General features: G+C 46.2%; 5 protein-coding genes and 1 long non-coding RNA gene across 7 annotated transcripts in view; 2 read left to right on the top strand and 4 right to left on the bottom strand.

Annotated features, from left to right (window-relative positions):
• NPC1L1 (NPC1 like intracellular cholesterol transporter 1) overlaps positions 1-15,766 on the bottom strand; it is a 23,113-nt gene extending 7,347 nt beyond the window's left edge. Inside the window, exons 1-11 of the mRNA XM_060251614.1 lie at positions 15,746-15,766; positions 11,249-12,783; positions 8,367-8,467; positions 6,769-6,941; positions 5,895-6,023; positions 4,657-4,839; positions 4,255-4,369; positions 3,102-3,229; positions 2,751-2,888; positions 2,515-2,604; positions 1,938-2,128 (exon numbers count right to left, since the gene is read on the bottom strand). Coding sequence (XP_060107597.1) covers positions 1,938-2,128; positions 2,515-2,604; positions 2,751-2,888; positions 3,102-3,229; positions 4,255-4,369; positions 4,657-4,839; positions 5,895-6,023; positions 6,769-6,941; positions 8,367-8,467; positions 11,249-12,783; positions 15,746-15,766 — 2,804 coding nt within the window. The remainder of the gene's footprint in view (positions 1-1,937; positions 2,129-2,514; positions 2,605-2,750; positions 2,889-3,101; positions 3,230-4,254; positions 4,370-4,656; positions 4,840-5,894; positions 6,024-6,768; positions 6,942-8,366; positions 8,468-11,248; positions 12,784-15,745) is intronic.
• Positions 15,767-26,014: 10,248 nt separating this feature from the next.
• Positions 26,015-38,607, bottom strand: DDX56 (DEAD-box helicase 56). The gene is made up of 14 exons (XM_060250918.1): positions 38,427-38,607; positions 38,172-38,333; positions 37,918-38,078; positions 37,412-37,582; positions 33,833-33,923; positions 33,362-33,606; positions 32,946-33,071; positions 32,543-32,650; positions 31,705-31,799; positions 31,458-31,531; positions 30,670-30,759; positions 30,446-30,551; positions 29,420-29,499; positions 26,015-26,248 (listed from the first exon to the last, which is right to left on the bottom strand). The coding sequence occupies exons 1-14, from the start codon at positions 38,481-38,483 to the stop codon at positions 26,168-26,170; spliced, it is 1,647 nt and encodes a 548-aa protein (XP_060106901.1). The 5' UTR covers positions 38,484-38,607; the 3' UTR covers positions 26,015-26,167.
• A 2,432-nt stretch (positions 38,608-41,039) lies between these two features.
• On the bottom strand, positions 41,040-41,733 carry LOC132580104 (uncharacterized). Its single transcript, XR_009556030.1, has 2 exons — positions 41,695-41,733; positions 41,040-41,636 (listed from the first exon to the last, which is right to left on the bottom strand). It is a non-coding gene; the product is annotated as an uncharacterized LOC132580104 (long non-coding RNA).
• Positions 41,734-42,012: 279 nt separating this feature from the next.
• TMED4 (transmembrane p24 trafficking protein 4) lies at positions 42,013-44,777 on the bottom strand. Its single transcript, XM_060250741.1, has 5 exons — positions 44,488-44,777; positions 44,299-44,399; positions 43,765-43,890; positions 43,260-43,406; positions 42,013-42,217 (listed from the first exon to the last, which is right to left on the bottom strand). The coding sequence occupies exons 1-5, from the start codon at positions 44,651-44,653 to the stop codon at positions 42,068-42,070; spliced, it is 690 nt and encodes a 229-aa protein (XP_060106724.1). The 5' UTR covers positions 44,654-44,777; the 3' UTR covers positions 42,013-42,067.
• An 8,610-nt stretch (positions 44,778-53,387) lies between these two features.
• On the top strand, positions 53,388-59,820 carry LOC132580102 (interleukin-1 receptor antagonist protein-like). Of its 2 annotated transcripts, XM_060250739.1 has the most exons (5): positions 53,388-53,464; positions 54,089-54,143; positions 54,731-54,819; positions 55,860-55,984; positions 57,405-59,820. In XM_060250739.1, exons 1-5 carry the CDS (start codon positions 53,461-53,463, stop codon positions 57,615-57,617), a joined length of 486 nt encoding a protein of 161 aa, XP_060106722.1. In that variant the 5' UTR covers positions 53,388-53,460; the 3' UTR covers positions 57,618-59,820. The 2 variants fall into 2 exon arrangements, with proteins under 2 accessions (XP_060106722.1, XP_060106723.1); XM_060250740.1 differs by lacking the exon at positions 53,388-53,464 and having other exon boundaries at positions 53,976-54,143.
• Positions 59,821-65,878: 6,058 nt separating this feature from the next.
• LOC132580188 (interleukin-36 receptor antagonist protein-like) overlaps positions 65,879-69,433 on the top strand; it is a 13,712-nt gene continuing 10,157 nt past the window's right edge. Inside the window, exons 1-2 of the mRNA XM_060250879.1 lie at positions 65,879-66,003; positions 68,391-68,441. Coding sequence (XP_060106862.1) covers positions 65,962-66,003; positions 68,391-68,441 — 93 coding nt within the window. The 5' untranslated portion in view covers positions 65,879-65,961. The remainder of the gene's footprint in view (positions 66,004-68,390; positions 68,442-69,433) is intronic.

Below are 69,433 nucleotides of genomic sequence, written 5' to 3'. Positions count from 1 at the left end.
ACCAAGATCCACTTTGTTTGCAATTCAAAGTCTTCTCTTTTCCCCTTTGTGTCAGCAACCTTCTCTTAGGGATGGGAAAGTTGGAAGAACCCAAATGCCTTTCTCATGCAAACAGAATGCTAAATGTATGTTCTGGAAAATGGCAGTAATTTCTACCAATCTTCTCCAGAGGTCTGAGGTAGCATATCAATGACGATACACAACTTTCACAGCACACATACACACACACACACACACACACACATATATACACACTGTGGCTAATAGCCACTGATGGACCTCTGCTCCATATTTTTATCTAACCCCCTCTTGAAGCTGCCTATGCTTGTAGCTGCCACCTACTTGAATTCTTATTACATTTAACATTTTTCTCATTAGCTATTCCTCTGCGCCCCCCCCCCCCCATGTGTGTGTGTATGTGTATAACACACATATATACAAGGTGTAAGTGTTGGAGCTTTCTTTTAAGAGAAATAGAGAGCTTGCTCAGAGCTCTTCAAAATTCTAAGAACGTGTGTTAGGTTCACATACATTCTTCCCTTGCATTCAGAAGATCCCAGGTTTAATTTCTAGCTAAAAGGATCAGGCAGATTATATGAAGACTTCTATCTGAGACCTTGGAGAACTACTGAGAGTAAGCAAAACTGATCTCAGTAGTCCAATGGCCTGACTCAGTATGCTGCAGCACAGTGTGAGGCTCTGCTCCAAATTCCTATCCATCATGATTTACTTGACAGCAATGTTCTGAGGATTTCCTCCCTCAGCAGGCATGGCTCCATCATTAAGAACATAAAAAGAGCCCTGCTGGATCAGACTAATAGTCCATCTAGTTCAAGATCCTGCTTCACACAGTGTCTGACCAGTTGTCTTGGAGAGCCAACAAATGGCATGGATGCCTCAGGGAGACAGAAGCTTGTGCACCAAAAGACACTGAAAGGTTGAGAAGGTTGTTGCTCAGATTCCCCCCCCCCCCCCCCCACACACACAGTAGGATTTTGTTTTACAGTAGGATTTTGAATTCCAGATTTTGCTTTATAGAATTTTGGAATAGTTATCAAAGATTTCAGGTTTTCACGGCTGGTAACATCATTAGGGTTTGTAGAATCTTTCGGGATCAAGTGCCGTGTTCTACTGGATAAAGTTTTCCTTCCAGACATTTCGTTCTCAGCTGCAGAGAACATCCTCAGTGGCGTTGCAGCCGGAGCAGGCGCTCAGACCTTCTTGGCTGCTGTGCATTGAATGGGGCCAGGGCTGCTGGAGAGCTGCTATTTGTAGGCTGGAGGGGGTGTGATGAAAGGACAATTGGTTTGTGGATGTGCCCATTGTTTGGTGGGGCTTCCTGGAAGGTTAGTGATAAGGAAACTGGCTGTTGAATGTGACCATTGTTCCATGTTAATTGCTGGGAGGGTTGGAAGGGGTTTGAAGATAAGGAAGATGGTTGTTGACTGTGCTGATTGTTCTGTGGAATTTGCTGGTTGTTCTGAGACTTTCTGCAATTTATAGTCTGTAGAAATTGCCAGTTTCTACAGCCAGTTTCCTTATCACTAACCTTCCAGGAAGCCCCACCAAACAATGGGCACATTGGCATTTGATCCCGAAAGATTCTACAAACCCTTTGGAATAGTTAATGGATAGAAAAACACGAGGTGTGTTTAGTCACTAAGACAGACTGGCCCAGCTCTGCACTTCCTTGGGGTATCCCATTCTCATTGGGGAGGGTGGGTTAGGGGGCAGAAATTGCTACAGCTGCTTTGCCTTCTAAATTAAATGTCATATGTGCTTTTGCAGTTGTTGTATTATAATTACCTCTACCTCCTCACCCCGGTTAAAGATTCCACCTATAAAAAGAAAGTCCTTGCTGTTTAAAAACACATGTTGTGCATAAATACATATTGTGAGCAGGAGACATTCTTTTACATGGGGTCAAGGTAACTTACTCCTTGGGGAACTGTGTGGCATACTGGATCTTCTGGGTCATGGAGTTATTGTCACATCCTGTGCTGGAACAGACACCATTCATCCCATCATAAGAGGAGAAGTTGTAGCCCCCAGTAGTTACAAAATAGGTTGGAGCACCAACCATAAAATACTGGTTCAGGTACTGAAAGTACTGCAACATGTACGAGTCCTGCGGACAAAAGGAACCACAGAGCACAGCAGGTCATGCTCCAGTTTCCTTTAACGGTTCTTCCTTCTGCCACTGCTTGGCAAGGTAACTATTGCCCCCTTGCTAAGTGGCAGCATTCACTTAAAAAGAAGGGGACTGGGGAAGCAAAAGGAAACAAGTATTAATGTGTGAGAGAAAATAGGGAATTGGCTGGGAGGAAAAAGACAATAAAATAAGGATTTCTGCAGATTAATGGAAACCATTTAAGCCCCTGAAGATAGAGAGAAGGCTCCATTTTGCCATCACTATAGCAGGTTATGGAGAAATCCCTTTCCCATTCTCAATATAACAGATTATGGGGAAATCCCTTTGTTTGCAACCCATGCAGCAAGCAGATAGCCTCTCACCTCTGGCACAGACAGCTCCTGATCCAGCCCCACATTGATATTGAACATCAGGAAGATCCCCATGCAGAACATGAAGATGAAGAGCACCATCTGGACAAGGAGGCAGCAGCTGCAGTGAAAAAGCTTTCCTTCTTGAGCTGGAGCTGTTATCCAACCCACCACCATGATTCCCAGGCCTCCAAGGTCCTGGACCACCTGATCCCAGGCAGCCCCCCCATTCTTCCAACTCTACTCACCACCAGCATGCGGATGATGCTGTTAAGCAGGACAGGCACATAGAACTGCCTTGTGAAAGAGCGAAGGAGGCTTTCGTGCTTTTTCACTGGCCCCCGCTTCTCTAGGCCAACACAGCAGCACAGGTCAAAATGTGAGGCCTGGTATAGTAAAGGTGGTATTAGAAGAGATAGTGCAGGGAGCAGACGTGTGTGACCTACTCATTTGCAGGCAATTTATATTCTGGACTGAGTTAGCCTCGGGGAGTCCCCTTGCTTTGTAAAGAGGAAACACACGATAATACCACAACCCCGCCCCTGCCCCCCAAACACACACAGAGAGATTGTGTAATTCTCCAAGGAGAGCTCCCCAACCTTCTGCCTGCGGGCATCTAGAGACACCAGGGCCACAAACATGGTCATCTGAAGCAGGAAGTCAAAGAGGATAGCCACAGCAGAATTGAGGGCGAAAGTCCGAATTGCCGGCATCTCTGATAAAGCACCTACAGAGAGATGAAATAGCCAGCCAAGAGTTGATAGTACAGCCATTAAGTTGTTGCACCCACCAGAGAGTCTTGCTGTTTTTTCACATTCTGGGAAAACACTTAAAACTTGTCTTTGGAATTATTTTAATCAGTTTTGTATTGGGCTTTTCAGCCAATAAGCTTGATTCGCACTGGGGCTCCTGCAACAGTTCTTCAGTATACCCACAGAAGCTTCTGTGGCCAACCATCCAAGAGACCTTCTAGCAGTGCAGCCCATTTCTCTGTGGCTCCCGTGGCCAGCCTGAGTCAAGCCAAGGAAGGGCTGCTGTTTAGTTCCAGAACACCCGTTTTGCATGCAGAAGGTCCCAGGTTCAATGTTTGGCAGCATCAGATGGCAGGTGTTGGGGAAGCCCATTCTTGGCTTCAGACCTTGGAGAGCTACTGTCCATCAGAGCAGACCAGTGTGCCCAGCCTTTCTAGACCTAGGACCATCTTTAACCTCCCAGCAGGAGCATGGAAACCACTCAGCTGCAAGCACCTGACAGGAGTTCATGTGACATCAGTCATGTGACAGAGGGGAGCTAGAGTGATGTCACTGGTGCCATGGGCAGAAAATTAAAAAAAAACCCAGAACATCCAACACAAGCTGAACACCAGGATATGTACCATAGCAAGGAGCCAAGTATTGGAGCTAAGGAGAAATCCTCTCTACCACTGAGTGACCTCAGTTCACTTTCATGTGCAAAGAGAGGCAAAAGGGACAGTTTCTTGCTCTCTATACATGTGCACTAAGTGCAGGTTCTTCTAAAAAAAGCAGCACAAAAATAGTGGTTTTAGAGAGACTTAAAATGCAGCAGATGAGGTTCTGTGTTCCACCTGGGAGTCCTGATTTATGAGCTGAAGACCACTGGAGAAGACAAGACTGAGCTAGATGGACCAATACTCTGATATGGTATACTAGGCAGTTCATATGCTTATAGAACATTCACCTGAACATTTTTCATTTAGCATTTTGCATTCAGAGGAAAAAGCAAGCTGCTCACCCAAGAGGAAGCAGATGGCTTCAGAAAGACTGCAAAGGAACATACTGGGAGCCACATTCCCCAACACTCGCCCAATGTGTTGCTCCCTGCTCTCCCCCGGCTGCTTCTCAGATTGCTGCAAAGACAGACAGAGAGATTACAAGGAGGGATGCTACTACTGAGCACATCCCAACATGGCTTCCTCCTCCATTCCCCAATGGAGATGATCCTGCCAGCCCTCTTGACATGAAGAAGTAGCCCCAGATTGGTATCAGTTGAGTATGAAACCCAGGCTACTCCAGGAAAATTGTACTGTGAGAATATGTCCTCTGGTCACAGCTATCTCTACGTTTACCCACACCTCTAAAGAAGAGCTTCCGGGAGATCCAAGTATCTGCATCTCTGATCTCATATTTTTCGCACCTGGTACTCCAGCACAAAGATGAAGATGTTATCAGCGCCAATTGCCAAGACCAGAAAGGGAACAACCTCAACAATGATGAGGGAGGAGGGCAACCCCAGATAAGAGTAAAATCCCAAGGATGACAGCACAGCTCCAACCACTACCAGGATCCCGCCAATGCCTAGTGTAATCTTGGAGTCCACCTGAAAAAGGAATAACATGATAAATACAACAATTCCTTTCCTTTCCTACAACTCTAGTGGCCCAAAGCAATGTGAAGGAAAGGGGGATGGTGATTGACCAGTTTCTAAGGGATGGTAAGGTGACTGTAGACAGGAGGAGGAGGGTGGGGTATCCTTTAACTGACTGTTGTGATGAGCAGTCCCGGGTGTGGTTAGTCCTGATTCCTGCAGTGCCACAGTCTGGAAGGGTACAAAGACTAAGCACCTATAGTTAGTGAACTGTGGAATATGCAGCATTTCTGTAAGAACTCATGTCTATCATTTGGGCAATGTCTGCTAAGAACGATCACAGTTTCCACAGGCAAAGATGACTTCTGGGTCCTTACTACCCATATCCAACTAGAACTATCATGTGAAAGCTAACTGTGTGATTCTCCTAGTACTGTGGGCCCTTGTGGAGACCAAGGCTCCTGGAATTTTGTTTCCTTAATCATCTCCATTGTGGCAGCTTTTATAAAGCTTTGGCAGTCTGTGAGGAACACAGACCTACACTTGTTTTGTAGCTCTCAAAGGTGCTGCCCCACAGGCCTTAACAAAACAAGTGTGCAAAACTGCAATTCCCACAAAACATTCGATTTAAATGTATTTATGTGGCTATGCCTATTTCATATATTAAATTTAATTCATGGAATAGAGGACAGGAGGTGGGAGATTCTTCCTAACATTCTGAATTGGTGAACAACACCAGATTCTCAATACTCTTGTTAAGGGCGATTAAGGGTGTGTTTGCTGCCAGAATCAAGTCCGTTTCTTCCTAAGGGAAGCTCATGCATTCTGCATATGCTTCTTGCACTGTGCCTTCTGTTGGCATGTGCCATGTTGCCTCCTCTCCTTCCTTCTATTTTGGAAGCAATTTATTTGGGGGTATTAAGCGATTATTCATACTATCTGTGCATTCTGCTCTGTCTCGACAGCCATAGAAGGCAGGCTAAAATCACCTCCACACGGACAAGCTTCCCCACCCTGGTCTGCCTGATTCCTTGCCCTCCTGCCGGTGCACAGGCAAACTTTCGTACCAGAAGATGTTTGCAGCTGGAGTACTCGCCCAAGGCCAGCGTGATATACAAAAAAATCACCAAGTAACTGATAGCAAAGATATAGAAGTCTTCCCAGGTGGTGCGGCTGATTTCATCCTCCAGGGAGCGCTGAAGTTTGTGGGGAAAGACAGCAGCTGGTTAGAATGCACCATTCAGTTCAGAGGTCAAGGGGGAATGACAGCAGGGCCTCTCTCATGCAAGAAAACCCACTCTGAGCTCCTTCTCATCAAAGAAGAAGGCTGCAGATTTATACCCTGCCCTTCTCTCTGAACCAGAGACTCAGAGCAGCTTACAATCTTCTATATCTTCTCTCCCCACAACAGACACCCTGTGAGGTGGGTGGGGCTGAGAGGGTGCTCACAGCAGCTGCCCTTTCAAGGACAACTCCTGTGATAGCTATGGCTGACCTGAGGCTATTCCAGCAGCTATAAGCAGAGGAGTGGGGAACCAAACCTGGTTCTCCCAGTTAAGAGTCCGCACACTTAACCACTACACCAAACTGGGAATGAATTGGGTTCTATAGGCAGGGAGCAGTTATGTCAACTGCCTGAATGATTTCTTAATTACATGCGTCAATGCAGGAGCACCAGATATGGCTACCAGAAATTCCCAATGAGCAACTGCAGTCCATTTGGATCTATTATACTCCAAGGATGAACCAACCTAATTGGCCTTCCTCCCAAAAAAGTTACAAGTTCCCTTCAGTCCAAATACCATCTGGCTTTAGCACCCATGGTCAAAGAAGGTAGTTTGTGCTCCCTGCGAACTATGGCCGGTGAAAGGATTGGCCCGTTCCTTTTGTGTGGGACTGTGATCAAACTGCCCTTGATGGCTAGAGAAGCCCCCCTCATACCTCAGCCATGTAGGCAATGGAATAGTTCTCAGCATTTTCCTGCTGGAATTCCTGTACAATTTCCAGGAATCGCTTCTCCCACAACATCACCATGTCAAAATGGGGGTCGTTGCTGGGGTAGTTGTTCAAAGAAAAGGTAAGGATAAGTGCCTGAGACTCAGAGTATTCCTCTCCTAGGGGACAGATAGAAATGGCATCAAGGAGCAACGGACACAGAATCCCAGGCAAGCCAGAGAGTCCCACTCTCTCTCCCACAGCCCCCCATCTCCCTCCATAATCAAGCTACAGTCCTCAACTTTCAACCTGGTTATGGCATGGGGAGGACAACAGCAGACGCGCTTAGGCCTCCTCATCACTTATACAACCAAAATAACTGACTCATGAAAGTTTATACCGTTGAAAATTGTGTTGTTCTTTTAAGGTGCTACTGGACTCAAATTTTATTCTGCTATTACATCCTGACACAGCTATCCCCCTGCAACCAGGCCAGAACATATGGAACTCCTCTTTTCCCCCGAGGCATTGCAGAAATAGTTTCTGACTTCTGGCCGCAGACAGTGTCCTACACTCATCAGAGTAGGATAGTACTTTGGAACCTGAGGGCTGTAATGTATTTTTGACGGTTTCTTCCTGGCCCGCCTGCCCAGAAGTCATCTCAAGCAATTAGCTCTGACGATAAGATACTAGGCAACTCTCCAAGATAATCCTCTGCCAACGCACATCACAAAGCAAAAAAGCTACTGCACTCAGTGCCATAAATTACGTTAACTCAAGAATTTTCAGAGTGCCTTGGATAGCACTAGTGAGACTTATGGTGGGGCAGAAATTCCCTCTCTGGAGCAGAATGCAAATGGAAGGGATTGAAACTGCCTTGGACATGGTCACAATGACTGGGGCCTCAGGGAGGCTTGGATTTTTTCAGTTGATGGGCTAGACTAGATTAAGAATCAGCTGTTTTGACCTTTTCTAACCAAGCTAGTCATTCCCCATTGATGCATTGAGCTAGGGAGATACCTTCAGCATTCCAGGTCTCCATGAGAACATTCTTCCAAACTTTCCCTTGCCAGGAAAATTTGGGCTGTGAGGACCTTCCTGTTTTGCTATCCAGCTCTGTGTTATTTATTTTGGGGCCATAGTTGTTCCTTGAATGTCCAAATGCCTTGTGTGTATGAAGGACTCTGCACCCAGGGGTGTACTGGCCTTTCTGCTTACCAAGAAAGGTCCCAATGGGCCACTCAACTTGGATTTGGCCAGCAGTAAAAGGTTCCTGAGGAGTCAGCAATGCTGGGGACACTCAAGCCTACTCCTCATCTGTTTCAATGTTCCAATCTTCCCTAGCAATACAGCAATGAAATACATCCTTTCTGGCCTTTCCCTTCATGGTCTAGGAGGCTTCATGGGTACAGTGCATGATGTACAAAAACAACAATTTCCTTAGAGCATGTCATGAATCACATCTCTTGCTTAGAAGCTGAATCTAAATTCCAAGACACAGCTGAGAACCTGGGAGAAGGAAGAGTCTCCAACTAGATGGATGCCTTGCTAGCGTGGATGTTAGTTTGCAACTCAGTCTCTTTGTGCAAAGTTATATCTCCTACCTGGATAACCCCCTACTGCCAGGAAGGGAAACACAGGAGCTCCGTAGTCTGCCATACAACTCAGCTTCAACTCTGTGATGTCTTGGAAGGAGAGTGGTGAGCTAAGAAAAGAAGACAGTACCATAAATAGAAAAGCAGAGGGGGAAAGTCCATCCCCCATTGTTGCACTGACTGCATTCCAGGTTTCCACTAGAAGAAAAGCAGCCTTCTGGATGGCCCCTATGTTGATGGGGCTGAAGATGAAGCAGCAGAAGGTAAAAATAGGGGCCCTTCCTTGGTATTAGGAGTCAAGCCACAAGAGACAAACAGGATTGGCAACTCCAGGTAAGAACATTCTGGGAAATGTAGAGATGGAGACTAGGGAAAATGGAGTTTGGGAAGGGGAGGAAGCTCAGCAGGGATGTGATGCCATAGAGTCTGCCATTTTCTCCAAGGGAACTAATTGTTCGTCTGATGAGTTGTAAATTTTGGGAATGCTCCAGTCCCCACTCTCTTCTCCTTTCAAAAATAGTGATTGGTTGCTTTGTGGCATCAGAGAAAGTTTGAAAAAGAAACTGTTATGAGATCTTTCAGCTCATCAGTGCTAGGCAGCTTGTGCCAGTGTTCCTGATTTTCTGGTGGTAAGTAAGATTTTTAAAAAAATTAAAAAGTCTAATGTTAATATCATCGAAAGCACAAAAAATTCAATTGTAAAAAGTGGTTGTACCTGACGTAGTTTGATTTTGAACATTTAAAATAGTAAGTTAAAATAGCATTATACACACATATGCATTAGTTGATTTTGCATGCTAATCTCATGACTAAAATAAAGGTGTTATTATTCGTGTTTTTTGCTATTTATGTATTTCTCTGGATATCTAAAAGTTACCTCTTGTGAAAAAGGAAGATCATGTATGGCTTACTAGTTTAGGGTTGACAACTCTGGGCTGGGAAATACCTAGAGGTTTGGGGGTGGAGCCTAGGGAGGGTGGCGTTTGGGGAGGGACCTCTGCCATACAGTCCCACAGCCATTTTCTCCAGGGGAACTCTGCTATGGCTTTGACCAAATGCAATAAAACAGATCGACCCATTTTTTTATGTATTTACCTTTCTAACTAGTATGAAAGTATAGGGACACAATTTAATATTCTTGCCTTGGGCAAAAGCTGTGGCTCTGGCAGCCATTTTCTTCTGGGAGAATAATCTCCTATGTCTGGAGATCAGTGTAATTTCAGAAGATCTACAGGCCCCACCTGGAGGTTGGGAACTGGAGGTGGAATACAAATTTTGTAAATAAATAATTTATCCTTAATTAGCTTAAATCCGTAAATGCTAAGAGGGATGGAAAGAAAGCCCTATTCTCAAGTAATTTTTAAAAAATAATTTATAGTGATTCATACTGACATCAGGAGATCATCCAAAAAGCGAAGAAAATGATTAGCATTTCTAACCAGAACTAGAGATGGCATGCATTTTGCAGGGAACCTGTTTGGTATCAAACATACACCTTTTATCACAATCTGACAATCAGCTGATCAGGGATATCAGGCAACTGCTGAACAAGTTTGCAGCTGCCGGATGCATCAGAAGCCTACTCAGAGCTGATGTGGGGGTGAGCTTGGAGTTGAGGTCTGATCTCCCACCACTTTCCTGTACACAGGGCTTGTTGGAATTGTACACAGTTCTTCCCTCTTCCCAAAATCTGCCCTTCAGACTACTGGAACAATGCCCATTCTTCAGGAATCAGGCAACACTTATGTCATTTTCTGCTTTCTCTCTCTCCCTTCCTTGATATTTCAGCCAAACACTGTAACTTGCTCACCACTGCTAACTCACTTCTCCTTTAGCTTGCCCCTTTTCCTGTCCTGTGTGCATATACACACACCCAAACAATTCCCCCACCAAACCTGAGCTTCCATAAATACAGCTTCTTTCAGTATCTCCTCGTTCCCCTGAAAAGCATGACTTTTTACTTTTTCTGTTCAATCTCTCTTCCTCAGGGCTGCTGTACACAAACATATGCAGGTGGGTCCATTAAAACTAACTGTGGGTAGAATAATGTGCTTAGAGAATGTATGGTTGCCATTGAGATGTAAAAATTGCTTGTAGGCACACAAGAACAGCAGAATAAATTGTTTATGTTGTTTTATGTGAATCATGGGACTCCCATGTCTGTTAGCCGCCCTGAGCCCGCCTGGCGGGGAGGGCGGGATATAAAAATAAAATATTATTATTATTATTATTATTATTATTATTATTATTATTATTATTATTATTATTATTATTATTATTAGAATAAGAAATCATTGCTTAATATAAGAGAACTCCTGTGATTTTCATCTCCTCATCTTTGCCCCTTCAGGTAGCCAGTAGAGTCAAGTTTATTATTCAGGATGATTCTGTCTTATTTCACAAAAAATACCACACCAATTGCACACACTTGTGCATATACAAATGTTAAAGATCCTTGGAGATTGGGGAAGGCTATGAGCTAGACACCTGCTTGCACTTATCACCTCTGTTCTCTGACCTTAGTAGCCCAAGGTACCGATTAGGTATAAAGCAGCTGCACTGTGTGTTGGTGCCCCACACAACCTGGATGGGCCAAATAATGTTGTTGTTTTATCACAGCTTGTCATGAGAAAAGGGAATGTTAAGCAGATGCCCTGCCTACTACATGTGAAACCAGGATGCCTTACAGGAAAGGAATCATCTGCCGGGAATTGTTTGCTTGCAAAACTGACATGGGGTAAGAAATCGCTCCAGGCTTCCCACATGGGAATCAGCTAGACCCGGCCCAAACAAATCTGTTGTCTCCTCACGGGGGCATATTTAGACACCTCGCTTAATATCCATTCCCCTCCTTGCCCATAGTGTACACTGAGCCATAATCTGTCACTCACTTGATGCAGTAGAGGAAGTGATCTCTCCAGTCCACTGTGCCCTGCTGTCCTTTTACTGTCTGTTTAGCTGTCATCTCCAGACGAGTGAGATTGTTCTGGAAATACTGCAACAGGCTGTTGACACAGCAGTCAGAGAGGCTGGGATTCTGGGGGTTCAGGGGTGCATAGCAGACATCTTGGAGGGAAATATTCTTGTCATGCTTTTCAGACCAGACCTCAGTGTTTTGCAGCTTCGACTGTAACATCAACAACTGCTGTAACACATCCATTGACAAAATCCCATTGAAGTTCTTCTTGCCCAGGATGAGAGAATCATAGGTGTAGTTGGGATGACCTTTGACTGTCAGGATTACCTGGTTGGTCCTGAAGAAAGGCCCAAAGTTCTCATCATAGAAGTCCTTCTCCTTTCTGGCCTGGCTGTCAGGGGACGACCACAACTCTATGGGCTCTGTGGTAAGTTGGATGAAGACTATTCCACTGGAGAGTGCAACCACCACCCCTGTTGAAATGACAATGACTGTGATAGGGTAAGAGGCCATCAGCGTGCCCCAGCAATGGAAAGTTCTGGTCAGGAAGTTGTGGATTGTCCGGCTAAACTTTTGAGAACAGGCCAACCTGTTGCTCACCATTCTGAGGCTCTGATCTTTTGATTTCTTAGCTGAGGAGCAACATCGCCACATCAGGAAGGACACAAAAAGCAGTGTGAGAAGGCAGAAGAGAAGCAAGCACACAAATAAGGACCCACGCATATTTCCTACTTTAAAGGGTGGAGGTGCAGGGATAGGAGATGGGATGTGAGGGCAAGAATCAGGGCAATCGGGGCAGGAACATCTGTCTCCATTCCCTTTCACAGGTTCACTGCACTTCCAAGTAGTTCCATTGAACGGCACAATATCACTCCCAACAACAGAGTTATCTGACATCAACTTGAACGAGACCTCTAAAGGAGCCAGCCCATTGCCTGAGTCCCCCTGGAAATCCAGCCACCGTTGAGTGGTGCACAAAGTGGCCCCGTATTTTCCACACATGGTAGCGATCGCATAGCCACCAATGGATGGCAGACGGACGCCCTTGCAAGAGTTGAAGGACTTGTCAGCAAAATCCTGATTGTAATAGCACTCGTACGCCAAGACGCCCTGCTTTTGTATGTTATTGATGGTGGTGTTAAAGACACGCGTGATATTGATGAAGAGGCTTTGATTTGAGCTGCAGGTGTTCTGGCAGTAGATGTTGATAAAGTTCTCAACACACGATGGGCATCGAGACAGAATCGCTTGGGACATGGTGAGGCTGAACTTCAAATCTCCCAGCTGTTTAATGGAGCAGCAGGCAAAGGTGGCATTGTCCCCGTTGTATAGCATGGGGCAGGTTGCCTTCAGGAGAGCGAGATGTAAGCCGGAAACCTGTCGAGCTTGTGTGTTGGAGACACACGGCACAGTGGGGGTAAGGATGCTACTATTAATCTCAGGGTTCCTGCCACACGTGTCATAGAAGGCACAGTATCCAGCACGATGGATATGCGTAGGAGCAGCAGTCTTGGTTCCACAGGGCACAGAAAAAGGAAACACAACAAGTCAGCAGGAAGTGGGGTGGGGGTTAGGATTAGGTTGTACATAAAATTCAGGATGAAGCCAAGAAGCCTGAACTCTGCGCCTCTGAATAAATGATGCTGATTCAGCTAGATTTCAAACATACTCTCATACTGCATAACTTATTAAATACATGCTGCTCCCCTCCCCCCAGTACAATTGGTGTCACCATCCTCCAGGTGGGGCCTAGAATTCTCCCAGAATTATAAGTGATACAGAGATCAGTTTGCCTGGAAACAACAGCTGCTTTGGAGGGTAGAATCTGTGGCATATCCTACTAAGGTCACCCCTTCTCACATCTCACCATCCCCAGACACTGCTCTCAAATCTCCAGGAATTTCTCAATCTGGAATTGGCAACCCTGCTGGGAATAAAGTTTCAAGCACAAACTTCTAAATAATGTGTTGATCCAACAAGGAAAGGCACGACTTTTTAAATGCATGACTTGGTGATTATTTTGATGCAAAGAGCTGAAGGGAGTCAAGGCAGACAGTGATAAGAGGGAGGCAAGACCGTGGAAAGAAACTGCATAGACTTCTAAGGACCTAACTATATTCTGCATATGGGAAATTGCAAGTCGGGAGCTGTTGCTTACTTACTTTTTAAATGTTGCTTACTCATCATGAATCCCAGCAGTCTGGAGACAGCTGTAACTCCAGGAGTTTAGCCTTCCACCCTGCACCATTTTCCTGATCTAAAGCTAGGGTTGCCAAGTCTAACTCAGATAATATCTGGGGACTTTGAGGGTGGGGCCAGGAGATTTTCCCTAAAATAAATAAATACTCAGCAGTGCAGTTCCCCTGAATACCGTCTTCATTGCCTCACCCAAGCAGCGGTAAATCATCTCTCTTTCACACCCACACCCATGCAGAAGCAAAAATAAAATAGTTTGCAATCCCACACTCACTGAGGCAATTTACTCATGAGTTGCTGAACTTCCAATAGCACAGGGAAAGCAACGGTTCAAGTTTACCCTTTCTATGCAAACGACCTCTGAAAAGCTTGTACAACAAATGGAGGGTCTGGGCTGCTTTCACAGCTACTGGGAGCAGCCATGTTGTTCTGCCTGCTCACCCCGCCCCCATTCAGCCTTAAAGACACAGACAGCCCATCCATAAAGGAAGTCTTTGCAAGCTTTCTCCTAGCATTCTGAAGGGGAAAGGTACATAAGAGAAGCCATGTTGGATCAGGCCAATGGCCCATCCAGTCCGACACTGTGTCACACAGTGGCCAAAAATTTATACACACACACACACACTGTGGCTAATAGCCACTGATGGACCTCCACTCCATATTTTTATCTAACCCTCTCTTGAAGCTGGCTATGCTTGTAGCTGCTACCACCTCCTGTGGCAGTGAATTCTACATGTTAATCACCCTTTGGGTGAAGAAGTACTTCCTTTTATCTGTTCTAACCCAACTGCTCAGCAATTTCATCAAATGCCCACGAGTTCTTGTATTGTGAGAAATGGAGAAAAGTACTTCTTTCTCCATCCCATGCATAATCTTGTAAACCTCTATCATGTCACCCCGCAGTTGACGTTTCTCCAAGCTAAAGAGCCCCAAGCATTTTAACCTTTCTTCATAGGGAAAGTGGTCCAACCCTTTAATCATTCTAGTTGCCCTTTTCTGGACTTTTTCCAATGCTATAATATCCTTTTTGAGGTGCGGTGACCAGAATTGCGCACAGTATTCCAAATGAGACCACACCATCGATTTATACAGGGGCATTATGATACTGCCTGATTTGTTTTCAATTCCCTTCCTAATAATTCCCAACATGGCATTGGCCTTTTTTATTGCATGGTAGCTGTGGGGGTGGAGCTTCCCCTCGTTGGCCAGCTGACTGGGGGCGGGAAGGAGCCTGGGAAAGTGGGAGAACCCCCGCTGGGACCCCCATTGGCAAGCCTATCTAAAGCAGATAACCACTATTCCCCCCCCCCCGAAAGCTTATGTGTACTGGTATCAGAATAGTAGAAAGATGCCTGCTTTCTGAACCAAGAGGACTAATTAATTGGCACCATTGTGCCACTTGGTTCAGGGCTGCAAACATTTGGTTTGGGTCAGTTCTTCATTGTCTGTAGTGCACACTGTTAATCATTAAGAAATCTTGCTTACGTATCTATCAGTCTACAACTTAGTTGCCATTTCTCTTTTCTCTGCTATAAATGAGAAGTTTGCACAAAAGAATGGCATTTCCTATCCTGCACCAATCATTCTTTGCTTACCATGGTCTTCATCCCGGCACTCTGAAATGCTGCTTAAGCACACCTTTGGTTCTACTATAGTCTGGCTTCCTTTGTGGGCATTGAATGATGGTAAATGGGAGAGAATGGACATAATTTGATGGGCCTCAATACTGTAGAACAGGGGTGTCAAACTCATTGGTTACAATGACCAGATTTAACATAAATGGGATTTTGAGGGGCCAAGCCATTCATGTCATAAAATGTAATGCCAGATAATGGAGATATAAACTTAAAGGATACAGATAAAAATAATACCTTTAATTGTGTTTAACACAAACATGCTTAAAACTCTTGTGATATTTTGTTTAAAATGGAAGGGGGAGGAAGAGTGGGATTTGGCAATGCAATTTTAAAAATAAAACATGAAGAAAAATGCACAAGGATCACAGCAGAAGCTAAAAATATAAAATGCTCTGAAACTAAGAAAACAGGAAATGGCTGGGCATTGCACACTTCTTCTTCCCCTTGAATCTACTCAGATTGACAGTAGCTCTGCAGTGTAATATCCCCCTTTGGCTGTGGGTTCCCAGGTTAGATATTCACTAGACATCAGTTCTCAGGTCCATTCAGCATAGACAAGCTGGCTCAGAGCATCAGTCCTTTATTTCCAAGCAGCTTCAACTGGCCATAAACGCTGCAAAAAAGTGAAACTGCCTTACCTCCACTCCATTGAAATACATCGCAGCGCAAAGTTGCAAGGAAAACATGGGTGCAGAGACCTTAATGGAAAATCCATTCCATTTTTTCCTTGCAGCTTTGCAATCCCAGAAGCCATCAAAGACAAGGCAGAAGGAGCTGTGAACATCGTTGGCCACCTCAGAGTTTCAAAGGGTGAGAACAGAAGGGGGTAGAAAATTGCCATGGGCCTGATTGAAGCCGTGGGCGGGCTGTGGCCCGTGGGTCAGGAATTTGACAGCTGTCCTGTAGAGGAAGCTGAAGAGTCATATGTAATCCTCTGTGTTCATGTAGTGGGGAAAACATGTGCATTCCTCATGCAGGCAGTCTGGGAGCCCAAGAGGCACTGCCTACTGGTCAACTTTTTGAACACTCCTTGAAACCATGAAGCCGGCGTGATGGAGTGGTCAGTGTGTCTGATTAGGACAGGAGTGTCAAACACACAGCCTGTGGTCCAGAACTGGCCCATCCAGGGCTTTTATCTGGTCCACAAGCAACTGGTCATTACCTTTGTTGCCAGATGGCAGAGGCTGTGCATTATGTCCCTGTATACTGTCCTGGTGCTAATGAGTACTGGATGGAGGAAATGGGGGGGTGGGCAGCAAGAAGACGCTGTAAGGAAGTACTGTTAAGTTTTAAGCATGTTTGTATTTTGAGTAAAAAAATAATCTCATTAATTGAGTTTACCCGTGTCCTTTATAAAGTTTATGTCTCCTGTACCTGGCATGACATTTTATGGCACACATGGCCAGCCTGACAAAGTGACATTTATGTCAGATCTGGTCCTCATAACAAATTAGTTCAACACCTCTAGATTAGGATTTGGGAGACCCAGAGATTCAGATCCCCACTCTGCCATGGAAGCTTGCTGGGTGATCTTGGGGCAGTCACACGCTCTCTATCTCACAGAGCTGTTGTGAAAATAAAATGAAAGAGAGGAGAACAATATTGTAAGTTGCTTTGGGTCACTATTGGTGGGGAAAATGGGGTACAAACAAATCAATCTGCCACTCATGCTTTTCCATGCTCCTTGACCCTTATCCCTCTCACTGATAGCACAGTTGGGATCTCCCTGCAGAAATTCCCTCTGTGTCATACCAAAGCTAATTTGTCTTTATCATTTATCCAAATTATCTTACAGTTACCAGCAATGGAAGTAACTCAAAGACTTCCCATTATACAACCTTTTTGGCACACCCAGCAAAAAGCCACACATGCACACGCACACACACTGTGGAGTTAGGGTTGCAAATTCCAGATTGGGATACACCTGGATATTTTGGGAGTGGAACCTGAGGGTGGGGTTTGGGGAGGAAAGGGATTTCCATGAGGAATAATTCCAAAGAGTCCGCTCTCCAAAGCAGCCATTTTCTCCTGGTGAACTCTCTCTGTCTCCTGGAGATCAGGCACGATAGCGGGAGATCTCCAGCTGCCACTTGGAGGTTAAATCACACAAAAATTACACCACAAGCAAGGTTGAAAAAATCATCCAATACTTATGTAGCAAATTAAATGTATAATAAATTGTAACAACATGTAATCACATATAACCAACAATATAAGTATTACAAGCACACATTATACATTTAACTTGCTACATAAGTATGGGGTGATTTTTCAACCTTACTCGTGGTGTAATTTTTGTGTGTGATTTCCTCTCCACACTACAGCCGCTTTTGAGTATGCCACATGGAGTTTGGCAACCCTATGTGAAGTACCACCCTTAAGGAACTGTTTGAGAAGGAACAACTTGCAAACGACCCAGCAGCCATATAATGCAAAAACTGCATCCGCTGGCTCAGAAGACCCAGAAACACAGCTTTGATCAGTGCTTGTCAAAATTGGGTCTTGCCTGAAATAATTTACCTCCTCCCCCCTGCCAAAGATTCAAGTTGGCCAAGATTAGTCATCTGTCTGCAAAGGCTTTTAAAAGGAGGGGCTGCAGATGGAGGGAAGTGTCCAGCCCCCTCTAACATGCCACCCATACATTTTCAAAGCCAGTACTTCCTGCCCCACCTGAAGCACAGTTAATCCCACATAACCACCACTGGCTCCACTTACCAGGCTTGGCCCCACCCTGCACAGGAGCAGGGCAATTAAGAAGGAACTCAGCATCTTGTAAGATGTTCCTGGACTGCGGTGGCAGACTCCTTGGGAAAGGCTCCCAGCCGGGCTGGAGTGGCATGTCCTCCTTTGCCCTAGCTTCCAGGTATTAGCCCTGGTCTGACAGCTGGGGAACCAATCAAGTTGGGCCAGGACTGTAAAATCTCTGTTATTATTAACCCAGCCAGGGAGTTCAGGGTTCCCATTGTTCTGGCAGAGTAGCTTCTACTTGTACGTCTCTGGAGCTGGCTCCTCCTTTGCATCCCTGATATAAGATTGAGCATCATCATCACAGGCAGCCCATGCTCCTAGTCACTAGTTGTGGGCCTTGGCATGAGGCTCCAGCAGAGGAGCATGCTTTGAAGCTGCTGTTTTACTTTGACTAAGCTAACCCAGTTTCATCAGAACTTGGAAGCTAAGTGGGGTCAGCCCTGGTTTGTATTTGGATGAGAGACATCCAAGGAGTACTAGGATCATGACACAGAGGCAGGTGATGGGAAAACCCCTTCTGAATATCTCTTGCCTTGAAAGCCCTAGGGAGTTAGCTGTGCCAGAAGTTATCTGTGCCTTCACATCACACGCAAACACCAGACTTCATTAGGAGACTGTATTGTTGGGAGCAAACAGGGGCAGGCAGTGCCCTTCCCCCTCTCCAGAAGCCCCTTCATGACACGGCCAGGTTGCAGCAGCAGGCCTCTTCCATCCACCCCACTCTCAAAATGCTCCTCTTCAGCAGAGGCTCAGATAAGGTTGAACCCCTGGAGCCCCCAGCCTGCTGAGTCCTCTAGATCTCACTGACTTCGCTATCATTACAGCCAGGCCAGGTTTTCAGGAGGGCTTGGAAACTCACAATGGCTGCCACCCTTTCAAGCTGGTGTACAACCGAAAGCCCCTCTCCATCAGATCAGGGTGAAATGGAACCTGAGGATCCCCAAATGCTTCAGGGAATAGTGATGCTCAGATGATGACAGCAGAGAAAGAGGGAAGTGTCACTTCTAAAGGTATGTGCATATATGAAAGCAGAACTGTATTTTAGCAAAAGATAACATTTTGTGCAAATAATTTGGAAAGGAAGATGAATATTTATCAGACTTTGTCCTTAAGAAACTTCCAATAGGCAGTATACATGGCAGATAAGAAGGGGGAAGAACAGTCTGGAGGTGTTGGGAAGAATTTCACCTTGCTTTGCACATGGATAAAAGATTTGATGCCTGATACATTCATGTTATCAAAATAGACTTTGATCCTGCAGGTCGTTGCAGTTTATTCTTGCTTTTTTTCCTTTAGAAATTATTTTGGACATATACATACTTTTATATTTGAGCCTTGAACTCATGAGACTTCAAGAACACTTGGAAGAAAGGAAAGCCTAAGAGAAAGAAAACCTCAAGGACTTTGGGTGCCGCCTGACTGTTGCCCATGACCTGGAGAGAAAGGCTGAACATTTAAAGATAGTGGACAGATTATCACAGAGGAGGTGATAAAACAGATTGTGTACATTCTTTTTGACTTTTCTGCTTTGTAGTGCTCAATAAGCAAATACATTGGTAAATCTTAGTTCTCATGGTATTGTGTAGGTCTTGTCTTTCAGTTTCAACTGCACTTCTAAAAGAATCAGGTGCATGTTATTTTAAAAAACAACTGACCTCTGTCAGTAAAAGGCAAGGAGATGACCCTTTCCAGAGCTATTTTGGTCTTTGAAGGAGGACATGGGGTTCACCCCCCTCCTTAGTAACCAGTGAGTGACTTGCTACTGTTAGACAACAGCCTCTCTACAAAACCCAGTGTGGTGCAGTGGTTAGTTTCAGGCTACAGTCTGGGAAATTCCCCACTCTGCTATAGAAGTTTTTCTGTAACCATGAGTCAGCCATGTTGTGAGGATAAAACAGAAGAGAAGGATGTAAGCTGATTTAGGTCCCTGCGGGGGGAGGAGGCATGATAAAAGGAAGGTTATTTGGTGGGTGGAAGGAGAAGAAAGGTATGAGGACTACCAAGAGAAAGGAAAGAGAAAAGAGTTTGAGGAGAGGGGAAAGTGAAGTGCCCCCTGCCAGTCCTTGCAGATTCCCCAATGCTTGCAGAGCCAGTTTTCCCAGGGAAAAGTTGCCAGGGGTAGAAAGGAGAAAAAAAAAGGTAAATTGGCTAGTAGACGGGAAAGGGAAAAATAAGGAAGAAAGAAGTGAGAGGCTATGGTGGCTTACAGAGAAGAGAAAGAATAGGGGGAGAGGGGAAATAACATGCCTCCAAGGCCTTGCAGGTTTCTTGTTTTCCTTCTGCTGTTTCTAAAAGCACTTATATTTTAGTTGCATTGCAAGAATAAGACCAAACCAGCTCCTGCTTGAACACTCACAATTTTAAAAGGGTTTGGTGTTCTTAGAAAGGCCCTAGCTGACTTTTATTTAAATTGTTTGTAGTCCCCCCATCTCACTGAGACTGGAGGCAGATTACACAGTGTAAATCAATGGAGCCCGTAGGATGGGAGATAATATACAGTAATAGGATTAAGCCTGCAGAAATGAAAGCCAATGCAATAACATAATACATAACAGCAACAGACAGTGTTTGTACTATACACAGTAGTATAGTCCATAATCCCTAGCCGTTATTAAAACATCTTCCTGAATCACTGCACAATAATAAAAGGCCTTTAGAAAAATGCCTTCCTGAATAATCCAGTTTTGCATGGTTTGTGGACTGCCAGGAGAGTGGGAGCCTTCTTGGCCTCATCAGGCAGGATGTTCCATAAATGGGAAGGTTCCAGGGTCCACCCCCTGACATTCACAATTAGAAATATCTTAGCAAGTTTCCCTCTGACTGAGATTCTGGATGGCAGACCTTTCTAAGCAAGATCAACTAATAGCCTGACTGCTGAAGGCAGCTTCATATGTCTCAGACTTTCTTGCCTCGATCCCAGGAAGCCCCCAAGGCAGGTACCAAAGCCAATCACTGTGCCCAGTTCAGGCTCCTAGGATGTGTTTCATGTGGTCAGGGCAAGGCAGAGGCAACACTGTCTCTTCTTGTTTTCTTTCATACTAGAGGAGAGCTCTAAGGCAAAAGTGACCCAATAACCCTAGTGCTTGAGGGGTCCCCTTCAGGCACTTGGAACCACCAACAGTCTCTTTACTTCAAAGATGAAATTGGAAAAACGTAACCATAATTTGCTCTTATTATTGAAGAACGTAATTTTGGATTTTAGCATGGGATGACTAAACAACTCTGCATTCTTATTTGTACCAAAAAACCAAACCAAACCATGCTTTCAGTGTTTGTCAAACTGTGGTCCACAAGGGCACAGCAGAAGATCTGCTAATCCTTTACATGGGCAATAGATGAGCCCTTCTCACATCCATTTGGCAATTGCAAAAAGCAACCGTCAGAATTCTAGAAATGAAGATGGAACTCTCCACGCTGGAGGATGGCATTCACTTCCCATCTTTCAATGGGGAATGGTGCCAAGGAAGGACAGCCTGCACAGTTGCCTTCAAATAAAATGTTTCACTATTTTCAAAGCAAGTTATTTCATCATAGAGATACCACTGTATTTATTCATCCTTGTGTGCAAGGTTGACCTTTCTGTAATTTTGAGCAGCTCTGAAACTTTCTCCCCCACCCTGTTGTTTGCTTTACCTAGGGGGTATTAACCAATGAGAAAGTTTCTTTTTATGCTAAGTTGCTTCCAATTGATCAGAACTTGAGTCAGGGCCTATGGCTCAAAATAATCAATTGAATTCTGATACCTGACCTTGTAAATCACAAACATTTTATTAAATTGGAATTTAAAGTATAGCAAATATAATTCTCACTCTATTGCTTGGGATGGTAAAAGTGGGCCTCCCTGGAGCAGGCATGGCCTGCGGTGCCCTATGAGAACAGGGGCATCTGCAACATAGTGATCATGGGTGAGGAAGTCTTGGTCTGCTAAAATTTTTACATCAAAATGGGGCTCCTAGAGTTTCTGAGGTTTGAGAACTACTAGTCTACGTGGCCTTGGGGTTTTGGCATGTGTGGACCTTTGCAGAGTTTGCACAGAACACAGGATTTTTAAGAAAGCGGGTGTATGCAGGAATATTAATTGCAGGTCCTTCAATAAAGTACCGGAAAGCATTTATTTTCCAAACTTGATGTCACTTCTAAAATGGTTTGCACAGGATGCTCTTTGAGCAACAGGATGTGTGCATTGAGCAAGAGGAAGAAATGCCACTATTTCTTTCTGCTGAAGAGGAGACTCCTGTGCCTTCACCTTCCTCTTCTTCAGTATCACCAAAGGAGCAGTTTGTGTCCAACCTTCTGGGCAGCAAAGATCAAAGAGCCTCAGAAATTAGATGCTTCCTTTCCCCCAGTCACAGCAGCAGTAAAGGCAGTCTGAATGTTCTACCCAACAATGGCTCACAGGCCGCCCACCCACAAGCAAATACCGTTCAGCAGTTATCTGCCACCACTGCATCTCCATGGTGGACATTCTGTTTCTTCCTTTACCTGTGAAATCCTGCTTTTGTCAGTTGAATAACAGTTTTGATTCTGAATTGTTTTATTGTTAAGCTTGTTATTTGGCTTCATCTCACTGATAATTACTTTATTGACTTTTAGTCATATTTACTGCAGATTTCTACGATAAGCAGTTCACAAACTTCTTTGGTTGAGAATACATTTTAAAACTGACATGCAAAGCAGCTGTTGTTTGCAGACAAACAACTACTTCAGGAAGGGAAGGGAGTAGGGCATACAACAGAAGGCAAAGAAAGTAATAACTGCACAGAGCTGTGCATTTCCTATCTACGATGAGCCACTCACCTAATCTTTGCCCTGAAACGTCATATAAGACCACTGCCTCCACCCCAAGCCTGTTATCCTGCCCTGTCTCCAAGGTTTACAATCCAGTCCTGACCTTGACTCCCGCCTTGCATTTCCTGATAAGGCAAGGAGCCAGGGCAATAGTCCAACTGCCTTGCCACCACTGCCAGCCATTAGTAATGGAGGCACAGCTTCCCGACTCATCCCAGCAGCCAAGAATGCCCCTTTCCGAGCAAAGGCCTGCTGGAACAACAGCCACAAGAGAAAGGGGGAACACAGTAATATAAACTGAAGAATGCTGTGCATCTAAACATGAAAGAAAACTAATAGATCTTTATTCTTTAATACACAATGGTTTCCATGTAGTTCTTGAAATTTATGTTTCCACCATCAAATTACTCCTATTTCATAAAACAAGCTTTTAATCACATCCAAGTTTCAGGAATTAGTACAAACATTCATTACTATAGAAGAAAAAGAAATTGAATGTATGTTTAGGGTTGCCAGATCTGACTCAAGAAATATCTGAGGACTTTGGAGGTGGAGCCAGGAGATTTTCCGGGTGGAGGCAGAAGCAAGGTTGTTACTAGCATGATTGAACTCCAAAGTGAGTTCTGGCAATCACATTTAAAGGGACTGCATGCCTTTTGGAAATAATTAAGGATAGAGGCACCTTCTTTGGGAACTCATAGCATTGGACGCCCTGGTTTAATCTTTTTGAAACTTGGGGGGTGTTTCAAGGAGAGGCACCAGATGCTATGCTGAAAATTTGGTGCCTCTACCTCAAAAAACAGTTCCACAGAGACCTGTGGATCAATTCTCCATTTTACCCTATGGGAATCAGTTTCCATGGGATATAATGGAGTGCCCAGCAGATGTTTCCCTCCCTCCCCCCACTTCCTGATAACCCTAAAGCAGGGGAGGGCCTCCAGACCAGGGGATCTCCTTCCCCCAACTGGGGATTTATACCCTGCCCTTCATTGGGAGTCTCTTCTTACAATCTCCTTTCCCTTCCTCTTCCTACCACAGACACCCTGTGAGGTAGGTGGGGCTGAGAGAGCTCTCAGAGAGCTGCCCTTGAGAGAGCAACTCTGTGAGAACTGTGACTAACACAAGGTCACTCAGCAGGTGCATGTGGAGGAGTGGGGAATCAGACCCGGTTCTCCCAGATTAGTCTGTGCACTTAACCACTACACCAATGTGCTCTCAAGCAGATGTTATGGTAGACAGTATTTGTACTGTACACAATAGTACAGTCCACAGCACCAAAGCCATCCATACTCCTTGCAATTAGTGTGTTTTATTAACACTGAATGTTCCTGTCAAGCTATGAGAACCTTGGCCAACTGTAAGGTGAGGAGAAATAGGTCTTGAAAAGGAGTAGAAATGGCTTAGACATGATCGTTACATATATGCTGGTGAGTTTATATAATTTCATGGAGCCAAACACGCCAAGAAATATATGGCTATGCATTTTGTTTTAGTTCCAGTTCAATTGCTGATGTGCTATTGAAGAGGATACACTCTGATGAAGAACTTCTGCAACAAGAAACAGACCTAGGCATCTCGTCAGTGGTGTCTTGTGGCACACAACTGATTGTGATAATCGAAGGCACACAGAAATTTTGTGGGCTTTTCTTCACAGTAAATGTTGTTGAACTTTACCATAACAGCTGCTTGTGTATAGTAATGAATGCTTGTACTCATTTCTGTGACTTGGATGTATGTGAGTAAAAAGCTTGTTTTATAAAAGAGGAGTCATTTGTGAAAGAGGAGTAATTACTATAAATTTCAAAAACTACATGGAAACCACTGTGTATATAATAAGGATTAGATTTCTTTAGTGTTTAGATGCACAGTATTCTTTAGTTTATATTACTTGTGGGAACAACAGCAACAGCACATCTCTGCTGGCTAGAAGGTTCTCTAGACAAAATACTACTGTTTGGGAGGAGCCATGGCTCAGTGGCAGAGCCCTCTCTGCTTTACAGGCAGAAAGTCCCAGGTTCAACCCCCAGCATCTCCAGTTAAAAGGATCAGACAGTAGGTGATGTGAAAGACCTTTCTGTCTAAGACACTGGAGAGCCACCATCAGTCTGGCAAGACAATACTGACTTTGATGGAAAAACAGCCTGATTCAATAAAAGATATCTTTGTGTGCATTCATGTGTGATTCCTACAAATGACCTTTCTGACTGCCTTGGATGCAAAAGGGGGATGGGGTGGGTGGGACTTGGTAGTGACAATATAGGGCCCAGGTCTCAAACTCATCTGTTACAAGGGCTGGATTTGACATAAGTGTGACTATGTTGGGCCAGGCCATGTGTGCCATAAAATGTAAAACAAGGCACTGAAAATATCAGAAAACAGGTAGCTATGTTTTGTAATGTTTGTCTCTGTATTAGAAATGCATATATCTCTTGATTTTATTTATACTTTTATTAATTTTACTATACTCTTTTAAACATGGATAATTTTGCCATTCAGTGTTTAAATTAGTTTAAATTATTAGGCTTTTATGGTTGGCTTGGTGCCGTATAAATAAACTGACTGACTGACAATATAAACTTTATAAAGGTGATTTCGGATGTCAAATGGCAATAGCAGGGGAATGACAATAGCAGGCTGGACTGGATTAGATGTAACATACAGAAGAATAGTAGGTAATTAGACAGGAGACATAAGTCTCAATTCCATCTAGGAGGATGCAAAGAATAAATGGACATAAGTCTGACATTAGAAACCCCAACATTCAGTTGCTGACCTAAGAGTAGCAGTGCTTTTACAAAGGAATTTCAAAAGGGAGATTAGAGAGAGAGAGACTGCTTAATTGCAATTGATAATGAAGGTCAAAACAATGTGTCCTCCTGGACTGAACTGAGAGCTAGTTTTCCTGTCTCATAACCAGTTTGTCCTATTACCATTTGGCATCTGAAATCACTCCACCAATCCAAATGTTCTAATTCCTGATCAGGCTTCTTTTTGAAAGAAAAATAATTCAAGATTCTTTAAAAAAAACCCCTAACTTTTCTGAATAAGTTAAAATCATTTTCTCAATGGACACTGTGCGTGTCAGAAGAATCCACCCATGTACCCACCCTCCCTCCCTCCAAAACTGAAATGTACTTGCACACAAAAGCTTAACCCTGAAACAAAATGTTGTTGGTCTTAAATCTGCCTTGGAACTCCAACTTTGTTTTCTCTCTCTTTCTCCTCCCTCTCCCTTGCTCCCCAAAAGAGCACGAGCAGCCCCAGAGAAGGAAGCAGAAGGGGATGTGGGTGGGTGGGTAAGAGAGAGATGATAGTGGAGCAATTTGTAACCCCCTTGTAAACACCTTCCAAGGAAAGGATAGGAGACAGTCTTTTAAAAATCTGTATATTTACAGGCCCGAACACACTTCTGGTATTTCGATATAGAATCCTATCTTGGCAGAAAAGCACAGCCCAGCATGGAGGGTCCACAGTCCAGATTGCTCTGTAATCCATACATATCACTGTCTGCCAAAGCCAGGAACTCAGGAGGTTTTCTTTCTCTTGGCTGGAGTCCGTGATTTCTGCTTTCTGTATTTAAAGCTACGCAGTGGGTTTTGTTGCCCCTACAAAGAGGAAACAGAAAAGTGAGATACTGCTGCCCCATTTCTCCCATACAACTCTGGAAGGCTACCGTAAGAGAGGTCATGTTGGATCAGGCCAGTTGTCCATCCAGTCCAACACTCTGTCACACAGTGGCCAAAAAAAACAGCTGCATTAGGAGGTCCACCAGTGGGGCCAGGACACTAGAAGCCCTCCCACTGTTGCCCCCAAGCACCAAGAGTACAGAGCATCACTTGCCCCAGACAGAATTCCATCTATATCCTGTGACTAATAGCCACTGATGGGCCTCTGCTCCATATGTTTATCCAATTCCCTCTTGAAGATGTCTGTGCATCTAGCTGCCACCACTTCCTGTGGTAGTGAATTTAATCACTTGTTCAGTGAAGAAGTACTTTTACTCATTCTAACCTGACTGCTCAGCAATTTAATTGAGTGCCCATGAGTTCTTGTATTGTGAGAAAAGTACTTCTTACTCTACCTTCTCTATCCCATGCATAATCTTGTGGACCTCTATCATATCACCCCTTAGTCATCGTTTCTCCAAGCTAAAGAGCCCAAAGTACTTTAACCTTTCTTCATAGGGAAAGTGTTCCAACCTTTTAATCATTCTAGCTGCCCTTTTCTGCACTTTTCCAATTGGTAGAGTATTTTTTTGAGATGTGGTGACCAGAATTGTACACAGTATTCCAAAAAAGGCCTCACCACTGATTTATACAGGGGCATTATGATAACTGGCTGATATGTTTTCAATTCCTTTCCTAATAATTCCCAGCATAACCTTGGCCTTTTTTATTGCAGTTGCACACAGTCTCGACATTTTCAGTGAGTTATCTATCACAACCCCAAGATCTCTCTCTTGGTCAGTCTGACAGTTCATACCCCATTAACTTGTTTTTATAGTTAGGATTTTTGGTCCCAATGTGTATTACTTTGCACTTGACCACACTGAACCTCATTTGCTATATTGACGTCCACTTGCCCAGCCTTGACAGATCCCTATGGAGTGCCTCACAATCCTCTCTGGTTCTCTCTCACCACCCTGAACAATTTAGTGTCATCTGCAAACTTAGCCATTTCACTGCTTACTCCCAACTCCAAATCATTAATGAACAAGTTAAAAAGCACTGGATCCAGTACTGAGCTCTGTGGCATCCCACTGCTTACCACCACCCACTGCGAAAATTGCCCATTTATACTCTCTCTGTTTCCTATTAATTAGCCGGTTTTTTGATTGATAAGAGGACTTGTCCTTTTATCCCATGACAATTGAACTTACTTAGGAGCCTTTGATGAGGAACTTTATCAAATGCTTTCTGGAAGTCAAGGTAAACAACATCTATTGAGACCCCCTTGTCCACATGTTTGTTCACTCCCTCAAAGAACACTAACAGGTTAGTGAGACAAGATCCTCCCTTACTAAACTCATGCTGAGTCTTCCTCAATAGCTTTTGTTCATCATTGTACCTACTCTCTCTTTAATAATGGTTTCCACCAACTTTCCCATTACTGACGGCAGATTGACTAGCCAGTAATTTCATGGATCTCCTCTGGAACCCTTTTTAAAGATGGGGGTGGCAGGAGCTACCTTCCAGTCCTCAGGAATGGAGGCAGATTTTAATGAAAGATTACATATTTTTGACAGGAGATCCACAAGTTCACATTTGAGTTCTTTCAGAATTCTTCGATGTATACCATCCAGGCCTGGTGATTTATCAGTTTTTAAATTGTCTATCAGTCATAGGACCCCCTCTCTTGGCATCTCAATCTGACTGAGATCTTTCAACATCTCTCCCGAAATCTGTGGTTCTGGAGTGGGGAAGCATGTCTCATCTTCCACAGTGAAGACAAAGGCAAAAAATGCATTCAGCTTTTCAGTAATTTCCCTATCCTCCTTCAGTAAACCTTTCACGCCTTGGTCATCCAAGAGCCCCACTGCCTCCCTGGCTGGTTTCCTGCTTCTAATATATTTGAAGAAATTTTTATTGTTGGTCTTTTATGTTCTTTGCAACATGCTCCTCATATTCCCTTGTTGCCTGCCCGATCACAGACTTGCATTTTATTTGCCACAGCCTGTGTTGCCTTTTATTAACCCATTGATACTAGCTTCCCCACTTAAAGAAATCCTTCTTACCTTCCACAGCTTCTATCACTTTGTTTGTTTAACCATGCAGACCTTTTTCTATAAGGCTGCACAGAAAACTTTTCAAAGCAATTCCAGCTCTCTTCTACATACTCATATCCGCTTTCCCTGCATTCAGCTCTACAATGAGTCTCTGATAGTCTCCAAAATGGCCCTCCCAGTCCCAAATTCCCTGACAATTAAGGCCATCTTCTGAAGCCCTCTGCCATGTTCTGCTTTGGCAGGACCTCAGCTCGGTGCATTCTTTCCGGCATCACACACAACTTCTTCGAATTTAACATGTTCTCAGTTTTCTTTGAGCTGGTATTTCCTGCCTTGTGTTTATCTATAGAGATTGCTTTTTAATTCATTCTGTTGCAGCTAAGTTGTTTCTGTTATTCATAACTTTTTAATATTTTTCTTACCCATAAACCAATTGGGACACATTTGATAGTTTAAATGAACACCAACTTCAGGATTGTAACGTGCAATAGCCAGACCAGGAGCGTCAAATAGAAGGGGAGGAGGCAAATTTCAGTACTAGCAGCTGTCCAGAGCCATTTGATTATTTCTTACTGTGAAGGAATGCCTACTGAACTTATCATCATGCCTAAGTGGCAGGGAACAGAGAGCTCCACCTAACGGCCTAGAAAAGGAATAAATCCTTGCAAGACAGCAGCAAAAGAATAAATTTCATTCTATTTTGGCATCTAATGGAGTCTCTCATCTGCAATCAAGAGCTGAGAACTCAGGAAGAGTTCCATTATACTAACTGAATGAAGAATCTTAGCATGGATTCCTGGTAAGAGCTGCCTCCCCCAAGGACATGGAAGATACCTCAGATAGCCCCCAAACCAGACCACGGGCCACCTCTGTAGCACTCACTGTGCCTAAGCATAGACTGGACTACAATATTGCAAAGAGCTAGTGGTTTCAGTTTCAGAGAGCGCGAGAGAGAGAGCAAGAGAGAGAGGGAGAGAGTGAGTTAAGTGAGTGAGTGTGTGTTGTTCCAACTGCAGATACCAAATTGGAAGTGAGACACAGAAACACAAACCTTACTACGAGAAGGCAGTGGCTTCCGCCGCTTGCGTTTCCTGATGAGGGGCCGTACAACAGCTCGTAGGCTAGAGGGGACTGTGGAGAAAAACAGAAGGAAGCACTGGCGGCTGCCCAAACAAACAGAATGCAGAAGTGCATGCCCAGTGCACCCCTCAGTCCTTCCCACCAAGCTTCTACTGCAGCTGATTTCTTCTTCATTATCGTGCATCTATCAGGCCCATCTACATTTTCACTTTACTTCCCCACAGATACCTACTGTGCAGTTCCTTCACTGGTTACTGATAAGTTATCAGGTTCAGTTCAAGTACTGGTTATCCTGGTTATCACCTAGAAAGTCCTTCAAGACTTGCTATTCACATATCTTTCCTGCTATGCCCCGCCACAACAATTTTGCTCATTGGAGCAAAGCCTTAAGGTGCCACCCTGTAAACGGGTAAGATCACCAACTGCCTGTACAACCTCTGTTGTGGCCACCCTGTGCAATGGCCTGCCCATGGAGGGCAGGAAGACATCCACACTTCTATCATTCTGTGTAATGTGTAAAACAGAATTATTCTGGACAGCAATTTTATAAAGAGAAAAGGACTGCAGTGTATTGCCGTGTTGTTCTTACTGCTTGGTCTTACCACGCTGTCTTTTGCTTTTGTAACCCATTTTTCGCACTGTTTATTGTATTGATTTTTGGCTGCTTAATGCAGTTCAACGGCTTTGTTTTTATATCCAGAGCCTCCTTGACTCTCGGGGGGAAAAAGGGCTATAAACGAACACTCTCCAGTCAAAATATGAAAGCAACACCTTCTTCTTAGAGGCACCTAAGAGAGTTCAATGCTTATGGTTTCTTTAGACAAGGTAATTTTCAAGTAAGAGTATGCAGACCAAAAGTTAATGCGCACCCCGCAGTATACTGTAAAAGACTGCATCACCCTTTCAAGGCAGCAAATATGTGCTCTCAAAAGGGACAGTTATGCCCATTCACTAATTCCTTCCCAGCATTTTTCATGCACTCTTATCTATTCCTTACCCAAGTAGTCCGGCACATTGCGCATATGTGGCTGGACAATGGCTGGATGAAGGGGCTGGTCATGGCGCAGTAGGTTCAGATCCCGAGGGTTGTCTTCAAAGTATGTCTAAAAGGAGGGGGAAAGGATGTGTAGAAGAAAATACCAGGCACACATCTTCAGAAACACCAGAACAGTGCTGGGATTGGGGGAAGACCTCCATGACCAGTGTAACACAGGGTTATACCTTCAGTTTCTCAGAGTTGAGCAGCTCCTCCTTGATCTCACGGAGCCGAGCCTCCTTGATTGCTTGCTTGGTGACTGAACGCATGGCATCCTGGAAGCAAGAAGGAGACAGAGGTCAGGCAATGCAGCAGCCATGAGGGATCTGCTCTGCCCACCTGGTCATAAATACCCACAGGCAGACCAAGATAAAGATGTACCTTCAGAATGGGAAAGATGCTACAGCATTAATATATCTGATAATCCCTACCTTGTCTGCAGTAAAAATGTGCTTAAAATTTCCAGTCTGTGCTTAAACTGTCTTAATTGTGTTTACTCAGATCAATTTAGGTACTCCCCCCACCCTTGGTCAGTGGAAGCTGCTTATTCTAATCTGCCACTACTTGGAATTCAGGAAAGCAATGTATCTGTCAACTGAGCCCCATAGAAAGCATCTCTATCCCATTCTAAATACAGAGAAGAACCTATATTAAAAACAAACCAGGAGGCTTCCAACAGACCATGAGCACTAGCACAGCCAGTGCTGAGGATTCTATGGGAACTCTACATCTAAGTTCTTTTTCATTTCCTGAAAAATAAGCATGGCCAGGCAGATCTCATTTCCTAGTACACACTGAAGTTCTGCACAGGTCTCATAGCCATACTCACAAGCAGCCTTACATGAAAAAAATTACATCCACCTCCTCTTCCCATTTTGTAACAGAAGAATTTGCATTGTCTAGAGTATCCCTGAGGACATCAAATTTCCCCTCCCCGTGCGCACGTTGACACTACCCGAGTGAACACACTAACCCGACAGCGATATCGGAGACCTTCAATTTCTTCCATTTGGAACCGATATGGTTGTAAGGTAACTGCGTTGGAGTCTGGGGAACAAGCAGGAACCGTTTGGTTATGGAACAGCAACTACTACACTAAACAGCCATAAGACAACCCCATGAACTGGCAGGATAAGGATGACAGTTTTGTGTCTAGTGCCCATTCTGGCTGACCTCAGACAACTGCTTGCCTGGGACAAACTAACAGCTCTCACACTCACCACCCACAAGTGCTGCCTCAATCTTGGCCAGCTGAGCACTCTCTGAGCATGACACAAAAGTCAGCACTGTTCCGGGGTTGCTGGCACGGGCTGTTCTGCAAGAAAGAAGAAAAGAAGGGCACAACTGAGACCAATATATTAGGGTACTGACACCCTTGAACCCCCAGCAGTATGGACAGACCTAGAAACTACAGGACAGCCCTGCGTATGTAAAATAGAGACTGAGTACTAGAGCTCAAACAGAACCTGAAGGTGGCTAAAACCCACTAACAGAAACCCTGGTATGGTCTGGCCTCAACATGCACAGCACACAGTGAAGTCCCAAACTACTGCATGCTCACAACAGTATGGAAAACAGGTTTTCTATCTGCAAATTACATCAGTGCCAGGTTTTGTTTACAGCAACCCAAGTGTCCTCATCTCCCTTGCTGATTGTGGAGAAATACCACTCTGTTGCAGAAGAAAACACACAAATAGTGCAAAAAAAGAAAAAAAGGCACAGCAGTTAGGTAGGCCACAACTAACACAAAAGACACCACTGCACACAAATCACTACATGCCTTCACTTTGAGAGAGAGAGAGAGAAAGAAGCATCAACAAACTGGAATTTGCTTTTTCTGCACTACACTGGTATTCCAAGAATCAAACTTTTGCATTACTTGCCATCCATGCAAAGCCTTCCTAAATTTCAGATGACACACAGTCACTTCATGGCATGGTGAAGTTGCAACACAGCAATTTCTTGAAAATCCCAAACAGATCCCAACGTTACAGATACATGAAGCTGTACCACTTCTGTAAACAGATATCCATCCCCACGTTTTCCCGGGCTACTGACCGGCCTGCTCGGTGTATGTAGGACTCAACTGAAGGAGGAAAGTCGAAGTTGATGACAACAGACACATTCTCAAAATCAATGCCACGTGCAACACCAGACTCTTTGCCTCTAGAAGAGAAGTAAGCAGGACAGCATTCAGACAGCTGCATCCCAGATGCTGCTCACAGCCAGCCAGTCTTGGAAAAGCACCCAGCATCCCTGAGCAATGGATCCAGCAGGCCACACCCACAAAGACTGAAAAAGGCCTACTGGGCCAAGAAGCATCAGCAACATCAGAGGAGGACTGATGCACACGCAGGGTGCCAGGCAGAACGCTTCATTCAGTTAGCTACTTCGGCCTAATTGGTTCTTAAATGTTTGAAACTTTTGCCCACTAAGAAAACATAAGCCCTTACAAACTTACTTCTGTCCTCTGGTGCCCTTTTTCTTCTTTCCTTTCTTCATTACCTCTGGCTCTGCTAGCTGATGCTCATCCGTGGCGACAATGTAATCATAGAAGCCTTTGTTGAACTGAGTGATGATATGGCATCTGGAAGTGAATCAAAAGGACTTGTAAGCCTCTGGTCAACAGGTGCTCTTGCAATCCCAGAGGGCCCCAAGGGAGCCATCCCCATAGTTTATGGGCAACGTGCTCTTCCAGGAACTCTGCCAGGACATTAACTGTTAGATAACTGGTCCACAATTTCTAGCCAGGCAGGCTACAATTTCCATAGTTCATTCTTTTGACATGCTGCTAAAAACACAAGGTATCCCCAAACAAAACCACCCCAGCTACGGACTTCAGCTGCACACAGACATCCCAACCCTGCTGAGCCTTACCTAGACTGAACTGGCAGCTCTGAGTTGAGCACACAGGCAGGGATGCTGAACTGTTCCAGGAACAGCTTGAGGCGGTAGCAGCGGTCAATGGCGCTTACAAAGAGAATGACTTTTCCCCGCACCAGTGAAAGCTTCAGCAGCGCATAGAGCAGCAGGAACTTGTCCTCTTCTGTCTCACACCGAATCTGGTACTGGCTGAGCTGGGAGCTATCTGGCAGTTGCGACTCCTGCAGCTTGAGTGTCACCTGTGGAGAAGAACCAAGCAGATGGACCCTTTCTGCAAATGAACTAGAGGAGAGTGACCAGAGTGCTCCCTTCATCCTGCCGAACACCCTTGAGTAGTAGGGTGGACAATGGAAACAGAGCTGCCAGACAAGGAGCAATGAGTATTCCACAAAATTCAGTAGCACAAGAAACACCCAGCCTCCAATCCACCCCAAATAGGCCACAGAACTTCTCCCCCTTTCTTACAGGATTATGCAACACCAGCTCCTTCAGTGCTTGCACGTCCTCATTAAATGTGGCTGACATGAGGAATGTCTGGTAGATCTTGGGCAAATGACTGGAAAGGAAACAAATGCATAAGAAACAAGAATTAGCTTACAGGTCAGCCTTACAGCCCTTAGGTCTTCACACACTATCAAGGAAATAATTCACAAAGAAGTGCAGGCATAGCCATCTCTATACGAAGTAGCACATTTTATTCCTAAGGCACATTTTAATGTGCTGGAGTTGACGTTTAAAACACTGAATTGTGCCCTGCCCTAGCCCAGGCAAGCCCAATCTCATCAGATCTTGGAAGCTAAGCAGGGTTGACTGTGGTTAGTACTTGGATAGGAGACTGCCCTTTAAATGCCCAGTCAGAAGGCAGGGGCAGGCTTATTCAGCCACCTCCCTGAATATCCTCCAGGCCCCCAGTAGGGGTCAGTCACCAGAGGTGAACGTGACTTCCAGGTGCAGACACACACATGAAAAATACAAAAATACATACACAAAATTAAAAAAAAACCCTTTATGGCCTGGGATCTAAAGGACCACCTTCTCCTTTATGAATCTACCCCACCAGTGCAGTCATCTTCCAAGGCCCTGCTTTGGGTGCCCCCAACAGCCTGATATCAGGCAGGGGTCAACCCCAGAAAGGACCTTGTCTGACACAGCACCACAATTCCAGAACTCTCTCCCTAGACAGACTTGCCTGCTGCTCCTTTCTGTTGCCATCTTCTACTGGTGAATGAAAACTTCTTTGTTTCTTCTGGCATTCCCTCAATGATTCCCTCCTTCCTACACTATTTAAATTTTTGTTTTTCTGTCTGCATATGTGTATTTTAGTTTTGGGTTTAGTATGTTTTTGTTTGGTTTTAACGATATTTTAAGATGTGTGTTTGTAATCCGTCAGTGGCCCTGATGGTGGCAGAAAAGCAAAGTATTAATTTTGTAAAATATATACAAAATCTGCTATTATTACTAATATTCACATTTAATCATGGCCTTTTTTGAGCAGGAATGCAGTTCCTGCTGGCATGGCATCAGGAGGTGTGGCCTAATATGCAAATGAGCTTCTGCTGGGGCTTCCCTACAAAAATGCCCTATGCTAAACAATGGTGATGTCAGGGGGTGTGGCCTAATATGAAAATGAGTCCCTGCTGGGCTTTTTCTACAAAAAAGGCCCTGCATTTAATTAATTGCCCCATCCCAGGTCCAGCCAGGCTCTGGGCAATTTACAACATAGTTAAAATACATAAAATTACACAGATTAGCTAAAATTGTAAAAACTCCTCTGTAAGTGGCATTCATGCCACCCCTAAATTGGAGATTTAACTACACTGCCCCAGGGCAGGACAAATGTTAAAGAATTGGAAATAGGCTGTGAGGCTTTTGCGAAATTTTTTGCAGACAAAATCATGTCGCTCCGCCAGGACCTGCCCATCACATTGGATACAGTACACGAACTGGAGGCTCCGTGCCTGTCTTCAGGTTTAGTTCTGGATCATTTCGACCCGCTCAGCCTGGAGGAAGTCGACGGAATTCTCATCTCTGCACGCCCAACAACTTGCGATTTAGACCCATGCCCCTCCTGGCTAATTAAATCTTGCCTGAGGGAGCTTAGATGTCCTCTATGGGGCATCATAAATAGATCCCTCCTGGAGGGACGTTTTCCAACGCCCTTAAAAGAGGCCTTGGTCCGCCCCCTCTTGAAAAAAAGTACAGCCGATCCGGCCGAATTGGCAAACTACCGGCCGGTCTCGAATTTACCGTTTTTAGGTAAAATTATAGAGAGGGCAGTGGCGTTGCAGTTACAGGGTTTTCTGGATGACGCTTCCATCCTAGACCCTTGCCAGCCCGGCTTTCGCCCGGGTCATGGGACGGAGACAGTGCTGGTCGCCTTGGTGGATGACCTCCAGCAGCATCTGGATCGAGGCGGTGTGGCAGTGCTGATGTTGTTAGACCTGTCGGCCGCGTTCGACACGGTCGACCATCGGCTACTGACCCGCCGCCTCGCCGATGTTGGGGTTAGGGGGTTGGCCTTACAATGGCTTTCCTCCTTCCTTGAGGATCGGGGACAAAGGGTGGCAATTGGGGGTGAGCTCTCCCAGAGGCGCACACTACATTGTGGGGTGCCTCAGGGAGCAGTTCTCTCGCCGATGCTATTTAATATCTATATGCGCCCCCTTGCCCAGATTGCCAGGAGGTACGGGCTTGGGTGTCACAAGTATGCAGATGACACCCAGCTCTATCTGCTAATGGACGGTCGGCCTGGCTACACCCCAGAGAACTTGGACCTGGCACTGCAGGCCGTGGCAACTTGGTTAAGGCTGAGCGGGCTGAAACTGAATCCGGCGAAGACAGAGGTCCTTTGCTTAGGTCGGGGCGCTCTAGGAGGGGAAATACCTCTCCCGGTCTTTGACGGGGCGCCGCTGAAAGCGGCGCACCGGGTCAGAAGCCTGGGAGTTCTACTGGAGCCTTCATTATCAATGGAGGCCCAGATAGCAGACGCTGCCAAGTCAGCCTTTTTTCATCTGAGGCGGGCAAGGCAGCTGGCCCCCTTCCTGGAGCACCGGGACCTGGCAACAGTGATTCATGCAACGGTCACCTCGAGACTGGATTACTGTAATGCCCTCTACATGGGGCTGCCTTTGTGCCGAACCCGGAAGCTGCAGCTAGTGCAGAATGCGGCTGCCAGACTGTTGCTGGGGCTCCCAAAGCGGGAGCACATACAGCTGGGGCTGCGTGAACTGCACTGGCTGCCAGATATACCGGATTCGCTACAAAGTGCTGGTTATTACCTTTAAAGCCCTATATGGCCGAGGACCTGCCTACCTTAGGGACCGCCTCTCCCCGTATGAACCCCAGAGAGCACTGAGGTCAGCAGGGAAGAACCTGCTGACTATCCCCGGGCCAAAGGAGGTAAGACTCCAGAGTACCCGTACTCAGGCTTTCTCAGTTATGGCCCCACAGCTGTGGAATCAGCTCCCAGAGGAAATGCGGGCCCTGCGGGACTTTGAACAGTTCCGCAGGGCCTGCAAAACCATCTTGTTCCGAACGGCCTTCACCAGCTGAAACTACTAAACTGCCAAGTAAACTTGCCAGCGGAATAGCACTAAATGTACTAATGTTTTTAGAATTTTATGGATTTTAATTAACTGTATTTAAATGCTATTTATTGTATAATGTATATTGAGTTTTTTGCTGTTAGCCGCCCTGAGCCGCTTGGTCGGGGAGGGTGGGATACAAATAAAATGTGATTGACTGTCTGACTGACTGACCTACATGACTGTGAAAGCCCACAGCAGAACTGTCATGTAACTTCACTGAGAGGAAAGGCCCCAGAGACTGTTACATTTTGCAGATACTACCGTACCTATTAGACTCCTCACTTTTCTTTGCCTGCTGCCTGTAAGCACAACTGAACTCTCGCCAAACAGTTTGTAAACTACCAGAACCAGTAGATTAAAGAGTCATGCTTGGGGAAGGAAAATACCACTTGGTAGGCTCCATTCCCACCCACCCTTGCCTGTCTACCTAGACAGGGCAGCCCCACTCCCGACTCACCAGAGCAGCCTCTTCAGGTCATCCTCAAAGCCAAAGGAAAACAGAAGATCTGCCTCATCCAGCACCAGCAACTCCAGGGAGTCCTGCAGGCTCAAGTTGTGCGCTTGCAAGTGGGACAGGACCCGGGATGGTGTGCCCACTACCACATCTGGCTTCTCCATTAAGATGGGCCTAGTAAACAAGCAAAAGGTGGTGATTTGGAATGATGGCCCTCCAGTCTGCAAATCAGAGAAAAGACCAGATGCCCCTGACCTGGAAAACCCATGATCCTGTCAGATCCCAGAAACTAAGCAGGGTCAGCTCATAACTAGATGGGAGACTTCCAAGGAATAACAGGGTCCTGATGACTTTATCCAGAGGCAAACCACAACTGAACACCTCTTGCCTTGAAAACCCTAGGGAGACGCCAGAAGTCAGCTGTGGCTTGAGGGCACCATTTCCTCCTCCTCCTCCACCACCAGATCCCTGCTTGAGCGTTGCCTATTAGCAAGCATCCACTCCCTCACCTCTGCGCAGACATGTCATCCGAGCCAGAGACATCAGCGAAGCGCACATGACGGCTACAGTGTGCAGCCAACTCACGCAGCATGCGCACTACTTGCCGGCCCAGCTCGCGGGTGGGTACCAGTACCAACACGCGCACCACCTGTGCGGACACCGAGGGCCCCTGAAGGAGAAAACCAAAAAAGGCTAGGAGAGATGCACGCGAGGCTGGGCACAGAGCGCTCTTCCTCCCTCTCTCCCCTTCCCCCATCCTCACCATTTTGGCGTTCAACAAGCGCTGGAGAAGTGGCAGGGCGTAGGCCCCCGTCTTCCCAGAGCCGGTCTTGGCGCGGCACAACAAGTCTTTGCCTTCCAGGGCCAACGGGATGGCAGCTTCCTGCACGACCGTGGGTTTGGCCCACCCCAGCTCTGCAACAGCCTAGGGAAAGAATGAAAGGGGGCATCAAACGCATGCGTCGGAAGATCCTCCACCTACGGAAAGGAGATCGGATCCCCGACCCTACCAGGATACCTGTAAGAGTCGCGCGTCCAGCCCCATGTGGGCGAAGCTCAGCTCGCCTTCCTCCATGATAAGGACCCCCGCCCGACTGCTAGCTTGCGCCTGCGCACAGCCGATTTCCAGTACCGGGGAGCTACCGAGTCTGGTGACCAGAGCGCCCCCTGGCAGCGGGAGGACCGCGCCTGCCCGGTTGCCTGACAAAAGGGCTCGCCCCTCAGGTGGGCGTGGCTCTAGACTGCCCGACGTCTAACCGGCTTCCGAAGGCAGATTTATCTTTTGCGAACGGCGCTGAAGGACATGCAGCGCTCGCCTAGAGAGGCAGCGCTCCTTGCTTCGTGGACTGTGGTTCCTCAGCCCCGCTCCCGGGGTTTCTGTCAGCAAGCAAGAGAGGCCATTCTTGCATTATTCAGGAAACTCTGTAAGGAAACTCTTTCACTGAGGTTGCAAGGTGGCTACTTCCCACTTATAACAGGACCAGGGTTCTAATAACACCACCGGATTTAGCCCTGCAGAAAAATCGCTAGAGAAGACTTACCAAGGGTAGCCATAAGAAAAGGCCCAGTTCGTTGCAGCAGCTAAAAATGTGAAGCGAATGGAGCACTCTATAGAGAAGTTTGGGCAGCATCTTGCACTATTCTTCAACTACGCTCATCTGTTAGGGAGGGCTGCAAAAGGTAATCATCTGGACGCGTTGGCAGATTGCTGATGGATCACTATTGAGACCAGTGGCACCTTTAAGACCAACAAAGGGCTACCCCCCTGAAATGTATTCCACTGCTGTTATGCTTCTATAGTTGTCTGCAAAAATAAAGCCACATTGTCTATCAGCTGAAGGGGCCAGGTTATCTTTCAGGGTAGCTCCTGCATCAGACATACTACAGAAGTATTGTCAGATTGACCAAGCACACAAGGTAGAAATTTCTGATGATATGCATCTGAAAAAGGTGTACTTAGCCAAATAACCTCCAAAACTTCCACAAGAGGCCCAAGGTTGTTTTAGCTGTTCAGATACCGTGGAGTTCAGTGATATTGAATGGCTATGGAGCCACTCGTGGCTTTTCTGAGCACTGTTCCCCAGCATAGCACCTGCCCTGTTCTAGGAAAGGGGAGCCTGTTACTTGGTAGGGCTTGTGGTCCAAACCTTGAGACAACTGCTACAAGCAAGGGATGGAAGGGCTCATCCTGACACCCCCCTTTCTTCTCCACAGGCTCTGCACTCATTCTGGTTGCTGGGAGAAGGGCAAGCTGGCTACATAGAAGAGAGCAAAATCATAACTATCATGGCAGCCACCCAACAAATTAAACTGGATACAATGAGGCAGTGCTCCTCCCCTTTCTCCACAGCCAGCTTGCTCTCCTCCAGGTGCCTTGTCAATTGCATGCTGAAGAGAGAACAAGAAGGCAGAGAAGCACTTCTATCACCAGCTACAGAAGAGCTGGCTAAACTTCAACAGCAACAAGAAGAGATAATCCCTCATGAGCGGAGGTACTTTGGCAATTTAAAAAGTTATATATTTAATGTTAAAAATTATGTACATTCGTAGTGGTACATGGACTTATAGTTTATATGTGGCTCATTTGGCTGATAGTAATTGTGACTGCAGCTTTACGGAAGGCACAAAGTAAGTTCCACTGTCATATCTAATCTTAAACAGGAGGATCTGTCCCCTAGAACAGTGGTCCCCAACCTTTTTGGCACTAGGGACCGGTTTTGTGGAAGACAATTTTTCCATGGACCGGGGTGGGGTGGGGGATGGTTTTGGGATGATACAATTGTGCACTTTATTTTGGTGTGGTGGTTAAGTGTGTGTTCTCTTATCTGAGAGAACCAGGTTTCATTCTCCATTACTCACTTGCAGCTGAGAACAGGAGCAGCTTTCTGCTCCAAAATGACATCTGAAAGCATTGTAGGAAATGCAGCCTTTTAGCATGCAGAGCTCCCTGTTTGCCCCCTCATCTGATCTTTGAGGCACTGAGGCTTTGATGACCAGAGAAGATGAAGGCTGGATCTATTCTATAGTCTTCATGCACTGCTAACTGCTAAGCTACCACATGTGCTATTTTTGGCAGTTAACCATCTCTTAAAGACTATCCCCATAAACAATTACTTCCTCAGCTACCTGCAGTGTCACCTCAAGGGAAGATGAAGATGATATTGGATTTATATCCCGCCCTCCACTTTGAAGAGTCTCAGAGCAGCTCACAATATCCTTTACCTTCCTCCCCCACAACAGACACCCTGTGAGGTGGGTGGGGCTGGAGAGGGCTTTCACAGCAGCTGCCCTTTCAAGGACAACCTCTGCCAGAGCTATGGCTGACCCAAGGCCATGCTAGCAGGTGCAAGTGGAGGAGTGGGGAATCAAACCCAGTTCTCCTAGATAAGAGTCCACACACTTAACCACTACACCAAACTGGAGAAGCCTTGGGAACCTATACTGTTAATCCTACTATTTACAGTTCACCCACCCCCTTCAGAAGAAGCTGAGTTTTTTCTCTGAGCTTAAGTTTCTGATACCAATAAAGTAGCCATAGTATGTTCTTTTCTCTTCTCAGTGTACAATCATAAAGATTAACATCATTAACAAAATGTCTGAAAGGTCAAGGAAAGACTGTCCAAAACCAGGATCTTTCCCCCCCAAACAAAGGGAAGCCACAAATTTATTTAAGGTGAGTGGAAGGGAGAACCATTCAACTGCACATTTTCTGTGTTTTTAAAGGTTTGCTTTCTTCATGAATAGTAGGTACAAGCAGCCGCCTCGTCCCAAAAACTCTACTGAACTCCCAACAGTTGACTGCTGCCATGCTTAATGCTGTGATTGCTGCCATCACAGAAGGTTAAGACAACACCTTTACATTTCTGGAACTTTTCACACTTTTATGGGCACTGCAAGTCAGCATCTGAAGGGAAAAATGAGACAGCTAAATCTGCTGTCCCACAACTAGCATTTATAGTCCATTCCAAGGCAAAGATCATTCAGACTGTGCTGAGGAAATTGGGGCATACAGAAGTAACGCATTCTCTGCTGCTGAGAATCAGTGATCTGATGGCATCACATCAGGATGGGATGCAGATCAGGAACATTTGCTCCAGTTACTAAAGAAACAGAACTGAAAGACTTAAGCCTTGACTTTGTCCACTGCTATTGCCACCCACACACACAGATATCAAAACACAAGCATAAACTTAATTTCTCCCTTTCTTCTCCAAGCCAATCCCAACACCTTTGCTAAAAGGAATCATGAAAGGCAATGAGTGAAGAACCATGAAGAACCAACCCACAGCCGAGACAGAACCTGCCAACCCCACACTCAGGACAAGGGGAAAGCAGAGAGATATTGGGGTGGGGATCTTAAATATCTTCTCCTAAGCTTCTCCAAGAGGAACATCTTCTGCCTAAGACTTGCAGGTGCTGAAATTCCTTCCCTACCCCAAAGATTCCAAAATACAATCCTCAGCACCAACCTCTTTACTCTAACACAGCAAAGAACAAGTTGGAGGCTTCTACAGAAAGGATGTCCTTGCAAAGAGAGTGCTGGTATGTTCACATTCTGATTTCTTTTTCTGATTCCAAAAGGCAAGAGACGAGTTCAGTGGAAGTTGGAGAAGGACAGTGAGACATTTTAATAAAAGTTTTTGTGTTGCCAGAAGTTGCTTATACTAGTTTTTTGGCCTCAAAGAAGCTTTTGAGGTGTCTCATCTGCCAAACACCAGTGAGGATGAGGATGACAGTTTGGGCAATGGACCACCACAAAACTCGCTGGTTGGTACTTTCGCTGGTCATGCGGAATCTCTCTTCTCGATACTGCAAAATGGAAACTGTGTTAAGAATCAGAAACATGAATGCCCTGACTTTACTCTCCCCCACAGGCAAAGTTCAGTTTCCTTATTCACGTATTATCTGGGGTATGAGTAACCCCCCCCTCCCCAAATGGGGCTTCTTTCAAATCACACCCACCCCACCAAAGTACCAAGACATTATCAAAGATTTCAGGTTTTCACGGCTGGTAACATCATTAGGGTTTTTAGAATCTTTCGGGATCAAGTGCCGTGTTCTACTGGAGAAAGTTTTCCTTCCAGACGTTTCGTTCTCAGCTGCGGAGAACATCTTCAGTGGCATTGCAGCCGGAGCAGGGGCTCAGACCTTCTTGGCTGCTGTGCATTGAGTGGGCCCACTCAATGCACAGCAGCCAAGAAGGTCTGAGCGCCTGCTCCGGCTGCAATGCCACTGAGGATGTTCTCCGCAGCTGAGAACGAAACGTCTGGAAGGAAAACTTTCTCCAGTAGAACACGGCACTTGATCCCGAAAGATTCTACAAACCCTAATACCAAGACATTCCTTTCCAAGGCAAGCTTGCCATTCCTCCCACCCTTGTTCTTTGCAGCCCCCCATGTGCAAACCAATTATAGCCTTTTGTCACTTTCCCACAAACATAATGTTTAACACTTAATAGACTATCTGTAGCTGGAACACCTTTGCCCAAGGAGGAAGGTCTGACACCCACCCTCTCCTGATGTTGCTTTACTCCTGCAGCCCCTCTTGGCTGAACATCCTCCAACATGTTACAAACAATATTCCCTCTAAGCTGAATTAACGTGAGCTAGCTCACAGATTTTTAGCCTCCAGCTCACACATTTTTGTCTTAGCTCAGGAAGGATGACCCCAGAGCACAATAATTTATGCAGTAGCTCACAACTTAAATGCCAGTAGCTCACAAAGTAGAATTTTTGCTCACAAGACTCTGCAGCTTAGAGGGAACATTGGTCACACATCACTTAATAAAATGTTATTGAGAAGGTTTTAAAGGTTTTTCTTTACCCTGAACAATATTCAGAGAACACCTTACCCTTTGGTAGTTCTGCTCTTTCTGGATCTGTTCCATCTGGTCCAGAAGCTGTCTCGCTCTTAACTGCAGCTCTGTCAGCTTGTCCTTTGCTGCAATCTCAGGATAGTTATTGGTGTGTTCACCAGCTTGGATATCCAAGTGCACTCGCTGAACACAGAACATACCAAATTAGACCATGGGCCCATAACACACAGCAGCACAACCTAATAATTCAAACAAGTCCCTGGCCCAGGTTTCAGTCTTGTCTGAACTCTTTCCGCACTTCCATCTCATTTGCTGAGCAAATTATGCCTTGAGAGCCACAAAGAGACAGAAACCAAGCCAGGAGATAGACAAGAAGACCTGGAAATGTGCACCAGCTTCTCGTCCTCACATCTGACTAGCACTTCTCTTGCTATAAATGAGGATAAGTGAGAAGGCTAGCCACTCCAAGCTATGGAGTGTCAGAGAGCCCTAGAATACAAGACTAGGGTGGATAGTGCCAAAAGACAAGAAGCTAGCTTACCAATTTGCCTCCTGAAAAAAGTGCCATGCGAGTGGAGTTGGAGTGGAGGCAGATCTGATGCTCTCCATGGGTGTGTGATGTGAAAGTGAAGCGGCCCTCAGCACCATACTGCCTGGAGAGAACCACCTGGAATAGCAACCATCAGAAAGAATCAGGATCATGACTTAAGAACGCTCTTCTCTATAGGCACAATTATGTGCCTGACTCCATCCAGGGCCCAGGCACCTACTACAACCCAAGGAAAGATGGCCACGGTATGAGTATGACATTTCCAAGGAAGAATCTCTACCACTTCAGCATTGCTAACCAGGCTCCTTGATCAAGCCTCCAATTGGCCGTTCTTGTGGCAAAGGAATGAAGATCACAAGAAAAAGTGAGGGAGGAGACGCTAAAGAGACGTGGGCTAACCGCTTTTGTTCCTTATGCTCCCCGAACATCTCTCTTCCTTCCTGCAGTCATCCTCCAGAAGCATCAGCCATTGAACAGAATGAAGGGCGAGGACAAGGCAACTGGCCAGCAGGGGTAGCTCCTTACCTTCTTATCGGGGTCCTTGACCTCTACGAACATGCCCAGCCCCGGCGTGGACGGTAGGAAAATCTCTGCCTGCTTGTCCCACAGCTGCGTCCGGTAGTTACCTGGTGAGGAGGAAAGAAGAGAATCAACGTGTTTGCCAGGACTAGAGTCGCGGCCTGTCCCTCCGTACCGCCGCCCGCCGCATCTCACCGATGACCATGGTCTCATCTGGGATCTCCACGATGAAACAGCGCTTCTCGGTCTCCCCTATGTGGAAGTACAGCGCATGCGCCCCGCGGACGACCAACTGCGCGACCAAGCACAGGACCGCTACAGCCGTCCCTGCCGGTAGCCCCGAGTGCCCGTCGCCCGCCATGTCTACCCGCCGCCTCTGACTGCGCAAAAGCAGCTCCACCTCCAAGGCCACGCGGCGCGTCGACTGAGTCTTGCACTTCCGCTCCTGCTAGAAAGGCTGGTTCCAGAAGGGAAGGGCGCGTGCGCTTTCAGCCACAGGTGATACTTCCTGTGTATTTTGACGGGTTTGTCTCCTCGCCGAGTTAACGCGACGGATATGCAAACGGGACAATCATGTAAAACACGAGCTCGGTAGAAGTGAGGAGCTGTAGTTGAACAAATTCGGAATCGCGTAATGGTCGTGGTGGAGTAGGTATAGGGTGGTCTTGTAAGAGTATAACGACTTTGGTGCCCAGAGCAATCCAGGTGCTTTCTCCATTAACTGGCCGTCTTAGACTCTAAAGGGGGAATCAAACTCATCTATTATGAGGGCCGGATCCCTGTGTGTACCTATTTAAGATTAAGTAGCAGAGATATAAGCTTTATAAAGGACAGAGACAAACACAAAGATTTTTTTAAAACAACCTTAAAATAAAATCTGCTTAAACTATTAGCACTCGTTGGTCTTAAAGGTGCTTTGTTTGTATTTCTCCCATGGGTTACAGGGAACTGGGCAAAGGAAACTCTGGCTCTTTCCTTCCTTCCCCATGGGGCCAGAAGGTGGAGGACCCTTAGCCAATAGAAGGAGGAGAGGCTGGGCTCAGTAGCTCTGCTGTGCAATTGAGAGCCTGGCAAAGCAATCTGCCCCGTTCCTCCCCAAGGGAGGAGCCTCAGCTAATGGAGAAAATAGACTTTGCTTTGTAGATCCTGTGCAATTGGGTGAGGCTTGCAAATCAAGCTGTTATGTAGAAGGAAGCAAGAGAGAGGGAGAAGGAAGCAGATGACAGCCAGTTGCTCGAGGTGGGGGGCCTGATAGGAACCCTCCAAGGGCCTGATTTGGCCCCTGGGCCATATGTTTGACACCCCTGCCCTAAAGCGACCATGAATTGGATATTTATTTTGCTTGTAAGTGTCATGTTTCATTATGAAGTTTCTTTTTTTAAGCCATATGAAACTAGCACTCCTGGGTGAAGAGCTTTGCCTTGATTGTAATTGCAACGTTTCTAATTGTCCCGATTATAATTGCAACAAACTCGAATGGGTTACACTCGGAGAATGACTGACCTATGGACTACCAATAACTTTAGTGTTAAGTGGAGATTTGAATCTCGATGGGTCTGAGGTTCCATGTAGATCTGACTTTTACCTTTTTCCCATCTTAATCACACTTTAACCACCATACTGCACCTAGTGGAGCGTGTGAGCTGGGGGCTCCAACAGCTGGCTTCTTGGTGACAAAGATGAGGAATCAATCAGGCATTGGCCACTTTTACCTTTGCCAATATAAAACTGTATTCAGTACCTCCAACCAACAGTAGAAGATTGAAGCTTCAGCAGTCCTAAAAGAGACTCTTGTGAAAAGTTTTCTGGATCCATAATGATGTCTTTCACCCATGAAGTTCAAACCTGTGACAGTTCTTAAAGCCTTGGCTAAAGAGCAGTTGTAAGCTGCTCTCAGTCACCCTCAGGATGATGCCATGTAGATGCTGCAGAAAATAGCACTGTTGGTGGAGCAAAACAGTTATAGAAACATCTATGCTTGACTCTCTTTGTTCCATGACTCAGTTCCCAGCAGATTCTCTGCCTTCCTGTTACCACTTTATAAAATATTTCCACAGACAGATGTATGTGCTCTGCTTTTCTTGTCTCCATTAGGTGCCCCAGAGGTTGGTCTTTAGCCCTTGGTTATTCTTGTTCTGCACACTGTCCCTGAGGAATCTCATCAAAGCATGTTGCTTTCAGGACCATCTCTCTGCCAGTGGCAGCCAGCTGTGCCTTTCAACCTTTGAATTTTCACTTCTGATCCAATTCTGTCACTCCAGTTGCCTTCCTGACATTTCCCTTGTCATGTAGTGGAGCATACACCCAGCGAAGTGTACCTAGGATGGTTGCTTTTTTGGGAGGGGCGGGGTGAGCAGGGACACTGTCAGCCCCATACTGGGCTGTTAGCATGCTCATATATGAGGGTTCCTCCCTTCAGACAGTGGATAGGGCACAACTGACCTTTGGGGTGCCTGGAAAGTGCCACTCAGTGCTGCATGGATCAGCTAGCCAAGCTTGGGTCTCTCATGACTGTCTGAAACTCATTATTTCCACAAATGACCATTTCACCTTTGGTTCCAAGCAGTCTTCTCCTTGTACGCTAACTGTAATCCCGTTGGGGCCTGAAAGTGTTTAGGGAGCCAACTAGGAGTTGCACCAGTGGGGAAGGGGACAGACCCAGGAGCATGGCAACCGTTAGTCAGTGCTCTACACACCCTAGCCCAGGAGTGCCCTCCCCAAATGTTCAGAAAGTTATATAATCAAAAACCAGGGTGTTGTCATAAGTGTCCATGCAATGGAAAAGGCCAAGTGCCCCCTGACAGGTGCTGTGCTGCCCCAAAGCTGTGACAGAGCACAGGATACTGACTACACCTGCTACCATTCACGTCCCTTCCCTGCACCCAATCACAGCTCCCTCTCTCCAAGTACTACATAAACCCCAGTCAGGAATCTTCAGCCTTCAATAGGGAGGATGTATAGCACAAGACTCTAACTCAAAAGACTGCCGTAGACAGATTACACAGTGTTGTGCTTTGATGGTGGAAGAGGTACAGAGAGGGCACTTAGCACTGACACCAAAGGGAAGAGCAAGATCCCTGCCATTTGGCTATTGCATCTCATCTCAAAACCCCAACAGATACCCCATCTCTGGAGGCTCAGCCCAAAGGGGCAACTGCACACTGACAGGTGAGCAGAGGCAGGAATCCAGGTGCCAATAATAGGAACCAAGGCCACAAGTGTGTGCATATGAGGCTTATCTGAGCCAGGCTTACCCAGCACCATACCCCTTGTCATGCAGTGGTGGATACACCCAGGAAGTGTGCCTAGGAGTGCTGCTTATAATGGAGGGGGGAGAGCAGGGATGCTGCAAGCCTCATACCGGGCTGCTAGCACACTCCTTTGTGAGGGCTCCTTCCCCCCCGCCCAGCAGTGGACAAAGCTGTGTGGATCAGCTGGCCAAACAACTATGGGATTCATTGCCTCACAGGATTGGGGCCCTGTGCAGCAGCAGCAGCGGATGGAGCAGTTGCAGAGCACTTCCTCCCAGGAACGGAAGGTGTCATTTGGACAGCCACAGCTACATATGGGTCCCCAGCCCTTTCCCACACATTCTCTGCTGGCTGCTGTGTGCAGCTGGCACGGAATGGGCTGGTGGGTGGTCTGAGGGTGTGTGTGGCCACTGTGGCATGGGGTGGGGGGAGGCTGTCTCTTGGTCCCACACTCCCCTACAGCAATGCTGGCGTCTGATAAGCCACACAGTTTGGTGATGCAGGTGAGCCAGGGCGGATGCAAGGGAGCTGCTGGCACCAGGGGTGCAGCATAGAGGGGTTAGAGAGCAGAGTCCCTGTTAAAACGATGTGTATCCAGGGTGGCCCATCAGTTGTGCTCTCCCATCTCCACCTTCTTTGCTTTGCAGGGGCAGACCATTAGCTTCCAGGCTTTTGCCTGCCTCTGTCTTCTCCCCATGTAAGAATCAAACCGGGAAGTTTTGCCCATGCTAACCCAAAGCATTTTGTACGGACGCCAGCCTCCTGGTGGGGCCTGGGGATCCCCTGGAATTACAGCTTCTCTCCAGGCTACAGAGATCAGTTCCCCTGGAGAAAATGGGTCCTTTGTGCCCCACTTAGGTCCCTGTCCTCCCCAGGCTCCACTTCCAAATCTAGAGTTTTCCAACCTGGAGCTGGCCTCCTTACCTCCCCTTTCTCTGCCAGTGGCCAGGGGGGACCTGGCAACCCTACCATTGAGCCATGTCTGTCTGTGCAGTGGTCCCTGCCTGGCCCCATATGGCTGACGACAGGGCTGCAGCCGAGTGTCCAGGGCCTGCTGACGTGCCTCCTTTGAACAGACCTTCTTGGCCCAGTGGTTGGGAGAATGCTGATTTTCAGAGTGGGAGCTGTGGGTTTGCACCCATCTCTCGCCTTTCTGTTTTTGCTCTTTCAGGGCAAGGGTGTGTGTGGCTCAGAGCTGAGTGGGCAGCACTTTTGCTGCCAGTCAGGCTTTTGCTGGGGAAAACCCGGTGGGCATTTTGTGGGATTTTCCCCAGTGGGCATCTGATCTGCCACATGGGTGCTGCTCTTCTTTGATGGGCTGGGAGTGGAATGCTCGGGCCATGCCTCTGTTGGGGTTGCTTTGTTGGGGGATCTTCCTGCCCTGTCCGTTGGCACTCTGTCGGGGAGGGAGTTGTGCTGAGGGGGAGTGGGTGGATTGATGGACTGCGATTGGCTGCTCCTATACATGCCACTGTGTGTGTCACCCTGTGTGTGTCATTAGCTGCCATTGTCTGATTGGGTGGGTGTTGCCAGGGTTGATGTGGATTCCAGCACATGTGCTGTGTCATCTGTGTCTTAAGGAGGGGCGCATGTTGTGGAATGTCCATAGGGGACAGACCAGTGGCTCTGATTTTGTGTTGGCAGCTGCCTGCTGCCATAACAGTTCCCCTCCCAGGTTTGCACTGCCTGTGTCTATTGACAATATCACTATTCTTTGACTATTTACAATAGTTCTGTCTTCTTGGGTCCCCATACAGTTCCCCCCTCCCATGTCAGCTCTCCCTTTATAGCAGTACAGCCACATGGCCCTTTCTGTTTGCCCCTCAGCAAATCCTGGTTCATGAATTTCTCACCTTGTCCACAGCAATTTCCTCCTCTGGTTTTCAGTAGTTGCACCTCAGCCTCCTCACTTCTCCAGTTCTGTGCTACTAAATTATTGGTTTGTCTCGTTGATCTGACTATGTGAACTCCTTAAATCTCTATGCTGATTTTCTGTCACACCACATTCCTTGTTTTTCTCTTAAAAGCCTTCCATTCAAGGATGTTCTGCCAGAGACTGGATTCTGGGTGGTGGCCAATGGGGACTAATGGCTTGGCTATTGTACCAATAGTTGTGGGTAACTGGGAACTGGGTGTGGGTTTTGCAGGCTACTTAAGGAGGGCCAGTTGCCCTGAACTTCAGTCTTCTTGCTGATTTCACTAATAAAGCAGAGCTGTTCACTACTATGTGTCTCGAAGCCAGTACTTAATACACAGCTTTATGCCCCTCCACTGTCATCTCTCCACTCATATCCCAGTACATCCCTAGTGAAGAACATTTTAACTCCAGTGCCACCATCTGAAGGTCTTCTCACTTACGGTAAATGAATCTCTCTCGCTGCCCCTTTTCCATGGAACTACCTCTCAGAAGACCTACATGATACAAATGTTCAACTTCATTCTAATCTACCTAATTGAGCTATTGTAAAAAGACAATTATGTGAAACTGTGTTCTTGTCGTTCAAATTCCTCATAGCACCCAGCTTTTGCAACGGCTTCCTACTTTCAGCACAACTTTTAACCCCCTTCCCTTGGTGCAGCTGAGCCTAAGAATATGTGGCTGAGCTGACCACACCTGCCTTCCTCCTCCTGCATGTCTCCACTGAGCAATTGTCACCTTGACCACTCTGTCAAGGTGTCAAAATAACCAGGAAATTTGATCTGTAAACAACAGGAACTCTCACCCAAGTACTTCTGTTTTTTTTTAATGCCAACAGTGCACTAAAAGTTTGGTTGTATCCTGCTGCCTTTGAAGGGAAAGGTCTCTAAAAAGAACCAAACCCCTACTAGCAAACAAATATACAAATGGAGGCAGGTGTAGGAGGAAGAGATGCATTGCTTATCACTAACAATACAGACATTACTTATCATTAGCTGCATTGCTTATCACTAGCAATATATGTTTTTCACATTCATAGCCCCCGCACTACTTACAATAAAGTAGGAAAGAAAGAATAAAAGAAGCCCTAGAGATTGAAATTCAGCTATATAAATAAATGAGGGAGAGCTTTGAAAATGATTCTGGTGGTGTCTGACTGGTCTTAGGAGGTTCTGACATCAGGTTGGGTCTCTTCCATGAGACTTCAGCATTGGGCTGGCAAGGTTACGTGAAACAGCTTTAAAACACCGCAGCACGATTCATCTGTGAACTAAGGCAAATTACTGGAAATATCCTTTATAGTATCTTGTTAGTGTCTCTGGTGCTCTGAATGTAAGCTGGGGGTGGCTTTTCTGAAGATGGATTTGCGTCATGTAGCCGCCTTTTTCAATTAGTGCTGTGGATGCTTAGATAGCTGAAAGCCAAATAAGCCTTCTGCCAGGAAATAGATGCAGTCTCTCCCCCCTCCCACCCCCCTGCTTCAATCGCGGCATTGCGTAGGTCCACAAGAAGTTCTCAGAGTAGACATCCCTTACGCTCATAGAATGAGGCAATTTCAGGTTCTTCTGTTTTCAACACTGTGGCTTCCTCTTTGGCTGCGCTGGGTAAATACACTTCTATTTGATGTCCTGGGGAATCCTGATATTCAGAAAGGAGGAGGCTGGGGCATTTTGCAGGAGAGTTTGGCTTTCATTTCTCACCACTCTCCATATCACGCAACATCATCCATGATTCAGTGGTTTGTTATTCTTTGTGAACCTGCCCAGCTCTGACATGGGAGAAAATTGCAGCCTGTAGAAAGCCCAGCAAAGCCACAGTTAAATGGGTCAAAGAGATGAGAAACTATCAGCAGCCACTTCTTCCCTTAGGTTGTGCCATCACATGTTGAACAGCTTATGGTCCTAGGGAGGGGAACTAGGAATACCTGGAGACTCCTTGGCAGACAGCTAACTGACAGGTCCCCAGTTGCTGCTGGAAACCTCCAAGTGTTTCTCTGGGAGCCCCTATATCTTTCAGAAAATGGTCAAAGCACAGCAGCAAACTGGGTGAGGCTGACCTTGAAAAGTAAAGCCAGCTTTCCTCCTAAACAAAGGTTTTTGTGTTGATTTACTTACCTTTATGCTTGCCTCTTTGTGGGGGCTTAGTGGATTGCAGTGCAAATTGAATGAAAAACCCTGACTGAGATATTCACATTTGATGACACTCAAATAGAATAAAAGCCCAAACACTCTATTTGCTCTTCACTTTGATCCCTGAAAGGCTCTCATATAACTTGTCTGAAAGTGCTCAGTTTCGGGGCAGGTCTCCAAGGGCGTTTTCACACTCACCTTCAGCCGGCGCAACCCCCCTCTTCACCGCGCAGGATCTGCGCGGATTTCGCACTAAATGCCGCGGAGCAGCTGGAAGAGCCGGAAACTCCCGGCGCAAAAGCCGCTCAAATGTAAACCGCCAAAAAGCAGTTTCCGTTTGCGCGGCTTTTGTGACGGGAGTTTCCAGCTGCTCCGCGGCATTTAGTGCGAAATCCACGCAGATCCTGCGCGGTGAAGAGGGGGGTCGTGCCGGCTGAAGGTGAGTGCGAAAACGCCCCAAGAGACAGGGATTTTCCATCACTGAAAGGGCCTTTCAGAGGACCATGCTCACTAAAGCTTGGGGAAAATATCCTGTTATGAAGATGATGTTCTTAGCTCTGAAATCTTGAAATATGGGAAGAAGCACCTTGCCTGCTATGTTGGGCTCAACCAGCACCTGCAATATTTGAGACAATGGGACTCATTATCTGAGGACTGTGGGCAGAGCTGTGAGTTCTCCATGATAAAAAATGGAATCCAAGTTTGGTTCTGTGAAATTCATTAGGTATCCTATGAAGAGAGGGGATGTACAGATATGCTTGTTTATTTTAAAAAATTGTTCTATGTTTATATGGTGCACCGTAGAGTCTTCGGCTAAGTATATCTTTCTAAGTCTGCTGAAGGTAGAGAACTTAAGAAGGGCTTAAGTTGCCTTAGGTTGGCATTGCTCTGCTGCTTTGCTAACCAAAAGTTGGGGCAAACAGTTGTGCAAAGGGCTGGAATCCTGATCTTTCTCTCTGGCATTGCCCTCACTTGATTGCAACCAGCAAGGTTAAACATCTGCATCTTTCAAAGAGTCACACTGAGTTTTGTGCCCAAGATGACGTCTCATGTAGCCTTCTGCCAAGTCACTGTAGGTCTACTGGCCCATCTAATCCACGCTCTTTAATTTCTGTGTGAAGCCATGTCATCTGGGTTATGTTGCTACCAATATGTGGGATGACAAGTTTATTTCATGCTTCCAGGTGCCAGGGGGGCTGTGGAAACTGTGAAGAGGTACTTGGCAGCAGTTCTGGGATGGATGAGGGCAGAAAAGATCTTTTCGGTTGTGGTGCATCTAGATTTGGTTATTGCAATGTGCTATATGGGTGCGGGGGTGCTCTTGAGGACTGTCCAAAAGCTACAGTTGGTACAGAATGTTGTGGCCAGAATGATGACTGGAATGGGGTGTAGGGATCATATCGCTCCAGGCTTGGAGGAAGAGAAGTCTCTGCCAGCTATACAACCAGGGATCTTTTCAGCTGGAGAGACTAAGGACTGAACCAGGAGTCTTTGCCTGCTAAGCACATGCTTTGTCCCTGAGCTTGGGCCCTTCCTGCTTATGTGGTATGTCCACATACCTAGCTGTGGGGCAGATTATTTGACCTTTTGAGGGTACTTTGGCATTTCCAAGGGGACCCTGACAGGAGTTCCCATTGGCCCCAAACTGGGTGGTAGGAAAGAACTTTGGAGAACTCTGTCCCTGAAAAGCCAGTGTCCTCTGCCTCTTTTGCAACAATGCAATCTATAGACAACCCCCTGAGGCTTGACTGCTCCTCCCTAAACTTTTCAGGTTGCACCATAAGTAGCTAGGCGAGGCTTACAGACCATCTAGTTTGAGCTGACAGGATCAGAACAATATGTGACTTGGAGACAGGAGCTGCCAGCTAGCATGGGTAGGACGTTACCACCAGAGAACCACAGCTCGTTTTTTAAAAAATTGCTGATCTCAGTCCTTGCTGCAAATCTGCTCCTTCCATGTGAATGAAAGAGTTGCATCAAGATGGTCTGGGGAATCTTTCTGGCAGCTGAGTGAGAAGGCTAAAGCTTCCGGTGGGCAGAAGGTCATTGTTTTGCTTTGATAGAAGGAGCTCCAGGCTACTACACCTGAATAGCGATTGGCTCTCTGCTTATCTTTCACAAGAGAAAACCCAAAGTCTTTAAAAGGTCTTTCTAGTTAGGGACATTGAATTGATGCTTTGTTGTTGATGCTTGCTTTTTGCTGTTCCTTTGTCTGCACCCAGCTACAGGAAGATAAGCTGTCCTTTTGGGGAAGTTTCGACATCTGTAGTTGCAACATGGATTGCAACACGTAAAGGAGCGATTGGAAATTTTAGGGCTTGTATCACAGCCACAGAATTAACAATTGTGCTGGGTGATGATGTGCATTCCAATCATGCGACTGATCTATAAAAAGACAGGGCTGCCCTGAGACAGCAGAGCTTCCTTATTCACCATGAAGCCTCACCAATCCCCACTGAGTAACACTGTCTTCTTCCTCCTTTCTCTTCTCTGTTCAGATGGGGACAAGGTCTGTGCAATGCCAGGTGCCCAAGTAATGGTCTTCAGGTCTCGGTAAGTACCGTATTTTTTGCACCATAAGGCGCTCCGGACGATAGGACGCACCTTCCTCCTGGGGGGCGATCCGCTGCCTCAGATCCCAGCGCTTCCTCCGTGCCTGCCTGGCTCCAGCTCTGACGCTTACAGCAAGCGCCAGGATCGCTCTCTCTGCCCTCCGATCCCGCCGCTTGCTGTAAGCGTCAGAGCTGAAGCCAGGAAGAAAGGCATGGAGGAAGCACACTGCCCTCTCCACAGCGGAGGGGGTGGGTTTGCGGAGGGGGTGGGTGCTTCCTCCGTGCCTGCCTGCCCAAGATGACGTCTCATGTAGCCTTCCAGCTACAAAGGTCTTCTACCTGCAAAGTGTGTGCTTGGTAGACTTGGTGGCTTGGTAGACTTGGTGGTCAGTAGATTTGATTGGCATCGTAAGTGACAGATAGTGGCCATAAAACCAAATACACACATGCTGATCAATTAAGTACAAGACACAGATGTGACCTTGTTGTATATTCACGTGAGATAAGGAAGTATTTATGTCTGAGTAATGCTGGCAAGTTTAAAGCTGATGAGAGCTCAGCATATTAACTTAAGCTTTGGTGTTTCAGAATCTGGGATGTCAATCAAAAATCCCTTTACCTACAGAATGATGAGCTAGTGGCAGGATACCTACAAGGTCCCAATTCTGCCCTGGAAGGTGAGTCTGTGTTGTGCACGTCATATTACTCTCCTGAAGTTTCTCATTGATAGGCAGAAGGGTCAAGAAGTCTCCACTGAGGGATGGATCTCATTCAGACTCATGGAGGTAGCAGTTGCCTTTCTCCCATACAGCAATAACACCAACCAAGAACTAGGCCCCAATGCTGAGCTTGGAAGATGGCACAAGAGGGCTGCATGTCTTTGCACACCCGTTGGCTTCTCCCATTATTTTTCTTCTGAATTGGTTCTGCCCTCTCGATTCTTGTGCCTACCACAGAATATGTGGGGGGGTGGGCTGCAGGTATTCCCCCTCCCCCATAATTAATTTCCTGGCTGTAGACTTGTCACCTTTCTCCAAGCAAGTCAATAGGCTACTGTCTTGATTTTCAAAGGGAAAGGGTCTGCCATCATGGAAACTAGTGAGTGAGGAGGTGACCCTTCCCTCTGTTGTATCTCCATGCCAATGGGCAGGAAGTGGCCCTCTCAGTAATTCAGCTCCTGCTTTTTTACCACTTCCTACCCCTTTGCTTTGCTTCCGCCTCTGCCCTGGGCCTGCTGGTATTCCACAGTTCCATTTGCATTGGTTGGCATCAAGAACCACCTACAGCCATCGGCAAAAAAAACCCCTGGGAACATTTGCCAACTAACCTAAGCTGGCTTCCTTTCTCAAATTGCCTCCTTCTGAGTTGAAGGCAACAGGCTATCTGTGGAATGTCTAGTGCTGCAAGCTTTGGGTTGGGAAATTCCAGGAGGTTTTGAGGTTGGAGGCTGAGAGGGACTTCAGCAGAGCAGAGGCATAGCCAAGATTTTGTAGGTCGAGGGGCTTTTAAAAAATTTGGGGTGGGGGCACTCAAGAGAGCCCTCCAACCTCTCTCCAGATCTAGGAGAAGGTAACCCTGGGCCAGATCCTCTTTCTCTTATTTCTACTTGCGTGTCAGGGTGGCCTCTGTGAATGCCACCATGCCTCTGCCTTTGCATCTGGAATACCCTCAGAATGTTGACTGGTTCTCTATTCCTTCTCCCCCTTTCCCACTCCAGAGAAGATTTACTGGATTCCTAACCGTAACTTTAATCGTGAGAAGTTCCCGATCATCCTGAGTATTCGGGATGGGAGTCAGTGCCTGGCCTGCTCCCTCGGGGACCAACCTGTGCTCCAGCTTGAGGTGAGGAGGCTCAGCCTTGTATTGTATTGTTTTGGAGGCAGTGAACTGCACATGGCTCAGCCTTGGAAGGAGGAGCCAGAGACAGGGATGCTGTGTCTGATGGATTCAGCCTGATCATATGTCTGTTAACTGGGTCTCACTGAGTTCAAAGCTTGTATTGTGGCCGGGAGGCCAGAGGAGAAGCAGCCCATGTCTCTGCCCCTTCCTCCAGCCACTCAGCCTGTCATGGTTGCAGTTCTTTCCACAAAGGCCACTTGGTATTGGCCTTTCCCACAGTGGCACAAATGACCGAGGACTTTTTTGTAACAACAAAGGAGGGGGCAACAGTGGTTTGCTCTTCTTTTCCACCCTGGACAGAATGGGAGGCCAGCAATGGTAAACAAGGAGTACATAAGGAAGATAGCAGAGAAGACATGGGTGAGGAAGCTGGGAAGAGAGAAAAGCACAAGGCTGGGTGGCCAGAAATGCAGGAGAGAGTCTCCTTCAGGCCACTAGTGGGGAGGGGGGTTTATAGTGTGGGTTAGTGGGAAGGGGGATTCAGTATGTTTGAATTTAGCTGTCTAAGCACTGGTTGCAGGCCTTTAGTATGAATCAATGATGGTGTGTAATGTGGTGTTAACTGTTCATGAGCCAGAGCCTGGGAAATCTCCTTCATCCCCCTCCAGTCTCACCCATCCCAGGCAGGACCACTGAACATATGAGCCTCTGTTGGTTATTTATATCCCTGGTGCATCTAACTCAGCGTTGTCTGATCTGGCGATCAGCAGCTGTCCAGAGCCACAAGCAGAGAAAGGTCTTTCCCAACATCTACACTCTTTAATTACTGAAGATGGAGATGAACCTGGGACCTCCTGCTCAGATCACATACTTCACTAACAATCTAGAGCTGTTCTTGCTGAAATTGCTTGGAGGAAACAGTCTGACCCCCCCCCCCACCCACCCACCCATACTGTCCCCCAGATCCATATCAGGGACACATGTTACTCTTTCTCTTTTAAAATTCTGGGACTCTGGATGTTAATGGATCTCCTAGTTTTACTTGTCACTTGGGCCTGAGAATTGCAGGTACATTGGCAGAAAGGAAGTGTCCCTTTCCGGAACTGTCAGCATTTGTGCACTAAAGACCTTCTTAAGGGCTGGCGATGATCACCCAATGGAAGAATCCACAGAGATTGTCTCCTCTCGTGCTTCACCCATGCCTCTCTGTCTCCAATGAAAAACAAGTCTGTCCTGCAAGTTCCCAAGGAATTCCTCATATTGTTCAGAACAGGAACCAGTCAGTCAGTCTCTTTCTCTCCCCCCCTCCCCAACTGGAGCTAGGTCAGGTATCTTCTTGCCCCCCAGGTTGCTGGCAAAAGGCTGCTGGTGTTGTTTTGGTTTTTTTGCTCCCTCCATAAGCTGCCTTTTTCCTTCTTTTCAGAGCATCCGCATCTCAGACCTGTACAATGACGGCAAGGAGGACTCTACCCGCTTTACCTTCTTCCGGTCTCACAAGAATGGAATGTGGCGCTTTGAGTCTGCTGCCCACCCAGGCTGGTTCCTTTGCACCTCCTCCAAATCCAACGAGCCCATCGGCCTCACGAGGAACCCAGGATCCGCTCATGTCATTGACTTTTACTTTCAGTCATGCTGAGCCCGAGGGCTCTCAGAGAAAGATCTCATGTGCATGGGCACCCAGTTTTCCGCCATTCCCATCTTCCCCTTGAAAGTTTGATTTCTCGGCTGGGTCAGCTTTAGGGATGGCTGAGAATGGGGGAACTCCCAGAAATCCCTCCCAGCCACAGAGGTATATTTTCTGGGCAGATCACCTCTGCTGCATTTAACATTGGTGACCATTGTGGCCAGAATCTACAGGAAGCTAACAACCAAGTAGGGGTGTCAACCACCAGGTGGGACTTGAGGGGAGGGGGCTGGAATTACAGGTAATCTGCAGACTACAGAGATCATTTCCCTTGGAGAAAATAGATGGTTAGGAGGATGGACTCTATGATAGTGTACTCCAATGAGGTCCTTGTCCTCCCCACCCTGTCCTCTCCACCCCTCAATCTCCAGGAGTTTCCTAACCTGGATCTGGCAACCTCCCTCCCCACCTGCATCACTCTCTGGTTGGCCAAATGGTACTTGGCAACCCCACAATTAAACCATGTGGTGATAGTCATCTCCTGTTGCTGGTCCTCAGCACCTGGTCTTTAGAGACAGAATTCCTTGGAACACGACTTTTCCTGGCCAGAAGCCACCAGTAGACCTTAAACAGGGATGGATTTACAGATGTGTATTTGACTATATTGGTCTTTTTATTTCAAAAATAGTGACGAAAATATCTGAAATAACATTTTCTACAAATCTAGGGGTCACAGGTACAATTGTTCCAAAATCATTCTCATTTGGTTTTAAACAACATGAGCCAATGGTGGACCACAAGAAAAGTTATCGGCTCCCCTCCCAAACTTGTCATTCAGTTTTCAGTTCTGGTTCTGAATTGTAAGTCCAAAGCCCACCCCTGTTCCCTGCATGTTTGCACTGGAGCAGGACCTGAAAACTGCAAAGCAAGAGCCATTGGGGCCAAATTCCTGGTATCCATTCCTCCCAAAAGCCGCAACTCATTCTTCTTAGTTCAGTCAGCAACCTCAGTACTCTCTCTGAGAACTGTCACTAGCCGAGGGATGAGTCATAGTAGCAAAAGATGGTGTGACCAAAGCTTGTCTGAAATAGACTCAGAGCTGAAATTCAGGTTACTTAAAAAAATACAATAAAACTTGCTTGAAAAAACAAAAGGATAACATCAGGAATTCACCTATTAGAGGGCCAAACTTTTCCTGACCACATAATGTAGTGTTTAGTGTCAGGCTAGAATGTGAGGGGTCTGGGTTCAAATCTCCACACTGCCATGAGTGGAAGTCCAGAATGACAAAACATAGTTAACTTTGAGAGGAGAGATGTAGGGCAGACTGTCCTCCTCAGTGTTTCATGTGGGCTTTTACTTCCAACACCAGATGTAGGGGAAGCCTTTCAGACAAATGCCATGCTGGCAACAGAGTAAAGAAAATGAGAGTTAGCGATTGCTCCTTCCCAATGGAAACAGAAGCTCAAGATCAGATCTTAATTCTCATATCTCTTTCTCTCGGCTTGGCTTTGCGAACGAAGATTTAAGAAGGGTGCAATAGTCCACGTCTGCTGCAGGCTCGCTGGTGGCTGACAAGACCAATGTGGGACAGGCAGGTCCGGCCGCAGCGGCTGCAGGGAAAAGTCTGATTTAGGGCTGGCGCCGTAGCAGTGCGATTCTTCCTCAATCTTCCTAATTCTCATATAGCACATCTGTAAATTCATTTTATTCCTCTCAATTAATCCTAATTCAAAGTAACAACCAGGTAAGGAAGAGGTTGTTTTTAATGGATTTTCACTAAAGGATATGTGGGGAGAAGGGTTGAGATTTCTCAGGTATTCCACTTTTCCTTCAGAATTAACACACAAGAGGGGAGTAATCTTGCTCATGTTCTAAGTGGGCCTATCCCTGATTAAGAAAAGAGCTGAAGTTTCTAGAAGTTTCTATTATGGAACATAATACCCACTTGAGTTGAGGGAAGGACACAAAGGAATGTTTGCAGTTTGATTTTGCACACAGAGAGTCTGATAGTGTTGGACAGTTTTTTTGGGGGAGGAGGTTCCTTAGCTGTACTTAACAAAAAGTGGAGGGATTCTTGGTGTACAGTTACTGTCTCTGAGAATTTGACACAGGATCAACTGTTGTGCTGCTTGCTGCAGGAATCTTGTTTGCTTTCCCTGTGGTCTGTGTGTATGCTTGTCAAAAAACAGATATTAAACAAAAGTTGAACCTTTCAGTGTTATGTCATCTAAAAGGCATTCTGATCCCATTAGGAAGTAGGGATGGGCACGAACCGGGAAAATGCAGTTTGATTCGTGGTTCATGGTGTGTGCAGTTTGTGAACAACAGACCGGCACAAACTTTTTGACACTAGACAAACCAGTTGTTTGTGATATGGGAAACACACACACACACCTTCCCCATGCTAGAAACACCAAACTCACAGGAGATCTCTGGCTGACTCTCCTCTGCTGTCTTTCCAAGTTTGGTAAGGATTGGATTTACAGGTTCCGAGTTATGGCTTCCCAAAGAAGGTGCCCCAGGAAAGCGCTTTCTGGGGCAATGACAAGTGCAGGTTCAGGAGGTTTAGGAATATACAGAATGCATCCCGTTCAAGCTAGAGTCACCAAACTCACTGCAGATGTCCAGCTGCTCTCCTCTACCTGCCTTTCAGGTTTGGTGAGAATTGGATTTACAGATCCAAGTTACAGCTCCCCAAAGAAGGTGCCCTCATCCTCCATTTTTTGTAATGGATTTGGGGGGTGGGAGGAGAAAAAAAAATGCAAGGACAATAGAAGCTTTGCAGAACAGAATTAAAGTCCCAGAGAATTTCTGCAGTAAAAATTCAAGGTGGTGGTGAGGGGGGAATTTTTGCAGTCCCAGCAGAACCAGTACCACTGCAACAGTGCAAACCCAAGGTCAAGCCAGAGAATCTCTGTAATAGAAACTGAAGGAGACAGTCTGTCTAGAAATGAACAGCGCTGAAGTTCATGGAATGTTTGTGCCAGGTGCCCTTCCACAAACATTACTTCGTGAACCACAAACCAACCAAAATGCATGATGAACTTTATTTCATGTGCTGGTTCATGCCCATCCCTATTAGGAAGTCAATAGCTGTTTCCATTATATTCATTTGGAAGCAGATTTCCAAGTATACTGTATATCCCGCCCATTACTGTGATGGAATTAATAAATTTAACTCCTCATCCAAGACAGCCTCTCTCCCAGATTCTAGGTAGATAGGAAAAGGTGCCCAGTGTACTCTGGTGGAAAGTGCTGTCAAATCTCAGCTGGTTTACAGTGACCTTACAAGGTTTTCAATGCACGAGATGGTTTGCCATGGCCTGCATCTTCCAAGTAACCCTGGACTTCCACAGTGGCCTCCCATCCTAGTACTAACCAGTGCTGACCACACTTAACTTCCGAGATCCAAAGATAATGAGACCACTCAAGTCAGGATGCAGCTCTACAGACAATTAAAATTCTCACTTGCACAAGGAGTTGTAAACTGGCCCTATGTAAATGGATTTTTCCCTCCCTTGAGGTTCTCAGGCTTGGTGATGGAGGGCCTACATTTTTATAAAAATGGAGCATATTGGGGGAGGCGGCTGAACAATGCCCCTTCCTGTGCCTTTTTCCTCACTGTGCTCCATTTGTTTCAGCATTTGCCTCCCTTCCTGGCTGGCTTTTTATATTGGAACCTGGCCAAGTCAAAAGATGCCACAAACCATGAAGCACGGTGAGGAGTAAGGCCATTGCTTAAGTTTCCATTGGTAATGTGGGAGGAAGCAGGCTCAATGTCGGTCACTTGCATGCTTCAAATCTGTTTTAAATTAGGCACTTGTGCACGGCTTTGCACATGGACAGGCAAATTGGCTGTCCCCTTGGACTGCACGGATCTTAAATGCAATAAGGACATCTCTCAGTTCTGGAATCAGGGAACTGTCTCATGCCTCCTAACTTCATGTGCTCTTGCTCTTGATTACTGCAGGAAGGTAGAGCCTCTATACCCTCCTTGCATTTGCAGGGTGGCTATGCCCTATTGCTAGGAAGGAGAAGCTTGTGCAGGCCTTTTCTTTCTATGCTATGTGGCAGACAGATTAGCTTCCTGGTGCAGGAGGACAAGAGCTGTGGCTTCTTCATCTATTGTTGACCTGCCAGTGGTCATATCTCAGGCTTTGCCTTTGCCTCGTAGACACAATCCCTGGCCATGCAATAGTTCATGCAAATACAAGACCTGTGCTTATCTACAGTCCTAAAGCCCTCCCCAAATCAGTGAAACTGTGAAAAGGAATGCCAAACAAGCACGATGGGAACATTCTTTATTAGTTTTATTTATAGAACTTGTACCTTTCCATTCTGCCCTCACCAGCCACCTTGGATTTAAAAGAAACAACAGCACTTGTGTATAATAAAAACAGATCTTCAAAACTATTAAATCCAAACAAAAGCACATCATTAACATAATTTAATCCAAGTTAAAATATACACACAAGATCATAAAATACACATACATAGAAACAGCAAAACATAGGGCAGGAGGGAAGGATCAGCAGACAAAACACAGAAGTGTTCATTTGCTGGTGGAAGGCGGCAACAGAGGTGGAGTCTCTTTGAGGAGACAGTTGCAGAGTTCCAGTGCCACAACTGAGAAGGCCCTTTCTCAGCTTGCAACCTGTCTAATCTCAGAAGGTAGGGACATCCAAAGTACAGCACTGAAAAATGACCTCAGCAACTGGGCAAGTTTGAAAGAGAGCAGACAGTTCTTCACATTTCCTGGTACCGAGTCATATAGGGCTTGAATTGGGCCTGCAAGCAAATTGGGAGTGCAAATGCTCCAAGACAACCTACTCCAGTCAACATCTTGGGTACAGCATTCTGCACCAATAGAAGTTTCCAAACACTTTTCAAAGGCAGCCTGACACATAGCTCGCTACAGTAATCTCATACTGATGTAACCAGGGCACTCCCATAGCCAGGATTTGGAAGGTCAGGGGGCCTTTGATTTTTTGGGGGGGGCACTCAATGGCCTCAACCCATAGCCGCTGTCATGGCCACCTGACCTACCATCACACTGGCTGGTGCCCCACACAGCCAGGATTAAATTTTGTTGGCCTTAAAGGAGCCACTGGACTCAAATTTTGTTCTATTACTTCAGACCAATACTGCTACCCACCCAAATCTGTTTCTGCTCCCAGAACACTCAAACTCCATACTGCCCCCCCCCACCACTGATAACCAATTTTCAAAAACTTGAAATTACTCCAGCAAGTATTTGGATGGGAGACCTCTTTGAAATAACAAAGTTGGGAGGGCGGGTGTGTGTGTGTGTGTGAAAATTAAAGCAAACTACAGGATGGTCACCTCAAGCAATGGAAACCAGAACTATTTTTAGTCCTTTTATTCAGTGGGTTTACTTCCAAGATAATGGGCTACCAACCTCCTGGTGGGGCCTGGAGATCACCCAGAATTACAACTGTTCTCTGAACTACAGAGATAATTTCCTCTATACAGAATGGCTTTTTTTGGTGGGGGGGATGTGGACTTTACATGCCACTGAGCTCCCTGCCTTCCTCAGGATCCATCAAAAATATCCAGGAATTTACCAGCCAGAGTTGTTAACTCTATGAATTAAAGCCCATATATCACAGTTCTGCTACCCAAATACAGGATAACTGTATTGAAAGCATATTGCCAACACACACACCCCCCCAACACACATGCACACACACAAGTCCTGTTCACAAGTTACAGTGAACACACATACAGGGTGTCTTGTTATTTAAATATACATCAAGTCATTATTTTGGTAGGAAGAAACCAGCCTTGTGGAGCTGGTTGCTAGAGAGACCTAAGAAGGAAGGGGGGGCGGAGGGCTTAACAGAGGAAATGCTCTTTCCCTGTGTGGGTGCGGGGGCGTGGAGAGCGAGTTTTACCTTGTGAATTACAAAGAACATGAAGAGCTTCAGATATGCAGCAGAAGGGGGAAGTTTTACAGTCAGATGGGAACATTTACTTACCAGGATGTGTGTGTGCGCGCGTGGCGGGGAAGCTTTTAGATGTTGAAATGCTGCTAAAATTTATAGAGGCTCCCAGCTGCCTCCAGAGAGAGCCGGCTGACAACAGGTAGCCAGCAGGGTCTGCTCCACAGGGTCCTAGTGCACCCCTATTCCTCGTCACCAGCCAAGCCAGGAGCACCAATAGCTATTGAGCAGTTGAATCCTGTGCTGGGTTAAAGGACCCCACTGATCAGCTGATTGGCCTGCAGCTCTTTTAACTGGAGGGGGAGGCTGGGGACTGCTTCTGCCCCCTGCCCTACGCTCCAGGATGCAGCAGAGACCCTGGGGGCTGTTTGGGGGCCCCAAGTCAGGGGGGTCTCACCCAGAAGTCAGGGGGCTGTGCCCCCACAGGCCGCCTTGTAGCTACGGGCTTGTGCCAGAGTGGAAAGGCCACAGCTGGCTAACTAGCCAAAGTTGACCACAGCTGCCACCTGCTCATCCAGTAGTACGTGTGGATCCAAAAGCACCTCCCGACTACAGACCTGACAACAGCCAAGTCCACAGCTGCTTAGTCAGCCCTGCAGTGAAGCAGGACAGATCACAAAGCTCCTTCATATAATGAAATCATTCTGTTCAAAGCATTTAGAGTATCGACAAATGGGTTTTATTTGCTTTGGATATTAATTAGCACATTTCTGACTGTGCATCTCTACCACATAGGTGTATACGCATCAAAGCTGACCTTTTCTTCTGCAAGCCAAGAGATTTTCTTTCCTTTTAATTCCCCACGCCCAGCCACAGCACAGTTGCTGATGCTCCCTCAGCTGCCAGATTTCCACAGGCACACTCCAGGCAGTCTCAGTCAGTCCCATTCACTCCCTTGGCATTCTCCTCCTGAGCAAACTATATAAAGCTGGAACTCCCATCATTTCCAGATCTATGACTCACGGCCACATCTTTAGGAAATCCCCATTCCCAGAAACCAGGTTGCCTCTGCAGCAGGGAAAGCAGACACACTTGCCACTTGCACGTTGCACTTGTGGCATCATTTCCAAAAGGGGAAGCACCGCGGCTTCCCACAGTTGCCGCTTAGATATTTCACCACCAATCCCCTCTTGGAAAGTTGCTCTGCAATCTTCAGAAGAACAGATGTGGCAAGTCAGGAGCTGCATGTTGCTGCTGTGCCACGCTTGCAAGAATGCTAAACTTCCCTGCTCAAGAAAGGACTGAAACTGGTCCAGCCTGTGCTTCCAGATTCCTTGTTGAATTAGATAGGAAGTCAGATCAGATCCCAGCAAGTGTTTTTTTAATGGCTGTACTGCAGGATAAACTGTGATCTTCTGGGCAGACTGGGCCAAAGTTGCCTACAGCTTCTTCACCTTCTACAATCTGTTCCATTCTGCAAAATGCATTCAGGCATTTTGTTTCTTGAACCCACACCCTGGAAGACCAGCTCAGAACTCTGAATACTAGCCCCCAAAGTTTCGTTAGTTTCTAGATTCACATTGTTTTTTTTAACCTAATGTGTTCTGTGGTGAAATAACCCCTCACCCCAAAGGTACCTTGGGCAACATGTACAACTTTGCACACACAAAAATGCTTAATTTGCACTTTGCCAGACTCAGAAGCTGTCTTAAAACAGCCTTCCCAGATAGGTCAAAGGCTGTAGTCCAAATTTCTCTGGATCTTTTTTTTCTTTTTGGAGAAACAGATTCCTCTAATTAGCTTCAGAGAGCCAGTGTGTTCCCACTCTGCATGAAACTCACTGACAACCTGTGGTGTGGAGCATGATGCAAATGGAGTGCAGCTAAGAACAAAAAAGCCCTTTCCTGCTGCACAGAGAACAGTCAAGTAGGGCATGCCATTGCCCCCCCCCCCCCCCATGTCTTCTATGGCCAGATGCTTCCAGTCTTCTTTCTGCACCTTGTTACAACAACTGTCCCACTTGGATTTTGCAGCCTCCCTTTCAAACATTTTCTGCAATTTGCCTTTTCTACTGCTTCCTATCTTTTCCTATTGTTTCCTGTCCTTTTCTACTGCCTTTTCTACTGCTTCCTATCCTTTGTCCATGAGGTAAGAGAAAGCCACAGATAAAATGAACCAGGAATTTAATTATCTACTCTTGTCCCATTTCAGTTTCTCCCCGTGCATTTGCCATCTTCTAACCAACCACTGGACTTCCTCCATCTTTTCCCCAGGAAGTTAGAAAGTTTTGTAGGACTGTTCCTTTACTTTTTACTGTAAGTGGCTCTTACCCACTCATTTGCATGTTGCACCATCGCTTAGGAGACAATGCTAAGGAACATGCCACGCCTTTTGCATGCTTCGGGGAGAGGATAAAAAGCAGGTGAGCCAAAAGAGCTGGCAGCTGGAGCATGCGGGAGAGGAGGCTGACCCTGCGGACAAAGAAATCTCAGGTAATACCTTTGTAGCTCTGCTGCTGCAGATGCAGTGCCCTTTCTTGTTTTCAGGTTGTGTTTCTCTGGATCTTTGTCAAGATTGCGGTACAAGATCAACCCTGAGGAAACTGGCAGAGAAAAAAACTTTCCATCTCCCACATGAAGATTGTCTCAGGACTACTAAATAATACTGTGCACCAGGGATTTTTTTCTTTAGCAGGAATGCAGTTCCAGCTGGCTTGGTGTCAGGGGATGTGGCCTAATAAGCAAATGAGTTCCTGCTGGGCTTTTTTGTAGAAAAAGCCCTGTGTGAAACAATGGCGATGTTAGGGGGTGTGGCCTAATATGCAAATGAGTTCCTCTGGGCTTTTCCTAAAAATTAGATGCGACTTCCTACTAATTAGATGTGACTTTCTCAGCTCAGTGACTGGGGTGGTAGAGGATGAATTGCTGGAACAGTCTGAAGAGCAGGGCTGGCCTGAGGCTGTCTGGCACCCCAGGCAAGGCTAACGTCTGGTGCCCCCCCCACTGATAAAGTCACTGAGTCACATGGGGGGCACCCAATTCAGCGCCCCCAGAGGGTCGGCACCTTAGGCAATCACCTAGTTTGCCTAGTGGCAGAGCGGGCCCTGCTGAAGAGGAAAGGAGAGAGCCTTTCTGTCAAATTCCTGCAATGGGATCTATCACAAGACTTCCTTCAAAGAAGGGGAGGATGTAACACAGGGCACACAAAGCTGCTTTGCACAAATGAGGTAGCAGTCCAGTTTAAATGAGACCCAGTGCATGCACAGGAATGTATTTTGGCCTCAGTCAGTGACAGATTTCAAGGATCACAGCGATTTTTGACCCAGTAACAAACATGCCCAGTGCTTTCAGCTGCTTCACATATGGCCTGTGACTAGGGATGCTTTCCTCCAAGTAGGACCCAGGGATCCCCCCCAGAATTACAGCTCATCTCCAGACTATAGAGATCAGTTCCCCTGGAGAAAATGGAGGCTTTGGAGTGTGGAATCGATGGCATTGTACCCCACTGAGGTCCTTGTCCTCTGCAGGCTCCATCCCCAGATCTCCAGGAGTTTCCCAGCTTGGATCTGGCAACCCTACCCCTACCTGGCAGCCCTTCTTCTTTGTTAATATACATTGGAAACATGGTGATACCAAAATATAGCAGAGTCTTGGCCATTGACCAAAGCCAGGATGTTTGGGATGAGTCTGAGCTGTAAAGGATCAAAAGGAATCTTTGTCAGGAAGGGGTGTGTGCTGGTGTTCTTGGCGGTCCTCAGCCTCCTATGCATCTTCCATGGGATAGTTCTGTAAATGCAACTGCAACAAGAGTTGCATCAACTACAAAAGTGTATAATTTGGCAGTCTCATTTCATTGTCTACCACATGATTGCATAGCCTTGCTGGGAAGTAATCGATTAATATTCTGCTTTCTTAGTGTTTCACCTGTGAGACTCCCTTTCCTTCCCATGGCATAGTCTAGCACACACTGTGCCTAGAGAATCATGGCCAGTGAAGAAGCTCTTGACAGGCCTCAAGCAGTTTCCTGCTGGCGGATGAGGCAGGCATACCTGTTGAAGGCAGGTGGGTCACAGAGATAGCTTCCCCCAGGCACCCTCATCCACCCCAAAGAGACTTTCCTGCTTCTTGGATACTGAGGGGCAAAGAAACAGGTAGCCAGAGTAAAGGTAGAGAAAATCTTGAACCAATTAAAATCAAAAACAAATTCTGCTTCATAGTGGTGATGATAGATGATGATGATGAAGAGGAAGAAGAAAGGATAGACAGACGACAGACAGACGATAGGCGACAGACAGATAGACAGATAGACAGATATGCTTGTGAATCTATTGAAAATGTAGGAGTTGGTCTGGATCTGAAAAAAGCCTTGTTTTAATACAGAGCTTAGGGGAAGCTTTTGGCAAAAACATGGTTGGAAAAGTTCCGGAAATGCCCATTTAGCTATCAGCTACTTGAAGAAAAATTTCTGAACTGCGTATTTGAGAGTGGATTGGAACAGGCATCCTTTTGAAAGTATTTTTTGCTGCATTACAGACATCCAACTAAGGAAGAGGAAGAAATTTGTTAACAATTCTGAACTGTAATTGGAGTTATTTGTGGTGTCCTCCTTCTGTTTTGTATTCTGTGCTTTGAAGTTCTGTATTTTTGGAATGCTATCAGTCTGTTTCAAGCTACTATTTAAATGTGATAAGACCTTAGGAGAATTGTGTGAACAGTTTATTCACGGAGACAGTGCCTTTCTCTGCTCACCACCTGGGAGCTGGCAACTTTATGTGATTGTCATCAGCAGTTGGAATTCTCTGTGATATATTAATTCTTTATGTTTTTCAAAACACATCTTGCCACTAAGAACAGTTTCTCTCTCTGTCTCTCATCAACAGGCAGTTTGCAGACAATCTCTGAAGTTCACAATCCCCAGAACCAAAGATAAGGTCTGCTTCATTCATTCTTCTCCTTTGCCAGGGAACTAAAAGGTGGCCCCTGGGAAGCAGCAGCCTTAACTGAGTGCTGCAGGGCAGGGCACGCATAGCTGCTTTCTGCTGCAGGGCTCTCCATATAAGAATAACTTATGTGAAACCTGTGTGTGTAGTCATAAGGGAAGGTAATCCTTTCTGCATGCAAAAAGGCAGTGAGAAATCCACACCCAGGTGTTCCTGCTCTTTAGGACTGTGCATGTCACATGAGTTGGCCTTGTGTACTCACCCTTTGGTGCTTTGCGAGCAGGCTGATCTCAGAGGGCCCTTGAGGGTCAGAGAATATTGGAAACCTGATATGGAACCAACAGCCTGAGGTTAAAACAAAGCAGTACAATTCCTCAGCACCCCCTTCCCACTTATGCCTAGGCTTTATTGATATATACAAAACAAGAAAGAATCTTCTAGCATCTTAAATAATAACAGTTTTATTTTAGCAAAAGCTACCGTATCACAACCACATTGTGCCTCCTTTTGCAACCCGTGAAACAGAAATTGCAGGTAGCCACATTGGTCCCTCAAAAACCCATGTCATACCTTCCAGTAGGACCAATTAAAATATCACAAAACCATGTACAAGCTTTTGAGCTCTTCAGAACTTTTATTCAAGTTGCATGTTTAAAACAGGGGAGGGAGGCAGATAAGACCATTTCTTGCTTCTTCTCAGAACCCTTCTGACCTTCTGAAGAGACAAGACACTGAGCATTCCAGGCAGGGTGCTTACAGACAGGGGTGGTCTTACTGATTCTGGGGCTGTGGGCAAAAGAATCATTGCCACCCCCTCTAACTCCCCTGCTGAGGCCAAGCAAGAGGTGCTCCTCAAATCCATATGTGGCAGCTAAGAACCATCACTGGAAGCTGGTTGCCAAATCCCCAGGCAGGACATATGCAGGTGTCAGCAGTAGGAGCCTGTCTTTTTTTTTTTTTGTCTCCTCCCACCTTGGGGAGTT

The sequence above is a fragment of the Heteronotia binoei genome, chromosome 12, assembly GCF_032191835.1.
Source record: "Heteronotia binoei isolate CCM8104 ecotype False Entrance Well chromosome 12, APGP_CSIRO_Hbin_v1, whole genome shotgun sequence".
Taxonomy (NCBI): Eukaryota; Metazoa; Chordata; class Lepidosauria; order Squamata; family Gekkonidae; genus Heteronotia; species Heteronotia binoei.
Note: the sequence above shows the minus strand (reverse complement) of the source record. Positions and strands in the feature narration are given on the sequence as shown.

Bases quoted from the DNA above. Each gene is read 5' to 3' on its own strand.
- LOC132580102 (XM_060250740.1), top strand. From the start codon at position 54,025: ATGAAGCCTCACCAATCCCCACTGAGTAACACTGTCTTCTTCCTCCTT. The intron at 54,820-55,859 runs GTGAGTCTGTGT...TTCCCACTCCAG, and splicing joins TCCCAATTCTGCCCTGGAAG to AGAAGATTTACTGGATTCCT. The intron at 55,985-57,404 runs GTGAGGAGGCTC...CCTTCTTTTCAG, and splicing joins AACCTGTGCTCCAGCTTGAG to AGCATCCGCATCTCAGACCT.
- TMED4 (XM_060250741.1), bottom strand. From the start codon at position 44,653: ATGGCGGGCGACGGGCACTCGGGGCTACCGGCAGGGACGGCTGTAGCG. The intron at 44,400-44,487 runs GTGAGATGCGGC...CCTCCTCACCAG, and splicing joins AGATGAGACCATGGTCATCG to GTAACTACCGGACGCAGCTG. The intron at 43,891-44,298 runs GTAAGGAGCTAC...TTGCTATTCCAG, and splicing joins TCAAGGACCCCGATAAGAAG to GTGGTTCTCTCCAGGCAGTA.
- DDX56 (XM_060250918.1), bottom strand. From the start codon at position 38,483: ATGGAGGAAGGCGAGCTGAGCTTCGCCCACATGGGGCTGGACGCGCGA. The intron at 37,583-37,917 runs GTGAGGGAGTGG...CTTGTTTACTAG, and splicing joins GATGACATGTCTGCGCAGAG to GCCCATCTTAATGGAGAAGC. The intron at 31,800-32,542 runs GTCAGTAGCCCG...TCTTTCTTGCAG, and splicing joins TACATACACCGAGCAGGCCG to AACAGCCCGTGCCAGCAACC.